Genomic DNA, 72089 nt, shown 5'->3' with positions numbered 1-72089 from the left:
AAAAATGACGCAAATTCAGAACAAACAGAGTATAAATATGCCCCTAATATTGAAATTTTGCCATTTTGGATTTTGGAGGAATGTTGCTCCCTGGGATTGATTCTTGCCACACTTCCCAAGAAGTGGTCACTCTAGAGGATGGTGGCCTGCACATGATTGGAAAGGAGCACCCCCTCCTTACCATCCCAGGAGCAAGGATAAATATGGCAGAGCTGCCTCACACTTCAGATCCCTACTGGAAAAAGACAAGAAGAAGAAGGACTGCCCTGCTGGGCCCCTGGCCTGCACCTGGACATTGCACTCAGAAGGACTGCATAAGCTGCACACTTTGGGCTTCACCAAGACAAGGACTTTGCCTTATTTCTACAACTCCATGAAAGGACTTCCTGTAAGCTACAGGTAGAAAGGAGCTGACCAGAGTCCCCTGCATCAAGTCCTGCACAAATAGCTCAGCTGACCAGTGGTCATTTTAGGATTTGAACAAGGTGCACTCTGGGAGTTGGAGTCCTAACACCCAAGGAGCAATTCAGAGCTTCTGGAACCATGGCGTGTGGACACCTGAAGGACCTAAACATACTTCTGGAAGAAGATCCAGAAGCTTGGAGAAGTTTGGAGCAACTTTGAAAAAAAGCTCTATAAGTGGACAAACATGACATCGTGAGTCAAGCAGGCCAACATCGACTGTGATCTGGCCAGACTTGCAGGTTTGTCTAGCTGAAAAGCTCCAGAGCCCCAGACTTCCAGGATTTGACCGGGGGCGCGTGGAAGACAATCTGACGAAGTTGTATCAGAAGTGGCTTTCTGAGGAGGGTCATCCAACCTCTGGTAAGAAAAGCTCCAGAAAAGTTTCTAAGTCCGAAGATAAAAGTTTAACCAAGACTTCCCGCGCAGTGTATCCGATGAGGGCTCCATCGAGGTTGGCTTCAACTTTCAACTGGATGAAGATTTCTGTCCCGAAAAAGTTGGAATGTAGTAAACTTAACCAAGGCCTCCTGTGCAGCGCATCCGAAGAAAGCTCCTGCGAGGTCGGCCTCAACTTGTCACTTCATCGAAAATCTTCAAGAAAATGATTAAGAGTTATTGTAAAACTTTAACTAAGGTCTCCTGCTCAATGTAGCCGAGCAGGGTTCCATCGTGGTTGGTCTCAACTTTTGACTTTGCCCTGGTTGAGTGCGACCAGATTTCTAGAGTGGCGCTTTTGAGTTCTAGGCGCTAGAAAACATGTACACCTCTACTCTACACAGGCATCCCAACAAAAGACATCAAACGACTCCAACGCATCCAGAACGCATCCGCCCGCCTGATCCTCGACATACCCCGCCGATGTCACATCTCCCCTCACCTGAAGGATCTCCACTGGCTCCCCGTGGACAAGAGGATCACCTTTAAACTCCTCACCCACGCACACAAGGCTCTACACGACACCGGACCCGCCTACCTGAACACCAAACTCAACTTCTACGTTCCCTCACGTCAACTACGCTCTGCCAACCTTGCCCTCGCCATCGTCCCCCGAATCCAGCGCAAGACCTCTGGCGGCAGATCCTTCTCCTACCTCGCCGCCAAAACCTGGAACTCTCTCCCGACCTCACTGCGCCAGACCCAGGACCTCCTCACCTTCAGGAGACTCCTCAAGACATGGCTCTTCGAACGATAGCAGCACCCCCCCCCCCCTAGCGCCTCGAAACCCTAACGGGTACATAGCGCGCTTTATAAATTATTGATTGATTGATTGATTGATTGTAGGTCCTCATTATGACATTGCCAGTAAATGCCGCCTACCGCCAAGCTGACGGCCGCCAATATACCGCCACAGTGGCGAATGTCCATTCACCATATTATGAAACACACACACCAGTCCGACAGAATACAGCCACATACACTAGGCCAAAGGTCAGTGATAAAGTGGCGGTCCCAAAACCCATACCGTTACACCAGAAAAACAACACCCATCACATTATGACCCACGAATCACCACGGTGGACATTCAATGGCGGTAAACCATTGCCAATACATACTGCTGCACTCAGACTGGACACCCACATCCAAAACAACACCACATCGAACAATACTATATAATACAATACTAATACCACACCCACACACCCACACCACTATAAAATACACACCCACACCACTATAAAATACACACACACATTACCCACAACCCTTTACAAATACAAATTATTACCACCAGGCTGACACCAAGACCACTTAGACAACTAGACACACACCACTTAAACCCATACATCCCTCACACACCCCACATTACACACCCCACCACATTACTTAACACACTCTCACCAACACTGCACAACACATTGCAGCATGGCACCAGCTTGCCATACAGAGGACTGGCGGTGGACCCCCACCTCCTCCCCCACAGCTCACAGCATGGGAGGAGCAAGTACTGGCAATACTGTATCCTGAGGGACTCGCTGGAGTAGCCGGAGGACTGGATACTGGTAAGTCAATATTTAGTACTTATCACCCCCATACCTGCATGCAATCTCACACCCTCACCCTCACTCCCATCACTCCACTCCATCCCACACACTGCACCTACACATATGACTAACCCCAATACCAAGCCCTGCATGCTATTCCAATGCATGGACACCCCACCCGGCCCTGCATGGACACCCATCACTAAAGCATGCACAGCATAGGGAAACTAACTTCCCACAATACATCACCATACACAAGCAAAAGGTGGCAGGGCAAGACCAGCGATAGAGGAGAAGCCAGAAATGTACAAGTGTCATACACATTAAGCATAATACATCACTTACATCCCCACAGGTACCCCAGCCAATGTCAGTGGAGAGGAGGTGCCACGACTATCCAATCCCCCAACAGAAGATGCCCCCAGTGATGACAGTAACTCTGGACTTCTGGATCTGGAGGACCTACCTGGCACATCAGAGACCACTGGACAGCCGGTCACCCAAGCCCACTCATAGTCCACCACAGAGCCTCCCCCATCAGGATCCAACACCACAGCACCCACCCAGCGTACCCACACCTCTGTCCCCGGGACACATTAATCAGCAGTGTGGCCACCTGTACAGGGACCCCGGGCCACACCTCGCCCCCAAGACAATCAGGGACCTGGGATCAGTGGCAGTGGGCACACCATTCAGGGGACAGAGGCACAGGCCTACAGGGACACTGGGAGGACTGCTGTGCACCAGGGGGAGGACAGGACTAGGGACCCGATCCTCCAGGAGGCACTCTCCGAGATCCTGGGAACCTACCAACATTCCCAGGACACGATGGGCCAGATCCTTGACAACGTGCAGGAGAACAGGCGGCTGCAGGAGGGACAGTATCAGGAGATACGGAGGACTTGCAGGCCATTAACACCACCCTGATCTCCATAGCAGGGGTGCTGGCAGACATGGCCAACATCATGAGGGAGGAACAGCACACCAGCAGGCCACTACCACTAGCCAGTCCATTGACCAGCCCTCCACTTCTGCTGCCGCTAGTGGGCAGGAGGCCCCGCCACAGGACCCACAGGCCACCAGCATCCCTCCCCCTACAGAAGGTAAACCACGCCACAAATGTTCCCTCCGACCCATACAGAAGCCAGAGACACTTGCCAAGACTGCCACCAGGAAATGAGACTCTCCTGATTGTCCCCCTTGTGTCCCACTCAGTCACCTTGTCCACCAATAACTGCTGCTTGTCCACATGGTGCACTTATGTATTGGTACAGTGTTAATGGCGACGTATGTGCCAATCCAATCTGTGATGCAGCAATTGTCGGTATGCCTGTCCCCGCACCCCCTGAAATGGTGACCGCCTGTCCTGTATGTAGGGACAGGTGGGAGTGAGGCAACTCTGCCGACATTGGGTGTCGTGGCGGAAGGCGGTCTTGCACTGCCGTGCAATTCCTCATTTGATAATATGGGGCTCTATGGAGTACAGTGGCCAATGGGGATCTACGTCGGCGGTGACGGTGTACACCGCCGCGGACGTGACCGCCATTTTCTATCTCAATCCTCACTTGTTTCCTGACCTTCAACAGGAAAACACCTACACTGCGTGTGCTGCTGTGACCTGTTTCTGGAACCTACCATGGCCCGTGTGACTGGGGAAAGGGCCCCTGCCTTCACTTCGGAGGAGTTGGAGTGACTGGTCGATGGGGTCCTACCCCAGTACGGACATCTGTATGGGCCTCCAGACCAACAAGTGAGTACACTGTGGGCTCGAAGCATGTGGCATGAATGCATGGATTTTTGTGTTAAGGCCTCGTGTAAGTGGGGTGGGTGGATGTCCACTTGGTGCCGGACATGTTGTGGGCTGGGCTATATGTGTGCCAATGTGATGTAAACGGGTATGGTGGGCCATTTGTGTGACAGCTTGGACTGTTTGTTTAATGGGGTTCTCCTGTCTTTAATACCTCTGCAGGTCAGCGCCCTTCAAAAAGATGGGATTATGGCGTGCCATCGCCAAGGACGTGTGGAACCTGGGTGTCTATGGCAGGTGGAGCACCCACTGTCGGAAACGGTTGGAAGACCTGAGACACTGGGCACGAAAGACTGTGGAGGCCCAGCTAGGGAAGGCCTCCCAATGAGGAAGGGGTGCCCATCAGACCCAGACCCCCTGATGGCCCACATTCTGGGGTGGCCTACCCTGAGCTGGATGGGCGCTTGAGGGCATCGCAGCAGCCACAAGGGGGTGAGTGCAGTGGGTATCAATACATATTTTAGCTGGTGGGGTGAAATCTGGGTGGTGGATGTGTGTTAGTGTGTGCCCCTAAGGCCAGGCCAGACATTGCAGCATGGGTCATCTGAAGGTTAATGGGTGAATGGCAAATACAGGTGAACTAGCTTGTTAGCAGTCCATGTCAGCCAGGGTATTGTTGGTCCCAGGAGTGCTGCAGTTGGCGGGGTGTGGTCCTCATCTTTCTTTAGTGACTAGCCATATCTCTGGTAGCGCAATGCATAGTGCTTAAGCCTGTCCCCTGTGTGTGACGGTGATGTTTATGCCAACTGTGGTGTTGGTGCAGTCATTGACCCAGTGTATCCTTTGTCTCTTCCCCCCCTTTCTTGATTTGTCATCCTGTCCTTGTGTGCATTAGCATCATCTGGCAGAGGAGCAGGGGCACTAGCGACAGAGGGAGCTGCATCTCACATGACCCAGGAGGCTGAGCCCACTGACGCCGAGTGAACCAGTGGGACGGAGGGCGAGGGGAGCACCACTGCGGATACTGGAGGAGACAACACAGACTCAGATACCTCCTCCGATGGGAGCTCCCTGGTGGTGGCGGACACCTCTGTGACCACCCCAGCTGCAGGTACAGCCACCACCCCCGTACCAGCACAGCCCTCCCAACACCCCCTCAGCGAGTTTCCTGTGCCCGCTCACCCAGGAGGATGGGCATCTCCTTCGCCCCAGGCACTTAGGCCCTGCCCTATTGAGCCCTGCTGTCCTGAGTGAGGAGGCTATTGACCTCCTGAGATCCATCTCTGTAGGGCAGTCAACCATGGTGAATGCTATCCAGAGGCTGGCATCCCAGATGCAGCAATGCAATACATTCCTGGAGGGCATTCACAGTGGACTGGGGGCCCAACAGAGATCGATTCAGGCTCTGGCCTCCTCTCTGATGGCAGCCATTGTACCTGTTTCTACCGCCCCCCCTCCAACTACCACTTCCCAGTCCCATTCTCCTCAACCCCAACCCATCCCAGGCACACATACAGATGAGCATGCGCACAAGACAACACCCAAGAGTGGCACAGGCAAACACAGGCACCACACTTCATCCCACAAGCACTCACGCAAACACCATACAGTTTAGACATGACAACATCCACTGCCTCCACTGTCTCCACCTCCTCCTCTTCCTCCACCTCCCTCCCAGTCATGTCCACACTCACACCTGCATGCACTACATCAAAATCGACTACCACCATCACCACACCCAGCAGAACAAACACCTCACTGGCAGACACCTCCGCAACAGACATGCATGCGTCCCCTCTGTCCACTCCCACCCTGTCTGCCCCCCTGAAAGGACACAAACGCAAGCACTCACACACGCAACAGCCATCCACCTCACATCAGCCTACAGCCCATGCACCTGCACCCAAGTCCAGCAGACATACACCTCCAACAACCACTCCCTCAACCTCCACTCCCATTACTCCTCTCTCCTCCCGCCCCAATGTCCCTAAAAAGCTTTTCCTTTCCCAGCTTGACCTCTTCCCTCAACCTCCCCCTGCCCTGCCCGTGTGAGCAGGGTAACAAGGACACAGTCCAGCACCTCAGCGAAACAGTCCACGGGGACAGTGGTAGCACCACCTACTCGTGGTGGTAAGGATATCACACCACCAGGCAAGAAGGGGAAGGAGCCTGCACCACCAGGCAAGAAGGGGAAGGAGCCTGCACCACCAGACAGGAAGGGGAAGGGATCCACGCCCCATGTACTGGAGGAGACGAAGCCCTCTACTCCAACGGAGGCTGTCAGGGTGACACCTCCACCACCAGCTGTCACGGGCCCCCACCGGGAGCTGATGAACTGCAGCCATCAGAAAGTGCAGAGGCTGCCCAGGAGCCTCCTCCATCCATCACCACACTGCAGCCATCAGAAAGTGCAGAGGCTACCATGGAGGTTCTTCCATCCACCACGACTCTGCAGCCATCAGAAGGTGCCGAGGCGGGCCAGGCGGCTCCTCCATCCACCACCACACTGCAGCCATCAGAAGGTGCAAAGGCTGCCCAGGAGGCTCCTCCATCCACCACCACACTGCAGCCATCAGAAGGTGCAGAGGCGGGCCAGGAGGCTCCTCCATCCACCACCACACTGCAGCCATCAGAAGGTGCAAAATGAAAACTTTTGGTGGGCAAAGGGGAGTTTACGGTTGTAGGAGGCTGGCCTGGCTTGTAGTGGGTACCAAGGGGTACTTACACCTTGCACCAGGTCCAGGTATCCCTTATTAGTGTAGATGGGTGTCTAGCAGCTTAGGCTGATAGAAAAGTAAGTTTAGCAGAGCAGCTTAGGCTGAACTAGGAGGCGTGTAAAGCTCCTACTATACCACTAGTGACATATGCACAATATCATAAGAAAACACAATACACAGATATACTAAAAATAAAGGTACTTTATTTTTATGACAATATGCCAAAAGTATCTCAGTGAGTACCCTCAGTATGAGGATAGCAAATATACACAAGATATATGTACACAATACCAAAAATATGCAGTAATAGCAATAGAAAACAGTGCAAGCAATGTATAGTCACAATAGGTTGCAATGAGAGCACATAGGTACAGGGGCAACACAAACCATATACTCTAGAAGTGGAATGCGAACCACGAATGGACCCCAAACCTATGGGACCTTGTAGAGGGTCGCTGGGACTATAAGAAAACAGTGAGGGTTAGAAAAATAGCCCACCCCAAGACCCTGAAAAGTGGGTGCAAAGTGCGCCTAAGTTCCCCAGAGAGCACAGAAGTTGTGATAGGGGAATTCTGCAAGGAAGACCAACACCAGCAATGCCACAACGATGGATTTCCAGACGAGAGTACCTGTGGAACAAGGGGACCAAGTCCAAGCGTCACGATCAAGTCGGGAGTGGGCAGATTCACAGGAAATGCCAGCTGTGGGTGCAAAGAAGCTGCCACTGGATGGTAGAAGCTGTGGATTCTGCAAGAACGACAAGGGCTAGAAACTTCCCCTTTGGAGGATGGATGTCCCACGTCGTGAAGAAGCTTGCAGAGGTGTTTCCGTGCAGAAAGACCGCAAACAAGCCTTGCTAGCTGCAAAGGTTGCGGTTAGGGTTTTTGGATGCTGCTGTGGCCCAGGAGGGACCAGGATGTTGCCAATTGCGTGAGGAGACAGAGGGGGCGTCCAGCAAGACAAAGAGCCCTCTCAGAAGCAAGCAGCACCCGCAGAAGTGCCGGGACAGGCACTACAAAGTGGAGTGAACCGGAGCTCACCCGAAGTCACAAAGGAAGGTCCCACGATGCCGAAGGACAACTCAGGAGGCCGTGCACTGCAGGTTAGAGTGTTGGGGACCCAGGCTTGGCTGTGCACAAAGGAAATCCTGGAAGAGTGCACAGGAGCCGGAGCAGCTGCAAATCACGCGGTACCCAGCAATGCAGTCTAGCGTGGGGAGGCAAGGACTTACCTCCACCAAACTTGGACTGAAGAGTCACTGGACTGTGGGTGTCACTTGGGCAGAGTTTCTGAGTTCAAGGGACCTCGCTCGTCGTGCTGAGAGGAGACCCAGAGGACCGGTGATGCAGTCTTTTGGTGCCTGTGATTGCAGGGGGAAGATTCCGTCGACCCACAGGAGATTTCTTCGGAGCTTCTAGTGCAGAGAGGAGGCAGACTACCCCCACAGCATGCACCACCAGGAAAACAGTCGAGAAGGCGGCCGGATCAGCGTTACAAGGTTGCAGTAGTCGTCTTGGCTACTTTGTTGCAGTTTTGCAGGCTTCCAGAGCAGTCAGTGGTCGATTCCTTGGCAGAAGGTGAAGAGAGAGATGCAGAGGAACTCTGATGAGCTCTTGCATTCGTTATCTAAAGAATTGCCCAAAGCAGAGACCCTAAATAGCCAGAAAAGGAGGTTTGGCTACTTAGGAGAGAGGATAGGCTAGCAACACCTGGAGGAGCCTATCAGAAGGAGTCTCTGACGTCACCTGCTGGCACTGGCCACTCAGAGCAGTCCAGTGTGCCAGCAGCACCTCTGTTTCCAAGATGGCAGAGGTCTGGAGCACACTGGAGGAGCTCTGGGCACCTCCCAGGGGAGGTGCAGGTCAGGGGAGTGGTCACTGCAAGAAAGAAGAGATCTGGGAACTTCTCCTTTGGAAGACGGATGTCCACGTCGCGATGAAGCTTGCAGAGGTGTTCCCATGCAGAAAGACTGCAAACAAGCCTTGCTAGCTGCAAGGGTCACGGTGGAGATTTTTGGGTGCTGCTGTGGCCCAGGAGGGATCAGGATGTGGCCACTTGGAGGAGGAGACAGAGGGGGCACCCAGCAACATAGGGAGCCCTCACAGAAGCAGGCAGCACCCACTGAAGTACCAAGAAAAGTGAACCAGAGTCCACCCGAAGTCACAAAAGGGAGTCCCACGATGCCGCAGGAAAGAGTGTCGGGCACCCAGGCTTGGCTGTGCACAAAGGACATCCTGGAAGAGTGCACAGGAGCCGGAGCAGCTGCAAATCACGCTGTACCCAGCCATGCAGTCTAACATAGGGAGGCAAGGACTTACCTCTACCAAACTTGGGCTGAAGAGTCACTTGGCTGTGGGAGTCACGTGGACAGAGTTGCTGAGTTCCAGGGACCACGCTCGTTGGACTGAGAGGGGACCCAGAGGACCAGTGATGCAGTCTTTTGGTGCCTGCGGTTGCAGGGGGAAGATTCTGTCGACCCACAGGAGATTTCTTCAGAGCTCCTGGTGCAAAGAGGAGGCAGGCTACCCCCAGAGCATGCACCACCTGGAAACAGTCGAGAAAGCCGGCAGGATGAAGCGATACAAGGTTGCTAGTAGTCGTCTTGCTACTTTGTTGCGGTTTTGCAGGCGTCCTGAGCAGTCAGCGGTCGATCCTTTAGCAGAAGGTGAAGAGGGAGATGCAGAGGAACTCTGGTGAGCTCTTGTATTCGTTATCTGAAGAATTCCCCAAAGCAGAGACCCTAAATAGCCAGAAAAGGAGGTTTGGCTACCAAAGAAGGAGGATTGGCTACCAAGAGAGATAAGAGCCTATCAGAAGGAGCCTCTGACGTCACCTGCTGGCACTGGCCACTCAGAGCAGTCCAATGTGCCACAAACACCTCTGTTTCCAAGATGGCAGAGGTCTGGGACACACTGGAGGAGCTCTGGGCACCTCCCCTGGGAGGTGCAGGTCAGGGGAGTGGTCACTCCCCTTTCCTTTGTCCAGTTTTGCGCCAGAGCAGGGCTGGGGGATCCCTGAACCGGTGTAGACTGGCTTATGCAGAGATGGGCCCATCTGTGCCCATCAAAGCATTTCCAGAGGCTGGGGGAGGCTACTCCTCCCCAGCCTTCACACCTATTTCCAAAGGGAGAGGGTGTTACACCCTCTCTCAGAGGAAGTCCTTTGTTCTGCCTTCCTGGGCCAGGGCTGCCTGGACCCCAGGAGGGCAGAAACCTGTCTGAGGGGTTGGCAGCAGCAGCAGCTGTAGTGGAGACCCCGGAAAGGCAGTTTGGCAGTACCCTGGTTCTGTGCTAGAGACCCGGGGGGGATCATGGAATTGTTCCCCCAATGCCACAATGGCACTGGGGTGACAATTCTATGATCTTAGACATGTTACGTGGCCATGTTCGTAGTTACCATTGTGACGCTGTACATAGGTAGTGACCTATGGATAGTGCACGCTTGTAATGGTGTCCCTGCACTCACAAAGTCCGGGGCATTTGCCCTGAATGGTGTGGGGGCACCTTGGCTAGTGCCAGGGTGCCCACACACTAAGTAACTTTGCACCCAACCTTCACTAGGTTAAGGTTAGACATATAGGTGACTTATAAGTTACTTAAGTGCAGTGGTAAATGGCTGTGAAATAACGTGGGCGTTATTTCACTCAGGTTGCAGTGGCAGGCCTGTGTAAGAATTGTCAGAGCTCTCTATGGGTGGCAAAAGAAATGCTGCAGCCCATAGGGATCTCCTGGGACCCCAATACCCTGGGTACCTCAGTACCATATACTAGGGAATTATATGGGTGTACCAGTATGCCAATGTGAATTGGTAAATTTAGTCACTAGCCTTTTAGTGACAATTTGGAAAGCAGAGAGAGCATAACCACTGAGGTTCTGGATAGCAGAGCCTCAGTGAGACAGTTAGTCATCACACAGGGAACACATACAGGGCACACTTATGAGCACTGGGGCCCTGGCTGGCAGGGTCCCAGTGACACATACAACTAAAACAACATATATACAGTGAAATATGGGGGTAACATGCCAGGCAAGATGGTAATTTCTACAACACTCAAGAAGGAACTCGAGACCAATGTTTTGAAAAATCATTACTTGGTTTATATAATGTTTCAACACTAGAAAACTTCAAAGAAGTTAGGTACTGTTGCGGTTATATGAATTTAGCAAGTAACATTTTTACTCAAATTCGCTTTTATGTGGTAACGGTTCCTTAAGTACTTCTACTGCAAAGGCACCCTTGCAATCAGTTCTCGGGGGTCCTCTGTGGATTGTAGTGTGCTAGGAGTTCAAGGTCACAAGCAAAATGAGTCACACAGTTTACCTGGCCTGGGGCATCTGGGTGCAGTGGTGCTAGTTGAATCGGGTGTATTGAGCACCGCACAGTTGGTTATCAGAGGGGCCACCTAAAAAGAGACTGCAAGGGGGGACTTGGGGACAAGTCTGGGAGCTCCCAATGTGGGCTCGGTCAGCGTGGGTCCTGGGAGCAAGGGAGCACTATTGGTTGTCGTAGGGCGTGGAGCTTGGGCACAGTGGGTCTTTGCCGTTGGGGCTCTTGTGTCAAGGTGCCCACTGCTCTTTGGTGGACCTGCAAGAAAAGGGACAAACAAGGCTGCTGGACCTCTCTGGATGATGTCCTCTGCGATGCTGATGTCCCTTAATGGCTGGACTTTGGATGAGACATTGGAATCTGGATTGGACTTCAATACGCCTTGGTTGATGCAAAGGGTCAGGTTCCCTAGGTATTGGTGCAGGACGGCTATGACTGGTCCTGATGTCTTCTCACTTGGAGGAGAGATGGGACTGGCCTCTTAGAACATGGTGACTTCCTTATGGGTGGCTGCTTCCTCAGTGAATCTGGTGGTCATCAGTATGGTGAGCCGGACTTTATGGTTGGTGCCTGGAGGAAGAAGGGAAGCGGCCTCTCTACTTCAAGGGAGATGCTGATGGGCTGGCGAATGGCTTTATAACCTCCAAGGCCTCAGTGAAGAAGCAGGTAGGCAGGCAGGGTATTGCGCCAAAATTCCACCAGGCATCCACAGTTCTTGCCCCTATGGCTCTTCTTTGTCATCTTATTTTTGGGTCGGAGGAATAGTTTCTTCTGGTGTCAAGAGGCCACCTAAATACTCGATTTTGGGACGCTTGGGGAATGAAGAGTAGTAGACAAAGGGCTACTTACTGTTGGGGTGACTACACCCTCTATATGACCACTTCCTGTAGGACATGGGCATATCCCTCTCCCAGAATTCCTATTTCCACCAAAATCAACATGGTGGAACCCTTTCTCGAGTGTCCACTTTGGGTGGCCCAATGTAGGGGTGTGGCTAGCCCAAAGATAGAATGCGCCAACTGCATAACTAATTTTCCCACCTGTCCTGGTGCCAAGTTGGCCTCAGGGGGTGGCAACTCCCAGGTCTGGGGAAGCTAGGGATGCATACCAAAGGTGGAGTGGGCTTTGAAGTCCCTGGCCATGGAATGCAGATTCACTAGCCATCCTGCCGGAGCAGGCATTGTTTCTGGCATTTTAGAGCATGGGCTTGCACATCCAGGGGGTCAGAAATATGTTTGTGGTGGCCGGCTGACCAAAATAAGTCAGCCTGACCACTAAGGGCCATATTTACAAGCCCTTAGTGCCACCTTGCGCCACCCTAGCATAATTTATTTTACGTTAGTGTGGTGTTAAGGAGGTCTTTCTCCCACGCTGCATTAACAAAGTAGAGCAATGCTTACATTGCGCCACTTTGTAAACTATTGTGAAACATTATGCCTGCACCAGGCATAAAGTATGCAAAGGGGGTGATCTGATGCAGGGAAGCCCAAAAAAATGGCGCAGTGAAATGTACAACATTTCACTGCGCCATTTTTCAGTCATTTTTAACACTTGCTCAGACCAGGCGCTAAAATGATGGGCAGTGAAAAGTGCGACGGGGCTGTCCATGGGGGCCTCTGCACTGCCCCTGTCAAGTCCATGGGCAGTGCAGGGGACCCCATGGGGCCGCCGAGGACCCCTTTCTGCCAGCCTTTGCATGGCTGTCTGACTGCCATGCAAAGGCTGGCGGAAAGGGGACTCGTAATCCGGAGGGCAGATTACGACCATCGAGACCACCATGCTGTCGACTGGCGGTGCCGGCAGTCGTAATGTGGCAGTCGGACGACCACTATGACAGAGGTCTTAAGACTGCCACACTCGTAATGAGGGCCTCAGTGTGCCTGGAGCCTGGGATGGCCTCACAAGTCTACTCTAACATGCATTGTGGCATGGAGGTGCTGAGCAACTTCTCAAGTTATTTATTTTCTGTCATTGTGCCTCCAGGGCCAAACATTTAACAGTGATGAAATGGTATAAGGAGCCTCTTCATCAAAATTCTTACTAAGCTATTGTTTCAAGGAACACAACAATTGTAAGTTAACTTCCAACACAAGACACCTCTGGGACTATGATTTTATGCCATATATATTATATATAGTTGCTACTCAGCACTCCAAGTCCCACAGAGACATCTAAAAACAATTGCATATGGTGGCGCAGATCCTGAAAAGTATTTTCCTTTAAAGTGGCTCAGTAAGAATTCCACCCTCGCCTCCAAAAACAATAACATTATTTGCCAAATCTTTGTCAAGAAAGAAGGCAAGTTGCCTCTGCTTTATTGGAGAAGAAAGATCTACCTGACCGAAGAATGTCATGTCTCAAGAGTCATTCACCCCTGTTTGTCAGTGGGATGATTCCCAATTCTCCTTCTAGCTGTTAGCCCTCAGGAAGCATTAGGCTGTCATTCCTACTAGATCCCCTCCCCCAACACATGAGCATAAATCGCGAGACCCCACTACCAGTCAAAGAAAGACATTACCAAACACAACTTGAAAAATTGGAAAGTTGCGGTTAAACTCTTCTCCTATGCATTTTAGACTTCCTCAAGGCTCTAGTTTGGATTACCCCTTGTTCATTGTTTCTGTACAACCCCTGGACAGCTCTTCAATAATGCTACAGTGTCCTTAAACTGATATGTGGACCTAAGAGTAGCACTCACCGCAACGCCCATGGAACGGCTTCCTTGCGCAGAGTAAGTCGATGCAGGAAATTGTGATGCGTTGCCTTATTCTAGATTCATGAGACCACTCAGAGCCAAGCAATGTGGCTTTACATGGCTTCATAAACCTGACGCAGAGCCTTGCGTCACACATCTCCCACTTTGCGTGGTGCAAATGTGACGCAAGGCTATCATATATACGCCCAACATCTCTAGGATTTAAGATATTTCCGATGTTTTTCTTCGTTTCTCCACCCTATGCGCTCAAAATACTGGTCTTGCTACCAACAGGGGGGTTTGAGCGAAGGCTACATGTTGTTGAAATTAAGGAATGTGAAATAACGTTGGAGGCGGCAGCTGGATATTCCGATGTCGGCACCTTGAGGTGGGCTTTGCAAAGCTCCAGGCTACTTTACTAGTTTGTGGCAATGTAACGAAGTTGGCTTTGTCGTATGTCGGTGCAGGTCACTGGGGTTTATTGGCCACTGAAAGCAAAGTTAACAATTTGGTTTTCAGTTTTAGGAAAAAGTGGGCTTTTCTGTCTTCAAAGAGGACAGTGGGGCAGTTATTTCTTCAAATACATTTATTATCCTGTACAAGTTCATCTGTATGAACATTCCCTTAGGTTGACAAGGTTAGTACTTTATCAGCACATTCCCCCAGCGGATTGCCTTTTTGCCTCCTGACTGCATATGTCTGCTGTACATGGGAATTTCTCTCCCAGTACCCCCCTTCAGGCTCCACCTCTTCACATGCATTTGTCCTGCCAGTGACAGGCTGCCCCTTTCGCCCAGTAAAGTGAAAGCTGGTGGTGGTAGATACTACCTTAGCCCCACCCTATAAAGTCAGGCCACGCGCGCTCCACAACGACTCACGGTGGACCACACCCGTGGACCTGTGGAACCCTGATGATCCATGCAACATCCATTGCCCCACCCGGACAGGCTGGTTCCATCAAGGGATCAGTTCTACTCCTGTAATGGTTGTAGCCCCTGAGAAATGGGAGACCCAGTGGCCCTGGGTGACCACCCAACTTTCTCACCTCCCAAGACACACCGCCACCTCGGCTGCAATATTCGGCTTCTCTGTGGGTCTCCTCACCTGAAAAGGCTGGAGGCCACATTTAACAGTGGTGGACAAACAGAACAAGGTGCAACATGCTATGATCCAATCAAGGTGTCACAGGATCCGGTGTAGGGACCTCTATGAGCATACCCTTCATTGCTACTACTGGGTGGAGTTGTATGTGACACCGTCATTCAGATCTGGCTCCTACGCCACCAGCAGCTGGCATCAGGTGTTTTGTAGTTTCACATTTACCCATAAATGTCTGGTTTCTTAATCTCAGCATGAAAGCTGCTGTAAGCTTAAAACCAGGACAGACCTTCAGAGGACACGCCCCATGAACACTCTCCCGCTTACCCTGTGACACACTGTGGTTGTGCTCACTGTAGCAACCTACCACACAGATGTGCTTGAGAAGGTGGCGTGTAGGAGAGGTGATCAGTAGCAGAGGACCCCACTTTCACCACTCCTATGAGGAATATTAGGAAGGAGTGAAACCAAGAGGCTAGATTAGTGAGAGGAAAAGAAAAAGAAGAAGAAAACAGAGGTGAGGAGAGAAAGCTGAGTGACACTTGATGAGTGAGAGAGTGGTCATTGCTACAGAAATTCATATTTTTTTATTCGCGGTTTTGTGCAGCATGAATCAGACGCTGTGGGTAGCAGAGTGCTTTACATGGTGGATCGGATCTAAAAACCACGCAATTGGATATATAAAGTTATATCTATCTATCTATCTATCTCTCTATCTATCTATATATCTATCTATCTATCTATCTATCTATCTATCTATCTATCTATCTATCTATCTTACATCGCTCATGACATGTTAAATGACGTCATTGATTGAATGATTCATTAGATTTGAACAATATTGTTCATATCGCTCATGTGTACTGTGCATGATGGGGGCACAAGTTCTAGTTAATTGACTAAATTATAACTGGAGAAGTTCAGGGGCATATTTATACTCCGTTTGCGCCGAATTTGCGTCGTTTTTTTCGACGCAAATTTGACGCAAAACTAACTCCATACAGTATTTATACTTTGGCGTTAGACGCATCTAGCACCAAAGTTCATGGAGTTAGCGTCATTTTTTTGCGTGAACACCTTCCTTGCGTTAATGATATGCAAGGTAGGCGTTCCCGTCTTAAAAAATGACTCCGATGCTATTGCGTCGGATTTATACTCCCGGGCAAAAATGACGCCCGGGAGTGGGCGGGTCTAAAAAACCCACATTTGCGCCGGATTTTAGCGCCTGGGTCAGGGCAGGCGTTAAGGGACCTGTGGGCTCAGAATGAGCCCAGAGGTGCCCTCCCCTGCCCCCAGGGACACCCCCTGCCACCCTTGCCCACCCCAGGAGGACACCCAAGGCTGGAGGGACCCACCCCATGGACATTAAGGTAAGTCCAGGTAGGTATTTTTTTTAAAAAAAAATTGTGGCATATGGGGGCCTGATTTGTGGCCCCCTACATGCCACTATGCCCAATGACCATGCCCAGGGGACAGAAGTCCCCTGGGCATGGCCATTGGGCAAGGGGGCATGACTCCTGTCTTTGCTAAGACAGGAGTCATTTCAATGGGGGATGGGCGTCAGAAAATAATGGCGCAAATCGGGTTGTGGCGATTTTTTTGCCTCAGCCTGACTTGCACCATTTGTGGACGCCCATACTCCATTTTCCCCCTACGCCGGCGCTGCCTGGTGTACGTCGTTTTTTTTAACGCACACCAGACAGCGCCGGCGGCTAACGCCGGCTAACGTCATTCAATAAATACGGCGCCCGCATGGCGCTTCAGAATGGCGTTAGCCGGCGCTAATTTTTTTTACGCAAAACTGCGTTGGCGCAGTTTTGCGTGAAAAAGTATAAATATGGGCCTCAGTGCTTTTTGTTTTTTTGACGTTATGTCTCATTTCAACACCTCACCATAACATCACTTTAACCTTTGTTTTTTTCAGTGAATTTCTGAGGTTTTTGGTGATATTCTAGATCGTCTCAGCACGAGCGCCAAACCACCACTCTGTATTTATACAGCTGCGGAGAGTTAGTAACACAGGATCCAACTCTCCATGGAGTGATAGCTCTGCTGTCTGAGACCTGAGTCTACACGATTGATGTATCGCCAATAACTCAGCTAAGCGAGGCCTTAAGTGTATGTCCTGTGGAATTTGAGGAATACTTCTGACAGACAGCAGACACCTGTGTTAAATGGCGGATAGCTGTGCTACCTAAAACCAAAGTCTGCCTGATCAGCGTTGGGTGGTAGCTCTGCTGCCTGAGGCCTGAGTCTGGATGATCTGTGTAACATTATGGAAAGCCCACATAGGCATGGCCTGCATCTGAAATGTCGGCATACAATGAGAGATGGCTCTTCTATCAGAGGTGTTAGAGTGTATATATTCTGTGTAGACTGAGGGGCACCCTTGCTATCTAAAGCAGACGCCTGTGCACCCAACAGATTGTAGACATCTTTGTGCACTGAAAGTTCGCACTGCTGCTTAAACCCAAAGTATGGCCAATCTGTGTTACTTGAGGGATTGCTCTGCTGTGTGAGTACTAGATCTATTAGGACTGTGAAACCTGAGATCAGGTTACGGTGTGTGGAAGCTAAAATATGCAAGATCTGTGCAACAGCACCGGAAGTACTCCTTGAATGGGTACAAATTTACTAATTTTGGAACTCACAAACATTGGCAGTAGTAGGCTTGGAAAGCTGCGCCAGTCTCTGGTTTCCAGGAATACTACTGGCCATCAAACCCTCAAATGTTGATGAGATGAATGCTTGCAAATAGTCTAACCACTGGCAATCGCTTGGGGTAACATTCCAATCCACTGCCAACCACAGCGCCACTCTAGGCAGAGGCTCACCTAATGCAAATCAGTACTAATCCTGTTTCTCTTGGGAACAGTCTATCACTAACCTTGGTCATCTTTCCCCTCCACCCTGTGTCCCACCGTTTCTTTAGTTGGGAAATTTGTGATTCACCCACACCCACTGTCTCCCACCACCAATCTCACTGACTATAGCTACATCCCAGGCATAACTCTACTGAGAACTTTACAGATCTCAATCTGAGTCCCTCTTTCGGAGCAGCTGACAGGTGCAAGTCAGTAATGGAGACACTTGTCCAGGATCTTATCCCAAATGCTTTTGAGAGTTCTCGGTCTGATCGGGATTCCCTCACTATCAACCAAGTCAAATACAATCGAGCCGCCCAGCTGTAAGAACCAGGAGGCATCACAGAGAAGGTCCAGGAATATTGTTTCATTGGTGGGTTTGAGGGGTGTTGGGGTAAGCAAGCTGTGCCTATACATGGATTATGTTTTCCTGGTAGCCCACAATAATGTTTGAAAGAATTTGTGTGCACAGACAGTGAGATACATGGGTAGAGCTATCTGTGGAGCAAAGCTTGTAACAAGGGGTAGGGAAAAAACTACTTATACCAGTGGATTTACTTTGGAGAAGAAGTGTGGCCATCATTGGTCTTTACATGTTGTTCTCATTCATTGTCTGGTGTAGGAAGTCTGTCCTTGCAGCCTTCAATTGAAGATTTGACGCACTCACTGGTAAACCTCATGTGCAGTTTTCTGGTTTCTCTAGATTGCTGCTTGTTGGGGTCTGGCTTTCGGTTTGATGGTGCTCCTTCGTCCTGCAACGGTCTGGACCAATATTGGTTCATTCACCAACACCACTTTCAGGTGTTCATCGTTTTGTATGTTTGCAGCTTCAAAACACAGCAACAATTTGTGTTTTTGTCATTCTTCAGAAACACACCATCACAAATACACCACAAGCAAGGTTTTATTTATTTGCATCTGGTCTCTGCTTCCCCCCACCTGGTGAGATGGTGACTTCTTGGCTCTCCTCACGAAGAGCCAGTGTCTTGCTATACTGTGCTGGTGGCTTGCTATACCACTTCTCCTACGCCGTCACCTCTCCAGCGGTCGTGTATCTATTTTGTACTCTTCCTATTGACCTAACGTTGTGTTGCGTTCCAGGGACCTGAAGAAGGAAAAGGCAAAGCTCGTGAGGTGGTGGTCGTGGCCGCTATTTCGTCCTCCAAAGACTTGTACCCGCTGCCACCAGCTGCGTTGCCTGACATCACGATATTTCGCAGCTCGGGTATCTCAGCAAAGGGGAAGTAGTCTTCACCTAAAAGAAAACATCATATGTAGAAAAATAGTGCTGTCGTCTCCTACTGGAGAGAAATGTAACTGTTTATACCTTAAGGGGCAGATTGGTCATCATCTAACGCAAAGCAATGCAGCAAGACAAACGGAGAGGGCAGGAATGCACCATTTCTATCAGGATATGGCAGATTTCTGCTTGCTCACTACGCTGGCGCACTGCGCCCTGCCAGCACCAATGCAGGAACTATACCCCACATAATTGTCCAATGCAAGAACTCAAGGAATATTGATAATAAAGAATTCTAATCACACAAGTTATTGAGATTATTGCATGGTTGGCTACATCTGCCTAAGAATCTTTTTATGTCCCTGCGGTCATCCAGAGCCTAAAGGCATTTGAAGCGGTTTCATGCTATATGATTAATATGACCAAATCCCATATACTTAACCTGACCGTTCCGCTGCTACGGGTCCCACACCTGGCAGAGTTCGGTCCCTTCCAATGGCTGGTCCACTCCATACAGTACCGTGGCTTGACCATCATGACCTCTCTACTTTCTTGGTCCAGAACCAACTGGGTGTCACTGCTCAGAGCCATATTGGAGGACCTGTGGAGATGGAAACCTCTCCATATTTCGTGGCTGGGTCATATAAACGTGGTGAAAATGAATGTCCTTCTGTGGGTTCTGTATCTATTCCAGTCCCTCCCAATCCCAGCTGAAGACATCAAGTCCATGCAAAAGGATCTTCAATCCTTTATCTGAAAGGGAAATCAACCCTGCATTTCCAAAAAATTACTTATGCTGCCCCGAAACCGCAGGGGCCTTACATGCTACAGCCTACTAGACTCTTACTGGGATGCACCCCTGAGATTTATCTCTGGGTGGATAGTCAGAGAAATTGAAAAACACCGGCTGCACATGGACGGGGCAGTGGCCTGTCAACCGCTGCGGGACCTAGCCTGGCTCCCGCAAAAACATCATCCTCGTAGTGCATATCTGGCAATTCCGACTCGCACGGTCCTGGAGATCCAGGACATATTGGCGATTGGGGGAGGCCTCACCTCTTTCCCCTCCCTGAACACTCCGATAGCCCGCAATGCGAAGTTTACCCTGGCTTTCCCCAACCTCCTTCCTGTAATGGTAAAATAGGGATTTTAGGACCCTAATGGATCTTTTTCAAGGATTGACCCCTAAACCCTTCGAGCAGTGTAAACACAGTTTCACCGTCCCTGATAAATCTCGCCATCAGTACTTCTAGCTCTGTCACTGGGCCTTCTCCCCTCCCAATATTGCAGGTGCCACTTGGTCTCTTAGCCACTTGAACTTAGTGTGAGATTTTGAGGGATTAAAAGGTCTTATCTCTAAAACGTAGAGTGTCCTTTAATTGTCCCGCCTGCTCCCCTGGCATCCCTACCAAATCAAGTGGGTACAGGATCGCACCCTGGGCATTTCGCAGAAACAGGTATAGGATTCCCAAGACTCTTACGAGCATTTCCCAACAAGAATCTGTGTATATATTGATGCTGCAATAGTACTACACCGCTGCTCGCTTACACAGCATGTTTCCTGCAACCCCAGACACTTGTTGGAGGTGCAACACTCAGGTCGGGGACTTTTATCACATATGGTGGTTTTGTCCCTCCCTCACTATCTTCTAGAAGGAAATCCTGGAGCACATTAAGAATACACTGGGGTTTCCCATTCCAGGTGACTACTGCGCAATCATCCTGGGGGTGAGGCCAGTTACAATGGAGGGAGCGACTTATGAGGACCGGTATCTTGTCCACCACATGACTGAGGCAGCAAAGCAACTCATAGCTTTCTCCTGGAAATCCACGTCTGCCCCCTCAGTGGCAGCCTGGTTTACTCAGCTATGGCACATATAGGCCATAGAGCAGATGTCACACAAAATACCACTCTCTGAAAAGAGATTCACTCGCCTCTGGCAACCTCTGAGGAGGTCCCTCCACTTCTTTCTTGGTTCTAGGTTTCCGCCCTTCCTTACTGGATGGGCCCCCTGGCCCTCTACCCCATGTCTGGTCCTTGTCTCCTTGATCTTCCTGGGCCGTTCCCACGCCTTCTTCGACCCTTGTCTTCTAGGGAGTAAATACATTTCCCATTAGGGAGGCCCAGGTATCTGCCTCCCTGTGGCCTCAGACATGAGACTATTGTTATCCCCGATTCGTTTACCCAAAGGCGTCTCCTGCCTCTTCCCCTTGTCGACTTCCTCTTGCACCTGCTTAGTTCCCTGTATCCACACCCAGGGTAGCGACAGACATTATAGTGTTGCGAATTAATACTTTGAACCCGTTCATGCACATACACTGATATTGCCAAGCTATTGTCGTCTTCTTGTATTGTATTGTAATTTGTCGTGGACAGATAAACAGTATCTGAAGAAAAAAAGAAAAGAATCCTTTGATGGACATAGCATTTGCATTTATTATTTGTAGTGCCTGGGTACTTATAAATGGTGGTTAGTATTTTAATCAGGATATCATCTGACAATTAAATATGTAGGAGAAACAAAAAGAAAAAAGGTAAATTTACCTTAATAGGAACTCTGTTACTCTTAGTTAGTAGGCATTATCGACTTTGTAGGTACCCTGGCTCTGACGGGCTGCACTGGAAACTGTTTCAGGTGCAGTATGTCTCCCCCATCCCCTAGTGCACCTGTACCCTTGTCAGTTCCCATCGGGAAAACAGGGGTCAGTCAGGGGTCAGTGTGTGTTTCAGGCCGATGACTGAGGGAGTGGTGGTGGGGGGAGCTGATACAATGAGAAAAAGTCTAACAACTAAAACTAACTTCAAAGTTAGTATGAAAAAAAAGAGGGTGTTGAAAATGGGGATCTGGCGCTCAAAGGTCCAGTTTGGTATACGTACAATACCAACGTATCAAAAAAGTGGTGCACTCATAGGGGAACACCCAAAACCCTGAACTGAATTACCAAGTAAAACAGATAGACAAATCATTGACATATGAGGCACTCGCTAAAGTAATATATAAATTAAATAATTAGTAACAAATCTTGGTACATCCAATTCTTTTGAAACCTGTAAGGGAGAATAAAAAACACATCCACCTAGCAAGATATCATAATCTTCAAATAGAGTCCATTCAAGAATAAAGAAGAAAAGAAACGTATTGAATCCTCAGTGTAGTTTTTCAGTCTTTGTGATTTATTCCATATAATTGCACATTTTGTTCTCCAAATATGACAGTATTCCTCTGTCTCAGCCAGAGAGCATATTCTCAATATCCTTCTGGTACAGCCAACATTGGGGATGACCCCTATGACGTCCTCAGGGCTGAAATTTCATCAAAACAACTCCATATAAGCATGATGGTACAAGATCACAAACCGTAAATAACCTCCACCAAAACCCAGTGGGAATGGAGAACCGAAGAAGAAAATATAAAACACAAACATCTTAAATTCAAAAGACCTCAAGGTGTGCTGTTCACAAAATAAAGATCAGTGGTGGCCCTGAAGAGTTTTTGAAATGTACTGAGGAAATGGGCCAACGTTTCAAACTACGGGGAAATCAAAAAAGCACAATGTAGAGTCAGACACATTGCCAGAAGTGATACGCTTAAATATAAAGACCATCCTAACTCCAGTAGGGAGACCAACAGGGTGGGACTTGTTACGGATTATACCAGCACCTCCATGGCTTAAAGGAATATTGTCCACAGACATTGGAATATTTTATATCAGGATGAAACTTTGATGAATTTTATTTCCAATAGACCAGAGATCACATACCGCAGAGGTAAATCTCTAAAGAGTACCCTCAGCCTCATTTTTCCAATAGTTAGATCAAGGGACAATTGGTTGTCTACATACAGGGAAGGCTTTTTTTAAGTATGTATTACTAATTATTTAATTTATATATTACTTTAGTGAGTGCCTCATATTTCAATAACTTTAAAGTTAACTTTATTCCACTCTTATGTCATGGCTCTTTCCTACTCTCACCCTTAAGGGTGAATTCCCCAGCAGCTGAAAAAAGGAAGTAAGAGGTGGAGGAAGGTAGAATCAGATGGATCGGATAAGGTTGTTCAGAATGACTGTGGCAAATGTATTATCGCTTTGGGCCGAAGGGTGGTGTCAGCAGAATGAAGATATAGTAGCCCATACAGGCACACTGCCACAGCCTAGAAGGAGTGTGCTGAGACTTAGGGTGGGGGCTGGGCTCCATGCAAAGTATCATACAGGTTTAATGATATGGAATATCTGTCAATGGTGGGCTTCCTAGTCACTCTGCAGCATCACTACCTCCACAATTTGCTAGCAGGAGGTTGTTAGAGCACTACCTGGACCCTTCTAGGGTGAAAAGCCAGGTGCCCCTTATGTCAGTGTCTCAGGAGAGGTGGCACCCATACGTGAAAAGAAGGCCTGGAAGTGCAGTCTCTTTGTGCAGATGCCAGCCGTACTTTTGGAACCAAGATGGACTATTTTGTCCCATTCAGAACTGTGTACAGGTCTGCCGCTTGTGTACGGAGCTGGCTGCCAGTAATTCTTCTTTGAAAGAGTCATCTGGCACATAAAGCCAGGCTCGTGCATTGGGTTGGTCAGGACCAGGTTTTAGACCTGAGAGACAGTGAGGAACCTAAAGTGAGGGAAAAGATGCATTAGGCCTGCCAGATATGGTTGGATGGCCTCAGTGGATGTGGACACATACTCCACAAACCTGTTCTGTAGGTGCCAGTGGCTACTGAGTAATTTTTGCAGGTATTCCCCAACCCAGCTTTTTCAGCCAAGTGGTTGAGAAAAGAACATGGCATCATCCACTGAGCCAGTGAACTTACTGATGTTCTTTGATAGAGCCAAGGGCAGAATATCATCTATTTATTCCTGTACTCAGGTGTGGTCGATCATGTCCAGGTATTGTGAGGAGGTCTAGCTGTGCAAAGGTGAGATCCTCAGGAACTATGCACTCATCCTTAGCGAGGGTGGGAGTCTTCCTCCCTCAGTGGACAGCAAGAGACTGATTTAGATATTGGTGGAGGGGTTACTCCTTCACAAAGGTGATAGACATCCTATCTGCGGAAATCTAAATCCCTTCTGTACAGGTATAGTATGTCCAAAAACCAACCTTAGTGAGGCCCAGCAGGAGCCTTAGCATGAGGGAACATCCTGGGCTGCACCTTATACTCTGAGGAGCCTTTGGGAACACAGTAGTTGAATCAACGCCTATAGATGGCTCAGGTTCAGTCTAACATGAGGCCATCCCGTAGGTACCAACAAGCTCTCCCAATCCAGGAGGCAAAGTGCTTACATCTGAACTTGAGCTGGGGTCAAGGACTTCACGGAGAGAATTTCCTGTTCAAATGGGAAGTAAAGACATCTGCTTAGACTCTTCACTTTGGATTTGCTGCTCTCTGTGATATGGGACACTATGAGGAGCATACTGTGCTGTAAAGTCCTATCCCACATATCTACTACCAGCTGACACAGCTGCGGAGATTGGGCGCCTATTTAATCAGTCCCATAGAAGAGGGGCTTAGTATTGTAACTCATCATATTCAGACATGCTTTAAGTCATGGGCAAAGTGGGCTCTGGCCCCAGGCCCCAGCCTCTCGGGGGTCCTGATAGAGCCAGCTCTGTTCTGCAGTCTTGCCCTGATGACCTTGGATAATTCTTCAACAGGTTGTTTTATATCTCGTTTTCTTTAATTTATTTTTAAGGTAGTGATACGTGAGAGTCTTTTACAGATATTTTTCAGAGAAATGTTGTGTTTATATTGCATGCACCGTCCATAAAAAGTTTCTTTTAGATCAAAGCATGACCTCACATATGAGGAATGAGAGGCTGAGAACGGAGATTGGTTGCACTTACATTATTGACACATCTCACTATCTCTGATGTAAACTCATTTTGAATTTGGACCAGTGTCTATGCACTATTAGGGACCTGGGAAAATAGGGCATGAAAGAGCTGAAAGTCAATCATAAGCTGTTGTGAACAGGGGCCCCAAAAATACCTCTGGCCCAGGGTCCCCAAAATCCTTAAGATGTCCCTGATCATATTCACCACACTACAGATTCAACAGTGTAAGACAGAATGCCAACAGCAGAAAGAATGGTTTTAGCTCTGCCATGTTTAAGGAAGAATTTGATCTGTCCCACAAGACCCTGATGAACAGCAGCCTTCAAAGACCCCCAAGCCAAACTCTAATAAGTAAGTAGTCCCTTTGAACTGCAGACATTTGGCACAGAAAAATACAAAACATTAATGGATGCACTGGTAATTACTGGGTGCAGCATCCCAGCGCAATGCTTTAGGCAGAAGAGGCATCCACACATAACTGATACCAGGGATGGAATAATTGGGACAGGTCTAGACTGATCATGCAACAGCTAGTATCAGTGTTCCATTAAATGGATGGCAGGGAATACACATAGAGGTTGGCACATGATACCCCTAGGCTGCGATATTTGTAGTCCCATGAGCCATCAGTCTGACATGGACTTGTACCAAAGAAGTGACCTACCATCTGCCCAATGGCCATTACCATCCCTGGAGGAGCAAATGGCTTTGCCAGGTTAGAGTCAAGGATGGCCTGATGAGCTGGATCATGTTGAAGGGCACCACGGAGGACTGGGGTAGCTTATCTTTAACACAAGTTTGTGTAGGGCTCTGGGAGTCAGGGTTAGGCTGGACTAAGCCTCCTTGCTTGGTGCTGCTTGTATAGATAATTGCACAGGCTGGGATGAGAGTGGATCTTGTGGTGCCTTAGAATGGCTGCTAACAGGGCCAATATCTTCTCAAAGCCCCGAGCATCAGCACTGAGATCAAAAGACAGGGCCCAGTCCTAGAACTGCTAACTTAACACTGAAAAACAGATGTACTTCCTGTGTTTCTACACAACAGCTACATGGAAAAAGAATTCACCAAGCGCAGCCAGTCGTTCTTTTGGACAGCTGCAAGGATCTGAGCCATGGGTGGCATCATGAACATCTGCAGGCAGATGAACTGATTGAGATTGTAGCGATCGAAAATGAATACCACCAATTTCTCTTTTGTGTTTCTCAAACCTTATATTGAGACGTCAAAAGCACTAGCAGGCTGTAATGCTGTGGAAATCTGAGTCTAAAGAGTTACGCACCCTGCAGGTGGGAATGAAAACATGGCAGTCAATGAATTAGCCTGACTTTCAAGTTACCCTATCACAGGGCAGTCCGACTCATTGGCTTCTTGGATGTGCAAACATGTCTACAGGATGTGGTTTGCTAACTCTCCCATCTGCCAATATGGACCAGAAAAGACTTTCTGATTGCCTTACCTGGAGGGTGCTTTAAACCGGAGCCTACTAACAAGTCAAAGGCCACAGCAGAGGTGATTGTAAGTCAACAATAAAGTCACAGGATTTAAAATTATTATACTCTATGGTTTAAAGGGTCTACTGCTATCTCAAGATATCCTGTTTCAAGTATTATTAATGTCATAGAGTCAAAAGCTAGGCCAAGATGAATGGATGGATAGGCTCCTGATGTTATGTAGTTGAAGGCTACGCACATCAAAATACCTATGCAGAAGGATTCTGAAGGGCGCCGAGGTAACCCCTTTGCAGAAGGGCTTGTTTGGAAGGACTTTTCAGGACCCTGAGTAAATGTTTATATTAAAGTACCTAACTGGAAATAATCTTATGGTGCTGAGGTTAATGGATGTATCAGAGTACCCAGGTCCAAGGCTTGCAATGCCCTGTGGTTAAAGGTGCATGTAAATTAAAATAAATGTTTGAAAGGATGCTGAAGTGCACAGGGATGCATTCTTTATAAGAATATTTGGTTGGAAGGATTCATCAGGTCCTGGGGTTGAATGCTGTGTGAAATTATTTAGTTAGAAAGACGTTTTGTCATGTTATGGACTGAGTAAAAGTCCATTGACAGTGGATTCTTTAATGATGGGAGATTAAAGTCTGTATACACATCAAGGAATTGGTTCTAGAGTTCTTTCATTCCCTGTAACTACTCTTCCATTGAACCTGGCTGGAAAATTCCTGAACTGTTGGGTTAATGGCTTTGATATGATACCTGGTTGGAGGGATACTTCAGGGTTTGATCTTAAAGTCTACGTTTACTACCAATTAGGAGAGATTCATGCGGTTGAAGTCTATGTTACAGAAACTGAAATCACTCTTCTGGTTGCATGATTACATGCTATGGGTCCTATCCACAACCCGCATTTTGTAGTACTTCTGTTAGTACTATAACAGTCCTGCCCACATACTGCAAATGCTATTCACTGAGCTAAGTGCAGAGGTCTCTGCCTCACCTGTCTTTTCTGTGTGGAGACCTCCGCACACGTATGCCTAAGTTTTAGTAGTTAAATGTGGGAGGGACGGGGGTTGACTGGAAAATGTGGAATACTTACTTCAAAATGGTAGGCATTTGGGAGGACTATGGGGGGAGGTTAAGTAAAGGACATGCACTATCCAGAGTTACTACATCCAAAAAAGATCCAAAACAGGAATAAATGTACTCCACCTCAGACATGGATTACGTCGAGTACCATACATGGCAAACCACTGGTACTGCAACATTCTCTCATAAACTCTTTAACATTTCCCTATGCCTTCTCATAGAGAGTTCTCCCATGAGTGAAAAGTTACACTTGTAAATTAGGCTCCACCACTTGAACTCAGGGATGAGAACATGTAAACTCGTAAATGATGAATAGCAATTTGTACTATTTTTTAATCTATTCTTTCTAGGAAATTTACTACAAATGGTAAGAGTAAATTTACACCTATTCATGTGTAAGTTTACCATTGTGAATAGGCACCATGGTCTATGTTCCTGGACATTTTGGAGGTCATGGAGTTGCCTGTCAAGTCAGAGTACTTGGATGGAGGCACACCCATGGACACAGGATTCAAGATACTGCTGAAGTTATAATTTTGAGGCATTCTTCAGGTTATGAGGCTACACCAGACTACCTGGAAGGACTCATTCCTTGTATGTCAAAGTACACGATTAGCAGCATTCCTAAATTCATGAGGTTGAAGATTGAGTCAAAACACCCAGTGGAACCTTACCAAATGGAAGCTTTGATTTCCTTCTCATTTCGGTGGTCTCAAAGTAGGTTTGATGTGCCTCCCACTTCCGGTCACAGGCCGCACATAGAAAGTTGGACTCAAAGAACTGACACCGGCAGTCTGCAAAAAAGAAAGCAAAATTGTCTACACTTGGGTAGGTATCAAAAAGCTAACCTGCCTCTATGGAGGCTTCTGCCTGTCATGGATGGAGGAGATTGTAGACAACAAGATGTTTGGATGCATGCTGCATTGGTGTAGAGGACTGGAATGAAAGGGAAGAAGAAAAAGGAAGAGGAAGGCGTGACAGGAGGTATCTTAAGGAGTCTAAACCCTAACATGAAGTGGGAAGGAGGGTGATGGGGGGAAAATGGATAAAGACACAAGTGCGTGGGATATTTGAGCGCTGGGTGAGTCTAGAGTGTTTAAGTAAAAAAAATACAACACCGGATGAAGGAGCCTAGATTATGTGAAACTGGTCCCTTCTGGGGACGAGGAAATTGGAGTACAATGTCTATAAATAAGATAACATATTCAGAATTATAATGGATCCTTTTATGCGCTATCTGGCCAAAGACCATAGAGAACAGTGTTGCCTGACAAGATTGTGGGCCTAATTTAGATCTTGGCGGAGGGGAATACTCCGTCACAAAGGTGACAGATATCCTGTCCGCTGTATTATGATCCCATTGTATCCTATGGGAATCGTAATACCATGGACGTCTGCCAAACTCTTGCTTAGGCCCTTAGAGTTATACAGATTACATGGAGAAGGAACTGGTATTGGGTGATGAACCTCAATGGAAAGACAAAGAGAAGTTCCTTTCAGCAGCTTGTTCTCAAAGAGTGGATGGTTGGTGTGGGGGGGTAGAAGGTAGGATGAAGGAACTGAGGGAGTTCCTGTTAAGATGCACTTGTTCCACACTTTTGGTTTATGTTACGTTAACGCATGCAAATGGGGAACATCCATTAATGTCTATTTTCAAAACACTGACACTATCTGTAAACCAATAAAAATGATTAGGAATAAAAGTAAAGTGAGTCGTTGGAGGAGAAACAAGAGTGTGAAGAGGCCCACGGGGGAAGGCATAGAGGCTCTGAAATGTAGGCCTGGGGCAGGTGTGTAGACACAAAGCCACTGATTCACACAACTATTCATTCATTCAATCATAGGTACAGAATAAGAGCGGTTGAATGCAAATCCTGTTCCTGATTCAGGGGTGACTGGATACCCTCGCGGGTGACAAGAAGACGTCTGGTTTTAGCAGGTGGAATCTGTGCACAGAAACACAGGGGAGATATCAGGTGTCAACCCAAACCTGGTGAACTAAGAATTAGGTATCCCCCACAGGGATAGTGGTCACCCGGCCTGACTGGTGCCCTTCCGCGCACTAGCCCCTCGTGGGGTGTCCTGCAGCCCCTGGACCACAAGGGTGTGTGTCACACTGCAGAGTCTCCTGGCATCTTTCCTCAGCCCCGTATCCCCGGTGCACCACATAACACTCTCCCCACCTTCCCCTCGGAGAGACCCACCTTTGGCGTGGCAGGCATGGCCGCCACAGGGCCGCTGTTCCTCATGGGTACACATTCGCCTAAAACCACTTATCAGCCTTCTGCGCCTGGTGCCCCACATGCCCCTCGGAGAGACCCACCTTTGGTGCGGCAGGTATGGCCACCCCAGGGCCGGTGTTCCTCATGGGTACATGGTCGCCTGGCACGTCTCCTCAGCCCTGTGTGTCCAGTGCCTCACATGCCCCTCGGAGAGACCCGCCTTTGGCGCAGCAGGCATGGCCGCCCAAGGGCCAGTGCTCCTTGTGGGTACACGGTCGCCTGGCACCTCTCCTCAGCCCTGTGTGTCCAGTGCCTCACATGCCCCTCGGAGAGACCCACCTTTGGCGTGGCAGGCATGGCCACCCAAGGGCCGGTGCTCCTCGTGGGTAAACGGTCGCCTGGCACCTCTCCTCAGCCCCGTGTGTCCAGTGCCTCACATGCCCCTCGGAGAGACCCACCTTTGGCACGGCAGGTGTGGCCGCCCAAGGGCCGGTGCTCCTCATGGGTACACGGTCGCCTGGCACCTCTCCTCAGCCCCGTGTGTCCAGTGCTTCAAATGCCCCTCGGAGAGACCCACCTTTGGCGCGGCAGGCGTGGCCGCCCAAGGGCCGGTGCTCCTCGTGGGTACACGGTCGCCTGGCACCTTTCCTCAGCCCGTGTGTCCAGTGCCTCACATGCCCCTCGGAGAGACCCACCTTTGGCGCAGCAGGTGTGGCCGCCCAAGGGCCGGTGCTCCTCATGGGTACACGGTCGCCTGGCACCTCTCCTCAGCCCTGTGTGTCCAGTGCCTCACATGCCCCTCGGAGAGACCCACCTTTGGCGCGGCAGGCGTGGCCGCCCAAGGGCCGGTGCTCCTCGTGGGTACACGGTCGCCTGGCACCTCTCCTCAGCCCCGTGTGTCCAGTGCTTCAAATGCCCCTCGGAGAGACCCACCTTTGGCGCAGCAGGTGTGGCCGCCCAAGGGTCGGTGTTTCTCGTGGGTACACGGTCGCCTGGCACCTCTCCTCAGCCCCGTGTGTCCAGTGCCTCACATGCCCCTCGAAGAGACCCACCTTTGGCGTGGCAGGCGTGGCCGCCCAAGGGCCGGTGCTCCTCGTGGGTACACGGTCGCCTGGCCCCTCTCCTCAGCCATGTGTGTCCAGTGCCTCACTTGCCCCTCGGAGAGACCCACCTTTGGTGCGGAAGGTGTGGCCGCCCAAGGGCTGGTGCTCCTCATGGGTACATGGTCGCCTGGCACCTCTCCTCAGCCCTGTGTGTCCAGTGCCTCACATGCCCCTCGGAGAGACCCAACTTTGGTGCGGAAGGTGTGGCCGCCCAAGGGCTGGTGCTCCTCGTGGGTACACGGTCGCCTGGCACCTCTCCTCAGCCCTGTGTGTCCAGTGCCTCACATGCCCCTCGGAGAGACCCACCTTTGGCACGGCAGGCGTGGCTGCGCAAGGGCCAGTGCTCCTCATGGGTACATGGTTGCCTGGCACCTCTCCTCAGCCCTGTGTGTCCAGTGCCTCACATGCTCCTCGGAGAGACCAACCTTTGGCACGGCAGGCATGGCTGCCCAAGGGCCAGTGCTCCTCATGGGTACACGGTCGCCTGGCACCTCTCCTCAGCCCTGTGTGTCCAGTGCCTCACATGCCCCTCAGAGAGACCCACCTTTGGCGCGGCAGGCGTGGCTGCGCAAGGGCCAGTGCTCCTCATGGGTACATGGTTGCCTGGCACCTCTCCTCAGCCCTGTGTGTCCAGTGCCTCACATGCCCCTCGGAGAGACCCACCTTTGGCACGGCAGGCATGGCTGCCCAAGGGCCAGTGCTCCTCATGGGTACACGGTCGCCTGCCACCTCTCCTCAGCCCTGTGTGTCCAGTGCCTCACATGCCCCTCAGAGAGACCCACCTTTGGCGCGGCAGGCGTGGCTGCGCAAGGGCCAGTGCTCCTCATGGGTACATGGTTGCCTGGCACCTCTCCTCAGCCCTGTGTGTCCAGTGCCTCACATGCCCCTCGGAGAGACCCACCTTTGGCACGGCAGGCGTGGCTGCCCAAGGGCCAGTGCTCCTCATGGGTACACGGTCGCCTGCCACCTCTCCTCAGCCCTGTGTGTCCAGTGCCTCACATGCCCCTCAGAGAGACCCACCTTTGGCGCGGCAGGCGTGGCTGCGCAAGGGCCAGTGCTCCTCATGGGTACATGGTTGCCTGGCACCTCTCCTCAGCCCTGTGTGTCCAGTGCCTCACATGCCCCTCGGAGAGACCCACCTTTGGCACGGCAGGCGTGGCTGCCCAAGGGCCAGTGCTCCTCATGGGTACACGGTCGCCTGCCACCTCTCCTCAGCCCTGTGTGTCCAGTGCCTCACATGCCCCTCAGAGAGACCCACCTTTGGCGCGGCAGGCGTGGCTGCGCAAGGGCCAGTGCTCCTCATGGGTACATGGTTGCCTGGCACCTCTCCTCAGCCCTGTGTGTCCAGTGCCTCACATGCCCCTTGGAGAGACTCACCTTTGGCGCGGCAGGCGTGGCCTCCCAAGGGCCGGTGCTCCTCGTGGGTGTGGGAGCAGCGGCACTTTGCCCTCCAGGCGCTGATGTCGAAGTCTTTCCTCTTCCGCAACCACATCTCTCCAATCTCCTCAGGGCGCGAAGGGATGAAGCTGTAGGCCGGGCAGCGGCACCGTTGGACGGCACAGGGCACCTTGACACTGGTTCCTTGGGGCATGGAAATAAGGCGGCATTGGAGTCAGTTAGTGAACTCTAGGTGTACAAGTTTAAGAAGGGGATTACATTTACATTTTCAGAAACAGGCAGCTTGAATTTCTTTGGAATGGGAAAAAAGGCAGACTCTCTATAAATACACTGAAACTGAGCAAATCCTTGGGCGGTATAAATCTCCCTGATTGCCCACGGTATGAACTTGCCTTTCGTATCGCCCAGGTTGCTTAGTGATTTCAAAAGAATGAAGAACATTATCCTCCTTGGCTACACATACAGTGTACCTTATTAAGCCCATTACCTCTCTGCGCCACCCCTTTCATACATAACCTCGCTAAGCTCTCCATTGCTCACTTCAGATCTATAATTCTCAATATTGTTCCAGCCCTTTTAAAATTTGATAAAAAACCTAGTCTATAGATGTCAAGATCCACCATGGTCTCTTTGTGGTGCAATCACAACATAAAATTAGATTGGAAATCTTTGTTATGTGGTTTTTGGGCAAAAAAAGACATTACCTATTACAAGACTTAGGCTCCCGTTAGGACCCAATCCCCTTCTCTACACTTCATCAGTCATTTGAATGTGTGGATATAGAATTTTATAACTTCCTGAAACTGAAAAGGGGGATTCGTAAAATTAAACCCATACAGTCACTTGCACTTCCCACCCTGCTTGGTAACTTTAAGAAACAAGTTAGAGCTATTAGCGTTGTAAATTCCTAACCGGACGTTTCTTGCCACATAAATAAAAAATAAAAAAGTAAAACAGTTGACATAAGCGAGCCAACTCAAAGCGCCACGGCCGCCATGAGTGTGAGTGTGAAGGAGAGACACAAAAGGAAAAAGAAGTTCGCTTGCAGCCAAACGTATCAGTAAACGTGCAATTATCCATGTAACGGGGCAGTGTGCAAGGTGGTAACAAAACCGTCCCAAGGAGCGACGAATGTAAAGCATTCACCAATGATAGCAAAGGATTTTTGAAAGACAAGCCCACGAACGAGTGATAGCGATGGGCGTGCGGTGGCCGAGGTTAAAAGTCCACAGAAAGATTATAACAGGCCAAAGAGCTTGCACACTCGACCTAAACAGGCAATGCTGCGACTCACATTTACACATTTTTGGAATCTTCCAAAAATATACTTTGCGATCGCTCACCAGGAAATGATATATGTTTCTCTTTGTGCCACTGGCATACTACATGGATAAACATTTGGCTATCCCCTTTCTGTGCAAGATTACCCCCACGATGACACAATCTAGATATTGTTCTCTACAGAAGACATATAGCACACTTTCCAGACTACATAAATTGGCCTACTCAGCAATAACACATGTTGGAGATGTGAGGAGGAGGTAGGGGACTTACAGCACATGTTTTTTTTTTTCTTGCAAGATGGTTTATGTTAGACTCTCTATATCGGTACCACCCAGAAGAACCTCAAGAAATTACAGCACATCCAAGACGCCTCACCCAGACTCATGCTGGACATTCCCCGCCGTGAACATATCTCCAATCACCTAAGAGACCTCCACGGGCTCCCTATCGAGAAGAGAACTAACTTCAGGCTCCTCGTCCAGCTTACAAGGCCCTCCACGACCTAGGACCTGCCTACATCAACCATCGCATCACCTTCCCCTCCCCCACCAGACCTCTCCTTCCCTCCCAGCAGTCACTCTCCACCGTACCCTGCATACGGAAGGCCTCGGGCGATGGAAGATCCTTCGCCTACCCCACGGCAAAGAGCTGGAACACCCTGCCCCGGCACCTCAGGCAGTCACTATTGCTGCCCCAATTCAGGAAGGACCTTAAAACCTGGCTCTTAAACTGAAGCCCAGAGGACAACTCCCTTAGCGCCTTGAGACCCTTACAGGTGAGTAGTTGCGCTTTACAAATTCTGATTGATTGATTGATTGATTGCGGGGGAGGTAGTAGACTTTCAGCACATGTTTTTTTTTCTTGTAAGATGGTTTCTCAACGATACTTTCTGATTGGAAATTTACCTCTCTTTCCTCCTACGGGAAATGGTGGAATTTGCTATGTCCCATTAGAGGAGCAGGTAACATCCTGTCCATGGTGTCTCTAGTTCCAGACACCTCTGGGATGTATATCCACAAGAAGTTAAGCTGCCATAGTATGTTTTTACGATACCATAATTATAAGTATGTAGTGTTGAAATTCTGTGTGGTTATGCATTGTACCCTCTACATGTCTCATGGTTTGCAGTGACCTGACTTAGGGTCCGATTTACAAGCTGCCCTAGCGTCATTTTGTTTTTTTTTACGTTAAGGCGCAGCCATATTTACAAAGTGGCGTAATGCATGCATTGCGCCACTTTGTAACCCCTTGCGCCACATTATGCCTGTGTCAGGCATAATGTATGCTTGGGGGCGTTCCGACGCAGGGAGGCCAAAAAAATGGTCAATATTTCACTGCACCATTTTTTCAGTCATTTTTAATGCCTGCTCAGACCAGGCGTTAAAATGACTCATCCATTTTATTCAATGCACCTCCCCATGCTTTGCTGCACTAGCGTCAAAATTGTTGACACCAGTGCGACAAAGCGCCACAATAGCGGCAAACAATTTTGATGCTGTTGTCCTAACTACCGCCATGGTGCGGTGAGCCGTATTGTAAATACGGCACTACCTTGGTGTCGTTAGGTGGCGCTAGGGGGGTGACGCAAAAAAACGCCCCCTAGAGTGGTCGATTTTCATCCTTTCTTCTTTTCTTTTTCTATTTTTAGCTGCTTCCTTTCCCCACGGTTGTGGCCTTCCCTATTTTTCTTGTTCTTCTCTTTTCTTTCTATACTAGTTTTGTCTCTGTTGCATGTTTCTGTTTTGATATTTTTTATCCATACAACTGATTTTTTTTCTCGCTTTTAGCACTTAAATATTTGTTGCTCCACCCATCATGCGAGTTTTACTGGTTGTATCTGGCTGATGAAAGGCGGAGCCCATCTGGGCGCCAGAGCTGAGGCTGCACACATCTCTGCAGCAGGCATCCCCCCCAGGCATCCGAAAGGTACGCGTTTGGTGGCATCAGTGGTTTTATTATTGCAGCAGGGCTCTTTCAGAGGGGGCACTCCGGGGCGGGGTCAGCTTTAGCACTGGGGAGTTCTGCTGCAAGAGCCTTTGTTGGCCCCCCCACCATTACCTCCTTCTCCACCCATCCCCTCACTACCACCTCCCAACGCTGCCCCTCATCTCTCCTGAGCCCCTTCTCACATTGATTGATTTTATAGTGCTTCTGATCTTAATATGAACTATCAGTGCGCTTTATATCACAAACATATGATACAGACACAATGAGTTACACACGTGTGAAGCAACGTATAAGGAATGTTACTTAAGACAATGAGGGCTATGAGGTGTAGGAGGCGCACGGCATCCATACTGGTAGCCATTATTGAGTGCTCGGTCTGGAAAAACAAAAGGGCAAATTAAGGGGCTTATTTACGGGGAATTGGGGTAGGACAACGCTGCAAGTCTTGTTGTGAAAAGGAGGAAAGCACTGTATTTATGCAATATGCTGCATTCCTGTCCTTGCCCCTGCATTGGTGGGGTTTAGGAAGCCTAGCGCCAACACAGACACCCTTGCACCATCGTTCAAGGGTGCCTCCCTTGCATGTCAGGTCTGGTTTTGTGCAGGGCAGGGAGGGGCACCTTCACAAAAACAATCAAGAGAGGCATTTGCCTCTTTTGCAGCACACACGGAAAGAGGAAAAAACGAGTAGAAACAAGAGACGTAAGGTTTTGGAGCTTCCCCAGGTTTACGTAAATAAGTAAATTTGATGCAACGTCAAAACCTAACGGTGATACGTGGGAACCCCCCCCCCCCCCCCCCAACACAGAGTAAGGTGACGCAATGACTTGCGCTGCTTTGCTTTATTCCGCATCTATGAGGCCATGAAAAGCCACGTAACGTGGCTTTGCATGGCTTGTAGATATGGTTGAGAGGTTTGCATTTGAGCCACCGAAGCAACAGAAACAGTGATGCTCGGGCGGAACAAGCCTCCCATAAATAAGTCCCTACATGTTTACGATGTTCACTATCCAAAGGTGCTGCACCTCTCTTCGTGAAAAGCATGGAGCACAAGAGCGCCATCTCCAGGTATGGTGCTGTTGTTCTTGTCTCTAGTGTTGACGCACCTTAGCCTGCCTTGCACCAGTACACACATCTTTGCACCATAGTGCAAGGCTGTTTTCCCGAGGTGAAGCTTGGGTTTTACGTTGGAAGGATAACCTTCCAGCACAAAAATCTAAGCATTGACAAAGTTTAACACTTTACCACCTTGTATGTGTGCTGTTCAATGCAAGACACAAGAAAAGTTGGGAAGGTTTGGAGAAAATAACTCTTTGCCTGCCTTGAGGTGGTGTTATTTTTTTATGCAAATCCCTTCCTGTCAGAGTTAGAAATGCTTAGTATACAAATCCATGGGTGAGTGCAAGGGACTGTCCACATACCACCCATAGCATGCCTCCTTGACATAAAGTCCTGCAGAGTCCTGCTTTGTATTACTTTAGCACTCATGTCCAACACAATGGAAGCTTTCTGCTGGAGAGTAAGCCCCAAAACAACACTTTGCACAAAGTTTCCATCACTTTTGTGATGCAAACCAGGTGCAAAGAGTTTCTAAAAACGTAACACAATGATTGGGTTGTTATACTAATAAAATTGTATTGCCAACTAAAGAATCCCTTTTTAGCAACCTTAGAATAACAAAAGGTTGAGCGGACAAAGCAATAAGGTTCTACACCTATGGCTTTCAATTTGTTTGCCGCACTTTGATGACCGCTCATACCTCAATGTGCTATGCTAGAATGATTATTACTAATGAACTCCAAGTAAAAGGGATGTTTGTAACAAGAGCATTAACCCACTGAGCTTTCTACAATAAATAACAAGGCTGTGACCTGCATCTCACACATTGTGCTTTGCAGCAGGAACATTAACCCTCTGCGCTACTATATTGTGAGTCAAACCCGCAGGTAGGAAAATAGCGGATCCCTCCCTCAAGTATCCATGCCATCCTAATTATCCCCTGAAAATTGCCAGACACACAAAGATCTCTGCAGACTGCTCTTAGCTTGGTTCAGCCTGCCATGCCGAGGGCACCCCCTGACCACCGATCGCACCACCCTACAACCAGCACTGCTCCGAGGTCACAGTCCATCTGATAGAAGAAATGAAGTATGCAGGGACAATGTTGAATAGCCTCCTTCTGCCCTCTGGTGGCCATAGTCTGCAATGGTAGCCGATGCGCTTGGACAGACACTTAGGCCCAACTTTATGAGCTTTGTGGTGCAGTTCAGCAAAGCAAGTCACCTTGCTGCTCTGCCCTGAGTCACAGGAAAAGGCAGGAATGTGGCGTATTTATCCAATGCAGCCAGTGGTGGCCTTAATTTTAGGAGGGACGGGACACACATGCACACATGCACACTCACTCACCCATTCATTGACACACACACGCACATACATCCAACCATTCACAACACACATTATCAAATATTCAAACATACAGGCCTGCACCAAACATTAATTTAAGAAAACAATCACACTTACTTGCAGCTCTGCCTCGTAGGTCCCAGAAGGGTTGGTACTGCTGCCTTCCCTCATTGGCTAACCTTAGGTCAGCCAATGAGGGAAGACAGCAGCCCCAACCTCGTCACAGAGTGGGATGGGGTCAGTGAGACTGCTGACTCCACCCCCCTCTGTGACGAGGTGTCACTGATTGACACTCTGATGATGAGATGATGCGTGCATAGTTGCAAACAGTGCTTTAAGTGGGGTGAAAAAGAATAGGTAAATATGTGGTTTACAATGTCCATTCATGACTTGGTAGTTCAGTCCTGTTTTTTTTTTAGAATTCTGGAACTAGTAGACCTTGTTTTTCACAAGGTTAACTAAGACTACAAGTCTCAGAAATCTAAGAAAAAAATCAGGTTTTCTACTGGGTTAACAAAGTCCCAAAAGTCCAAGAAAACAGGCATTGTCAAAGCTAATAGGTCTGTCAGTGGCCGCCAGCCTTTTGTCAATTATTATTTTGTTCTCTTGTGGTTTTTGTAAAACTTTATTATTGAGAAAGCTGCCAGGCCCTCATTGATCAAAAAATGAAAAATAAAAATGTATTTGGTCTATAAAAAAAGCAAACTTTACGAAAGCAATTGCTGGCACTGAAGAGAACTACATTCTGTGTGGACGTGCTCCTTGTAAAAGGGATGAAGGTACATAAAAAGCAATAGATGTAATGAATGAATTAATCTCAGCAACTCAAACCCTAAAAAAGGCTTATCAGCCAGATATTGCTTGGTTCCAGTGACACAGTGTGCACGGGTCCCATGACTGGGGATACCCATTGCACTTAGGGTGTCACACTAAAGTGTAAAACAATCATGGATAGAATGCATGAATTATTCTCAGTCACTGGTAATCACTAGGGGGGAATCTCAGTCCATCATTATTTTGCACACTATAACACTTAAGTTTAAACCCATCCATATGCAAATCAGTCTTGGCCCTGCTACAATGGGAACAGAACAGCCCGAACTGCCAGGCCAGGACCTCTCTGAACAGGAACACATGCAACTTGGAACCTGTTTTGCCCTAATTAGGGCTCATCAGCCAGGTATAGCTTGGTTCCAGAGGCACAGCGTGCATTTGACCCATGGGTTGCTCTTATAAGAAACATTACCAGCTGGTTTGTGTTTGCATTACAGCAACATCTTCCCTGGCATTAGACTGGCTCATCAGCTCATCTTTCCACGCTGGGTGTAAGGAACACAGTGAAACATGGGAGAGGTTTTTATCTGAAGATGGTGATCTGGCCCACTGTAGTGATGGTAGGCGTCATCTGTTGTGTGTTCATGACATGACCATACGTTCACCTGTCTGTGCCTCCATACAGGAGTCCAGGTTTAGGAAATATGTATCTTCCAGGGAATAATAGCTGTGCTCAGAGCTAGAAAAGTGACCTATAGTCCATGTTTATATCATAAACCTTACACAGGTTATATGTGTGTGTTTAAGGTTCTGCTTGGCAGTGGCTTCGCAGGGAAAAACATTTCCTCCCCCTTCTGAATTATAGTGATGATCCCTGCTATTTCCAAAAAAACAACAAGCAATGAATAGTCCAAACCTGGCTCAAAGACATGAGCCTAGACAGAACTGAAAAGCCATTCTGGTTCACCTTGGACACCATTCTTACTCTCAAGGGACACATCACCATCAAAAACAAGACCGCCTGGAAGCCATTCCTCCAGGAAAGTGACTTCAGAACTGCCATTCAAGCCTTTGAGCTGTGGTACCTGAATGGTGACTGCGCCCTGTTCCTCAGTCTCCCTGATTCCACACTGTCCTACGTGCTGTGCCATGCCTCAGGAAGGGCCTGAAGCAACATGACTACATCACCTCGCCATGCTAGAACTCCACTGGGTCCCTTTGCCAACCTGGGCCTTCAACAAAACCAGGTTCTTCATACCAAGAACTCCTGCCTGCCCGGCTCACAAGTTCACCACCCAGTTTAGGTGGATCTGGGCAAACCCGGAGCCAGGTCACCATGACAGAAGAGATGAAGAGATGCTAAACAAAATAAAAAAAGACCATAGGCCTTCTCCATCTATGCACCTTGGACTATGAGTGATATCTGTGCATCCATCAGGACTGCCCCAACCTTGCTACTTATAAGGAAAGAGTTGAAGATGCTCCTCTTTAAAGAACACTACATCATGGACCAGTGCCATTTCACAAACCAGGCCCTCTCCTTTCACAAGAGTCTTTGTCTCTGACTCTGTACAGTGCTCCGCTGTCTTTCAGCTAGGTTTGTGCTATATAAATACATATATACATACATATATAGATACTGAATGCCTCACTTGTGATGAAGATGTATTTACCTTGCAATGCAATGCAATACAATGGCACAAATCTTTCCTCTTCTTTGAGTTTCAGTAGGCTCTCTGTACTATCTGGAAACTTGAACAAGTTCCCTTTCACATTGCAAGCCTGGGCCGTATATCTGTAGTCTGGTAAACTGCTGATGTCTCCCTTGTGTAGTCCTTGCATTACTTTGTTAGATAAATGTCTCTAGTATCAGGCTCACTCGTCACATTCTGTCACCAAACACATGCTCTTGCTGAACAACCCAACTTGTCCAGCATCATTAACACCTCCATACAGTGACTTGTGTAAACTCTGAAAGCCCATGAAGTCACCTACATGTACACTTAAACAAAAGATGGAGTCTGTTGGGATGACCATCTTAAAAGTGAAAGACAGCCATAGGGTTAGACTCCTATTTTTTTCTCTCCTCCTCCAAACACAGGCATTCACTCCATCACTTACATCACTCCTGCATCTGCCAATCATCCCTCAATCCTTAACTTGACCTCTGCAGGTACAGGGAACTTAGGGTTCTTCTAAAATACTGGTAATTCAAGGCCTGCCTCTCAACCATCTTCCAGCTTCATTGCTAGGACACCCCCTATGCAGAGCTTAGGGTTCCCCTCTCTTTCCTGGATACCTGGATGAGGGCCAGCCAAACCCTCAGCAGGTGGGTTTCCTCAATTACATTCATGCCATTGGCTGTTCCTACTGAATCTGGCAAAGGAGTTCCTCTTAGCAGGGCTGGTCCTTTGGCTGAAGTGCCTTGCACAGTCATCTTTCAACTTCCAAACTGTACTGTCATCTCTCTTTAGACTTGCACCTATCTTGTGTGTACATGCCTTTGCATACATGAACAAACCCCTCTTACACAAACACATGCTCATACACACACACACACACACAAACACACAAACACCCCACCATACAGACCCACAAAACTACTACCACACCCACTCACATACCCATTCACACACTCACACACCCACTTACACATCCATTCACAGACTACACACCCACTCACAGACCCATTCACACACTCACACACTCACCTACCCATTCACACACTCACACAACCACTCACTGACCCATTCACACACTCACACATGCACTCATACACCCATTCACACAACTCACTCACAGACCCATACAGTCACCCACACACCCACTCACACACCCATTCACACACCCACTTACACATCCATTCACAGACTACACACCCACTCACAGACCCATTCACACACTCACACACCCACTTACACATCCATTCACAGACTACACACCCACTCACAGACCCATTCACACACTCACACACTCACCTACCCATTGACACACTCACACAACCACTCACTGACCCATTCACACACTCACACATGCACTCATACACCCATTCACACAACTCACTCACAGACCCATACAGTCACCCACACACCCACTCACACACCCATTCACACACCCACTTACACATCCATTCACAGACTACACACCCACTCACAGACCCATTCACACACTCACACACCCACTTACACATCCATTCACAGACTACACACCCACTCACAGACCCATTCACACACTCACACACTCACCTACCCATTCACACACTCACGCAACCACTCACTGGCCCATTCACACACTCACACACTCACCTACCCATTCACACACTCACGCAACCACTCACTGACCCATTCACACACTCACACATGCACTCATACACCCATTCACACAACTCACTCACAGACCCATACAGTCACCCACACACCCACTCACACACCCATTCACACACCCACTCACAGACCCATTCACACACTCACACACTCACCTACCCATTCACACACTCACGCAACCACTCACTGGCCCATTCACACACTCACACACTCACCTACCCATTCACACACTCACGCAACCACTCACTGACCCATTCACACACTCACACATGCACTCATACACCCATTCACACAACTCACTCACAGACCCATACAGTCACCCACACACCCACTCACACACCCATTCACACACCCACTTACACATCCATTCACAGTCTACACACCCACTCACAGACCCATTCACACACTCACACTCACCTACCCATTCACACACTCACGCAACCACTCACTGGCCCATTCACACACTCACACATGCACTCATACACCCATTCACACAACTCACTCACAGACCCATACAGTCACCCACACACCCACTCACACACCCATTCACACACCCACTTACACATCCATTCACAGACTACACACCCACTCACAGACCCATTCACACACTCACACACCCACTTACACATCCATTCACAGACTACACACCCACTCACAGACCCATTGACACACTCACACACTCACCTACCCATTGACACACTCACGCAACCACTCACTGACCCATTCACACACTCACACATGCACTCATACACCCATTCACACAACTCACTCACAGACCCATACAGTCACCCACACACCCACTCACACACCCACACTCACAGATCCATTGACAAACTTACGCACCCACTCACACACATGGCCGCCATAGCACTCGTGCTGTAGTCACTGCACTGCTCTCCCTGTGATGCGCACCACTTCTTACCTCCTCATCTGTCAGGGGCACCTTGTCATGCTTCTGTTGTATGTTGTATGATGCATTCAGTACTAGGTGACTGGCCCTGTAATGTTCTTCCTTGTCAGTCACCCCTTGCCTTCCTTTAGCCGAGAGACCTCTGCTGTTACCATCTTCATTCCTCCTCACTACCAAAGGCATTGCACTTTGCAGTGTGTGTAATAGAATCTAAAGCATAGTACAGACACCTGTAATAGTACAAATGTGCTCACTACAGAACTCTTTTACACCTGAGAGGTAGGTACAGGTAACACACTACACCTGCAGTAAAGGAGTAAACCTTCTGAAGCTTCCCTGCATCATGGTCCTAGCGTCCTTGGATGAAGACAAGTAGGCAGACTCAATTGTTGAGACCAATGTTTCAATTATAGACCAGAAAGGTATGTTCTGGGACTGTTTATAAATGATATATTTCTGCCCCCTTCCCATATCTTTTCCATTTAATTACAGAAAAGAAATAGATGTAATAGACTTGCTGCATGAACCTTACTATTCACGCCTAAGACTTGTCTATTCTTTATGGTGAAGGAATGTACATGTTCTTTTGTGAGTATAAAGCTTTGCATTGATGGATTATGCTATAAAATATTATCCCCCAAAAAAATTCTTTAAACACCATAAAGCTCCCACTCGAACGCCCTTCTGACAAGACAAGACACCCTCATACAGGGATCACACGCACACTGAATGTAATCACCTAATGCAGTGATTTTATAAAGTTATACCAATGTAACACTAACTTGAGTATGGGTGATTTGATGGCTGCTGTAGCATCTTCCCCAGCCCTGGAGCATCCACATGAATGACGCCACACAGGAGCTGCATTCAAACGCTACTTTATTCCTCAGCATACACTAATGTACTGTGCATTACATCATACTTTCTGTTAACCGCACCTTCACACCTCCCATCCATTGCGTACTTCCTGTTCAGAGTCCGCCCAGAGCCACGATAGTTCTAGTGCGCATTATATTAAGATGCAACAGCTGCCACGTCAACATACAAGTGTCTAAAATTAAATTTTATACATCTACAGCACATTAAGTGCTGTTGTCAATATTGGGGATGTAAGCACACATCCCTGGGTGATTAAAATTATCCATTTAATCTCTTGCAAAACTACGTTTCCAGGTGTGTCATACCACACCTGTGTAGCTGGGCCCCCTTCAGAAGGTGGCTTCAGAGACTGAGAAGAAGGAGGAGAAGGCTCCACACATGTCATACCACCCACATATAGCTGTGATGCTCCATCACAGAGAGAGACAAAGAGGAAGACAAGGATCCACTCAGTGTCACACATGTAGACTATGACGTGATACTCCTTCAGATAGCAGCCCATAGAGAGAAGAGGGCCCACAAGTGACACACAACACATGCTTTTCTGAAGGTGGCCACAGAGTGTGAGAGGAAGAGGAATGTCTGCACATGTCATACCACACATGTGCAACAGTGATATTCCGTCAGACTGTGAGATAAGAGGAGGGGGTTCCAGGTTTGTCATACCACACATGTATTACTCTGATGTCCTTTTAGAAGGATAGAGAAATAAAGAAGGATGAGGAGGGTCCAACCATGTCATGCCATGTCATACCACACATGTACCTGTGATTCCTAGAAAATGAGATAGTAATAGAAGGGTTTACACATGTCATACCACACATGTGTAGCTCTGATGTTCCATCAGAGGGTGAGAAAGGAAAGGGGGATTGTTAGACCTGACAGCCTCAGGGTAGTCACCCCTAACTTTTTGCCTGCCTCCCTCCACTTTTTGGACACTGTTTTTGCTGGTTTATAGACTCTGCGCACTTTACCCCTGCTAACCAGGGCTAAAGTGCATATGCTCTCTCCCCTAAAACATGGTAACCTAGAATCATACCTGATTGGACTATTAATTTACTTATAAGTCCCTAGTAAGGTGCACTCTATGTGCATAGGGCTGGTAAATTAAATGCTACTAGTGGGCCAGCAGCACTGGTTGTGCCACCCACTGAAGTAGCCCCTTCTCCTGGTCTCAGGCCTGCCATTGCAAGGCCTGTGTGTGCAGTTTCACTGCCACATCGACTTGGCATTTAAAAGTTCTTGCCAAGCCTAGAACTCCCCTTTTTCTACATATAAGTCACCCTTAATATGTGCCCTAGGTAACCCCTAGGGCAGGGTGCTGTGTAGGTAAAAGGCAGGACATGTACCTGGGTAGTTATATGTCCTGGTAGTGTAAAACTCCTAAATTCGTTTTCACACTACTGTGAGGCCTGCTCCCTTCATGGGCTAACATTGGGGCTGCCCTCATACACTGTTGAAGTGGCAGCTGCTGATCTGAAAGGAGCAGGAAGGTCATATTTAGTATGGCCAGAATGGTAATACAAAATCCCACTGACTGGTGAAGTCGGATTTAATATTACTATTCTAGAAATGCCACTTTTAGAAAATGAGCATTTCTTTGCACTTAAATCCTTCTGTGCCTTACAATCCACGTCTGGCTGGGCTTGGTTGACAGCTCCTTGTGCATTCACTCAGACACACCCCAAACACAGGGTACTCAGCCTCACTTGCATACATCTGCATTTTGAATGGGTCTTCCTGGGCTGGGAGGGTGGAGGGCCTGCTCTCACACAAAGGACTGCCACACCCCCTACTGGGACCCTGGCAGACAGGATTGAACTGAAAGGGGACCTGGTGCACTTCTTAGCCACTCTTTGAAGTCTCCCCCACTTCAAAGGCACATTTGGGTATAAAACAGGGCCTCTGCCCTACCTCATCAGACACTTGCTGGAGAAGAAACCTGAACCAGAAACTACATCCTGCCAAGAAGAACTGCCTGTCTGCTCAAAGGACTCACCTGTCTGCTTTCTACAAAGGACTGCTGCCTTGCTGTTGCCCTGCTGCCTTGCTGAACTCTTGTCTGGCTGTGAAAGTGCTCTCCAAGGGCTTGGATAGAGCTTGCCTCCTGTTCCTTGAAGTCTCAGGACCAAAAAGACTTCTATCTTTTACTTGGACGCTCCGTGCGCCGAAAATTTCGACGCACAGCTTGTTTCGCGACGAGAAAAACGCCGCACTCCGACGCTGATCGACGCAACGCTCTTGGGACGATCGAAGATCCGACGCACGGCCTCGCAAGGACAACGCCGCCCGACCTCTAGAGGAGAAATCGATGCGACGCCTGCCGTGAGATCGTAATTTCAACGCGCAGCCCCGCAGATCGAAGTCTAGAGGAGAAATCGACGCGACGCCTGCCGTGAGATCGTAATTTCGACGCGCAGCCCCGCAGACCGACGCGCAGCCGGAGAACAAGCAGGAAAATCCACGCACAGACCCGGGACATCTGGTAATCCCCGCGATCCACAGAAAGAGACTGTCCGCGCGCCGGAAAACGACGCCGACTTCCCCGCGTGGAAAATAACGACGCAAGTCCGTGTGTGCTGGGGAGAAATCGACGCACACACTCTTTTTCCACGCACCTCTTCTCTTGTGGCCCTCTGAGGAGATTTTTCCACTCCCAACCAGGTACTTGTGCTTGAAAGAGACTTTGTTTATATTCTAAAGACCTAAGACACTCTATATCACGTCTCTGTGATATTCCTAAATTTTTCCATTGCAACTTTATTCTTTTTGACCTACAATTATCCTGATAAATATTATATATTTTTCTAAACACTGTGTGGTGTATTTTTGTGGTGCTATATGGTGGTATTGTATGATTTATTGCACAAATACTTTACACATTGCCTTCTAAGTTAAGCCTGACTGCTCGTGCCAAGCTACCAGAGGGTGGGCACAGGATAATCTTGGATAGTGTGTGACTTACCCTGACTAGAGTGAGGGCTTTTGCTTGGACAGAGGGTAACCTGACTGCCAACCAAAAACCCCATTTCTAACATTGGTGATCAGCGGTGAGGATAGGACTTGTATTTGTGCAGTGACATACAGTAGCTAAGTATATCACTACCTACCCACAGTTGAAGGTCAACTTGGTTTTTATCTCTTTTTTTGAAAATCCGATTTTTTTCCTGACAATTTTCAAAAACTAAATCCTCACTCAACATGTCTCTGACTGGGTCTCAGACAGGGGACTTTGACCTAGTCCAGTTGGATACATATACAGTCAAACAACTAAGAGGATTCTGCAGGGCATTGAGGGTACCCACCCAAGGGGCCTCCAGAAAGGAGGACTTTCAAGTGGCGCTGAGGGCCTGGGCAGAAGCCCATTTAGAGGATGATGAGGAAGAGGAGCCAGAACATGGCCCCTCAGAGGAATTTTCACTATCTATGGATGGTGTTACCACTGCAATTGTGCCCCCTTCCAGACCAGGGAGCAGTGTCTCTATGCAAAGCCTGACCGCAGAGGAAAGGAGAGAGGAAAGGGAGTTCCAATTGCAAATGGCAAAAATGAAAATTGAGGCTCAACAGGAGGAGAGGAGGGCAGAAAGAGAAGCCAAACAAGCTGAGGCTGAAAGAACAGCCAAACAGATTCAAGAGGAAGCTGAAAGAGCAGCCAAACAGGTGGAAGCTGAAAGAGCTTAGGCTGAAAAGAAACTATTGTTGGCTCATGAACTGAGTCTCAAAGAACTGGAGATCAAGGCGAGACAGTCTGAATCCAGCAATAATGGTGGCAGCATACAGACAGGACCTGCTGGAGAAAAAAAGGTTTGTATACCCAAAAATGTGGTGCCCAGTTTTGTGGTGGGAGATGACATAGATAAATGGTTAGCTGCTTATGAAGTTGCACTAAGGGCTCATGAGGTTCCTGAAGGGCAATGGGGGGTAGCTATGTGGGGTTATGTGCCGCCATTGGGGAGGGACACACTTCTCACATTGGATCAACCTGATCAAAACACATACCCACTTCAGAAAGCCACTTTACTTGCCAAGTTTGGGCTGACCCCTGAGGGATACCGTCAGAGGTTCAGGGACAGCACCAAACAAACCACACAAACATGGGTAGATTTCTTTGATTTCTCCAGTAAGGCACTGAATGGATGGGTGCGGGGCAACAAAGTAGCAGATTATAAAGGTTTAAATAACTTGATTCTGAGAGAGCATATGCTTAATACTACTTATACAGATTTGTGCCAGCACCTAGTGGATAGTAAGCTGACTGATCCCAGGAAGCTTGCTGAGGAGGCGGACCTCTGGGTTAGCACCAGAGTGCCCAAGAAGGTACCTGGGGGGGACTCCCACAAAGGTGGTCAGGGTTCCCAACAGAAGAAAGAGGGGGGAGATAAACTTGCAGATAAGGAACTCTCCAAAGGCCCCCAAAAGAATTCCCAGGGAGGGGGTGGCAACCCTTCCTTTTCCAAATTTGGGAAAAAGCCAGGGACATATGACAAGTCAGGGAAATCTAGCCCCAAATGCATGGAGTGTTACCAGTATGGTCACTACAAAGGCGATCCACAGTGCCCCAAGAGGGCACCGTCCACTACCGGACAGGCACCTGGGTTGACTAGTGTAGCGCTCGGGGGGAGATGGACCCAAATAGCTTTGGGGAGCAGGTAGAGATTTCCCTAGTGTCCCTGGGAGAAGGAGAAATGGTGCCCAAGGCCCACATGCCCAGAAATACTTCTAAGTACCGGCAGTGGGTCACCATTGATGGGCAGAAGGTGGAGGCTCTGCGTGACACAGGAGCCAGTATGACTACTATCAAGAGTCAGCTGGTGTCAACAGAGCAGATAGTACCTAATACATTCCACCAGGTCAGAGTCGCTGACAATCGCGAGAGTCACCTATCGGTGGCTCTGGTTCCCTTTGAGTGGGGGGGGGTCTCTGGTACTCTGAAAGTAGCTGTGAGTCCTGCCATGCCTGTAGATTGTCTGTTAGGCAATGATCTTGAGCACACTGCTTGGAAAGAAGTGGAGCTCAGGTCTCACCTGGAGATGTTAGGGTTACCTGAGTGGGTCTGCATGACCACACGGTCCATGGCTGACCGAGAGGGAAGTCAAGAGCATCTGGAGCCTGGAACGATGGCCCAGAGAGCTGCCAGGAGGAGGGACCAGGGGCGCGGGAAACCAGCCCCAGAAGTTCCCACAGTGGCTGACGGAGCTCCTGAGGAGGAGGCTCCCGAGCCAACTGGGGAAGACATTGCCACCCTAGGTGACTTACCTGAGCTTGCTGGCTGGCAAGTTGAGGGTGGACCTACCAGGGAGGAATTCTGCAAGGCGCAGAAAGAATGTCCCACTCTGGAAGGTTTGAGGAAACAAGCCTCAAACCAGGCAGCAGGCGACGCCTCTGGCGGTCACCACCTATATTGGGAGAATGATCTCCTCTACAGTGAGCCCAAGGTTCCGGCCTTTGGGGCAGCACGTACGCTGGTGGTCCCCCAATGTTACCGAACCTTCCTACTGGGTCTGGCTCACGACATTCCCCTGGCAGGACATTTGGGGCAGGGCAAGACCTTTAACAGGCTTGTCACCCACTTTTATTGGCCCAAAATGAGGACACACTCAGATAAGTTCTGCAGATCTTGTCCTACCTGCCAGGCCAGTGGTAAAGCAGGTAAAAGGGTTAAAACCCCCCTGATTCCACTTCCTGTCATTGGCACCCCCTTTGAAAGGGTGGGCATCGACATTGTTGGTCCCTTGGACCCCAAAACTGCCTTAGGCAACAGGTTCACCCTGGTTTTGGTGGACCATGCCACCCGTTACCCAGAGGCAATCCCTCTGAGGACCGTAACTGCACCGGTGGTGGCCAGAACCCTGATGGGGATATTTACCCGTGTAGGATTCCCCAAGGAAATAGTGTCTGACAGAGGCACTAACTTCATGGCTGCATACATGAAGTCTCTGTGGGATGCGTGTGGTGTAACTTACAAGTTCACCACACCCTATCACCCCCAGGTTAATGGTCTTGTGGAGAGATTCAACAAGACCCTGAAAGGCATGATTGGTGGCCTCCCTGAGGCCATGAGGCGTAAGTGGGACGTCCTCTTACCATGCCTTCTCTTTGCTTACAGAGAGGTCCCCCAGAGGGGGGTAGGGTTCAGTCCCTTTGAGCTTCTCTACGGGTACCCTGTCAGGGGACCCTTAAGCATTGTCCAGGAGGGATTGGAGAAAGCTCCAAAGACACCCCCTCAGGATGTGGTCAGCCATATGTTGGCCCTCCGCAACCAGATGACCCGCTTCTGGAAAGAGGCCCAAAGTAACCTTGAGGCCAGTCAAGAGGTAATGAAACACTGGTATGACCTGAAGGCCACCCTGGTAGAGTTTCAACCTGGAGACAAAGTGTGGGTAATGGAGCCAGTAGAGCCCAGAGCTCTCCAGGACCGCTGGTCGGGCCCATTTGAAATAAAGGAGCGGAAAGGGGAGGCCACTTACCTAGTGGACCTCCAAACCCCTAGGAATCCCCTAAGGGTGCTCCATGTGAACCGACTAAAAGCTCATTTTGAGAGGTCGGAGATCAACATGCTTCTGGTCACGGATGAGGGAACGGAAGAGGAGAGTGAACCTCTCCCCGACCTCCTCTCTGCCCAAGAAGGTGATGGGTCAGTAAACGGGGTCATTCTGTCTGACTCCCTGACTCTAAACCAGAAAGGAGACTGCTATGAGCTGTTGGAGCAGTTCTCCCCCCTGTTCTCCCTTACTCCTGGACTGACCCACCTCTGTGTTCATGATATTGACACTGGTGACAGTCTCCCTGTGAAGAACAAAATTTACAGGTTGTCGGATAAGGTGAAGACCAGCATCAAGGAGGAGGTCTCCAAGATGTTGACTCTAGGGGTTATCGAGGAATCCAGTAGTCCCTGGGCCAGCCCAGTGGTGTTGGTCCCTAAGGCTACTGCCCCAGGTGCGAAGCCAGAACTCCGGTTCTGTGTGGACTACCGGGGTCTCAACTCAGTCACACGGACTGATGCTCACCCCATCCCCCGAGCTGATGAGCTCGTGGACAGGCTAGGCGCTGCCAAGTTCCTGAGTACGTTTGATCTTACTTCAGGGTACTGGCAGATCGCCCTGACTGAGGGGGCCAAGGAAAGATCCGCATTCTCAACCCCTGATGGCCATTACCAGTTCCGGGTGATGCCGTTTGGGTTGAAAAATGCCCCCGCTACCTTCCAACGGTTGGTTAACGGGGTCCTAGCTGGCAAGGATGCCTTCTGTGCAGCCTACCTGGATGACATAGCTGTCTACAGTTCCAGCTGGGAGGAACACCTGCTTCACCTCAAGGAGGTGCTTCAGGCCCTGCAACAGGCAGGCCTGACCATCAAGGCCAGTAAGTGCCAGATTGGGCAGGGTTCCGTGGTGTACTTGGGACACCTAGTGGGTGGTGGCAAGGTGCAGCCACTCCAGGCCAAGATTGAAACTATCAAGGCCTGGCAACCACCATGAACTCAGACTGAGGTGAGAGCCTTTCTAGGCCTCACAGGATACTACCGCAGATTTGTCTAGGGCTATGGTACCATTGTAACACCCTTGACAGAACTCACTTCCAAGAAACAACCTAGGTTGGTGAATTGGACGGAGGCTTGTCAGAAAGCCTTTGACGCCCTGAAGGAAGCCATGTGCACGGCCCCCGTACTCATGGCCCCTGACTACTCCCAGGAATTTATCGTGCAGACAGACGCTTCAGAGCATGGCATAGGGGCAGTCCTAGCACAGCTGAATGAGGAGGGTAGAGATCAACCGGTAGTCTTTATTAGCAGAAGGCTATTACCACGGGAACAGAGGTGGAGTGCTATTGAGAGAGAAGCTTTTGCTGTGGTCTGGGCACTGAAGAAGCTAAGACCCTACCTGTTTGGGACTCACTTCCGGGTTCAGACAGACCACAGGCCCCTCAGATGGCTCATGCAGATGAGGGGTGAGAATCCAAAACTCTTGAGGTGGTCCATTTCCCTACAGGGGATGGACTTTACGGTGGAACATCGCCCAGGGGTTGACCACGCCAATGCTGATGGTCTCTCCGGGTACTTCCGCCTTAGCGATGAGAGCTCCCAGGAGGTCGGGTAGCTCTCCCCACTTTCAGCTGGGGGGGACACATGTTAGACCTGACAGCCTTAGGGTAGTCACCCCTAACTTTTTGCCTGCCTCCCTCCACTTTTTGGACACTGTTTTTGCTGGTTTATAGACTCTGCGCACTTTACCCCTGCTAACCAGGGCTAAAGTGCATATGCTCTCTCCCCTAAAACATTGTAACCTGGAATCATACCTGATTGGACTATTAATTTACTTATAAGTCCCTAGTAAGGTGCACTCTATGTGCATAGGGCTGGTAAATTAAATGCTACTAGTGGGCCAGCAGCACTGGTTGTGCCACCCACTTAAGTAGCCCCTTCTCCTGGTCTCAGGCCTGCCATTGCAAGGCCTGTGTGTGCAGTTTCACTGCCACATCGACTTGGCATTTAAAAGTTCTTGCCAAGCCTAGAACTCCCCTTTTTCTACATATAAGTCACCCTTAATATGTGCCCTAGGTAACCGCTAGGGCAGGGTGCTGTGTAGGTAAAAGGCAGGACATGTACCTGGGTAGTTATATGTCCTGGTAGAGTAAAACTCCTAAATTCGTTTTCACACTACTGTGAGGCCTGCTCCCTTCATGGGCTAACATTGGGGCTGCCCTCATACACTGTTGAAGTGGCAGCTGCTGATCTGAAAGGAGCAGGAAGGTCATATTTAGTATGGCCAGAATGGTAATACAAAATCCCACTGACTGGTGAAGTCGGATTTAATATTACTATTCTAGAAATGCCACTTTTAGAAAATGAGCATTTCTTTGCACTTAAATCCTTCTGTGCCTTACAATCCACGTCTGGCTGGGCTTGGTTGACAGCTCCTTGTGCATTCACTCAGACACACCCCAAACACAGGGTACTCAGCCTCACTTGCATACATCTGCAGTTTGAATGGGTCTTCCTGGGCTGGGAGGGTGGAGGGCCTGCTCTCACACAAAGGACTGCCACACCCCCTACCTGGACCCTGGCAGACAGGATTGAACTAAAAGGGGACCTGGTGCACTTCTTAGCCACTCTTTGAAGTCTCCCCCACTTCAAAGGCACATTTGGGTATAAAACAGGGCCTCTGCCCTACCTCATCAGACACTTGCTGGAGAAGAAACCTGAACCAGAAACTACATCCTGCCAAGAAGAACTGCCTGTCTGCTCAAAGGACTCACCTGTCTGCTTTCTACAAAGGACTGCTGCCTTGCTGTTGCCCTGCTGCCTTGCTGAACTCTTGTCTGGCTGTGAAAGTGCTCTCCAAGGGCTTGGATAGAGCTTGCCTCCTGTTCCTTGAAGTCTCAGGACCAAAAAGACTTCTATCTTTTACTTGGACGCTCCGTGCGCCAAAAATTTCGACGCACAGCTTGTTTCGCGACGAGAAAAACGCCGCACTCCGACGCTGATCGACGCAACGCTCTTGGGACTATCGAAGATCCGACGCACGGCCTCGCAAGGACAACGCCGCCCGACCTCTAGAGGAGAAATCGACGCGACGCCTGCCGTGAGATCGTAATTTCAACGCGCAGCCCCGCAGATCGAAGTCTAGAGGAGAAATCGACGCGACGCCTGCCGTGAGATCGTAATTTCGACGCGCAGCCCCGCAGACCGATGCACAGCCGGAGAACAAGCAGGAAAATCCACGCACAGACCCGGGACATCTGGTAATCCCCGCGATCCACAGAAAGAGACTGTCCGCGCGCCGGAAAACAACGCCGACTTCCCCGCGTGGAAAATAACGACGCAAGTCTGTGTGTGCTGGGGAGAAATCGACGCACACACTCTTTTTCCACGCACCTCTTCTCTTGTGGCCCTCTGAGGAGATTTTTCCAATCCCAACCAGGTACTTGTGCTTGAAAGAGACTTTGTTTATATTCTAAAGACTTAAGACACTCTATATCACGTCTCTGTGATATTCCTACATTTTTCCATTGCAACTTTATTCTTTTTGACCTACAATTATCCTGATAAATATTATATATTTTTCTAAACACTGTGTGGTGTATATTTGTGGTGCTATATGGTGGTATTGTATGATTTATTGCACAAATACTTTACACATTGCCTTCTAAGTTAAGCCTGACTGCTCGTGCCAAGCTACCAGAGGGTGGGCACAGGATAATCTTGGATAGTGTGTGACTTACCCTGACTAGAGTGAGGGCTTTTGCTTGGACAGAGGGTAACCTGACTGCCAATCAAAAACCCCATTTCTAACAGGGATCTACGAAGATCATTCCACCCATGTGTACCTGTGATATTTCAGAGAGCAAATGAAGAAGAGGAGGGGCCACATGTCATACCTTACCTGTGTAACTCTGATGCTGTTTCAGAAGATGGCCACAAAAGCACTTGGACTCATCCCCAAGCCGAAAGCAGTCCCAGTTGTATTCTGGACATCTCCATCCCACGTAGATCCCTGCCGGGTCAGAAGAGGACAACATGGTGGGGTCATGAAGAGGAAGCATCAAAGGAGGGCATAGCGAGGTCTTTCTACAGTACACATCTTGCTACCCAGTGGCACAATGCCAAATTATGGGGCACTTCTGCACAATTTAAGGAGAAGCCCCCGAGTCTCTGACATCTCACAGATATTCATTGGCCTTGTGCTGAATAGGAGCCCTTTGAAGGGTTGGGGAGCCCCTAAAGGGTGTAGGTCCCACGTGCTGCAGGGGCTGCAGAGGCCTGTGTTATGCACCTTATGCTAGTTGCTACTGACTGCCCTGTCAACACTATTCTGTCCATCTTCGTGAGTGACAGATCAAGAAACAGATACCTTGGTGTCCACACACTGGGTGCATGTGATCCTAGTTCTCAGGCAGTGTCCCTCACCAGCCAATGTCACTGTTTTTGATTTCTACTTACAAGCCTTCTGAATGTTGGAAAACACCCCTGTGTGGGAAGGAGAGATCTTTGTAGATACTAAACTTTACCTCTGTCGGTGTTACTTGTACAGTAGTTGTACTTCTCACATGCCACTTTAGGGCAATGTCACGCAACATGGTACTGCAGTACACCACTACACAACATGGCACTGAAGTGCAGTACCACAGAACTTGGCCCTCAAGTGCAGTACTACACAACATGGCACTGAAGTGCAGTACTACACAACATGGCACTGAAGTGCAGTACCACAGAACTTGGCCCTGAAGTGCAGTACTACACAACATGGCACTGAAGTGCAGTACTACACAACATGGTACTGAAGTGCAGTACCACAGAACTTGGCCCTGAAGTGCAGTACTACACAACATGGCACTGAAGTGCAGTACCACAGAACTTGGCCCTCAAGTGCAGTACTACACAACATGGCACTGAAGTGCAGTACTACACAACATGGCACTGAAGTGCAGTACCACAGAACTTGGCCCTGAAGTGCAGTACTACACAACATGGCACTGAAGTGCAGTACTACACAACATGGTACTGAAGTGCAGTACCACAGAACTTGGCCCTGAAGTGCAGTACTACACAACATGGCACTGAAGTGCAGTACTACACAACATGGCTCCGATGTGCAGTACCACACATACTTGGCACTGTTGTACACCACCACACATTAAAAAAGCAGAGAGTTGTACAATGCCAGAATGTTGCATTTTTATTGTCTACAGGGGTTGGTACCCCGGTGGGGAATTCAGTGTAGTACCACACAATGTAGTACTGAAGAGCAGTACCACACAACATGACACTGTCACAGATTATAAATCAGAGAGTTGTACAATAGTACGATACTGCATTTTGATTGGCCCGCAGGGGTTGGCCCTTAGTGGGACATTCATTGCCAGAACCTGAGACCCTGATCATTTCAGTCACGACCCACAAATCACTACACACATTTTCCTGAACACTAGTTTGTGAGAGGACAGGGTTCTGATAAGTAAATAGGGCACTTCCTTAAAGTACAGAACATGCTAACCCTGGAACCCCTAACAACTTTAGAGTCCTTCACTTTTCTTTGCAGCAGTCTGAATACAAAGATAAAAGATGTCCTATCGGTTAGTCTGCAAGTTCAAGACTCCAGGCGCTCTTTGGGTTAGTCATGTGTATTTAAAGTGATTCCAGACACCGAAAATGGTCTTAAAGTGTAGAGGCTACTGGAGTTTCATTATCTTCTGAAATAGCTGCCTCAATGTTCAGACAGATACATAGGGGAAAGGATTGTGGTTTTAAGAAGTTGATTATATATTGTTTGTTTTAAAACCACAATTTTCTTTTCATCGTCTGAATGTGCTACAATGTGGTAGGAAAACTGAGAACCAGATATCTGCATAGTTTTTCAACCAGAAACAGCATTAGTGTTGAACAGGAAGTGGGCACATATATGCTACTGTTGTCTTCAGGAGCCTGCGAACCACGGTGAACCGAACCCAGGTAGAACCCATCCAAGAAGAATCCAAGGATGCTCCCTGAGGAGAAGGTAAAGACGGAACCCACTTAGACCAACGCCACGACTGGAAGAAAACCCAAGACTGACCTTGCACTCTTATTTTGCACAGATGTTTTGAGTGTTGAACAGCAACCACAGCCTCACCAGAAAAGCCAGTTGTAATATGTCAAGCTCTTCAGCTTCCAAACTGCCAACTTCATCCTGGACAAGGAGATGGGAGACATCCCCACTGCTACCCAGAAGTGGGAACCAGGGGCAACATCTAAGCTAGAGCTACTACCATCTTCAAAGCAGGCAAAACCAACCCCTGTTCGGCCAGTAAAGAAGGATGGCTAGAAACAATGCCTGCTCCTGACTCAAAGGGAAAGGCCGGAACGCGTATGGGCGTATTTGGGTCACACTGCCACACATGCATCCACGCCTTCTGCCACTGGATTCTGCTACCTGGTGAAGGAGCTGAACATCCCCTGCCCCCCTTTGTGCAAAACAAGTCCAGAATTGGACATCTGAGTCAACAGGTGATCTGCCCGCTGTTAATCTGCTCCCTGAGGGTGTACAGCAAGTAAGGACAGTTTAGACTCCTCTGCTTGTAACAGAAGCTGACTGGCCAGATAATCCAGGCTTCACCCTCTTACCCAATGTCTCCTTAAGGTATCCTTAAACCCACACTCAAAATGCACTCTTAATATTCAATTACTGATTATGTCTTCTTAGGACGGATCTCTGTTCTTTTTTTATTGATCCTCACCCACTCTAGTAGTGGCATGCTTCATCATCGGGTCCACCCCAACCCCTATGAGCCACGGTGGGATCAACTAACTAGCAGGAGCACTTAAATGGATCCTACCGGAGGTCTAAAGATACCTTACTGATCACAAAGGTGCCCCTTTATTATCTGTGTCAGTAGATATGATTAAAACAACAAAAACAACAAGGGGTAGTCTAGGCTATTATGATCCTATGACCCTCACCTTTTGTGTTATTGTGTCGACATGTTTCAGCCCATCGAAGGCGATAAAGGTCCCAGGCTTTCTTCAGGACAAAGGATCTAAAGCATAGTTCCAGTGAATAATACCACACCTCAGTAGTGAAAAAATAGGTCATGCGTAATGTATTAGATATGCATGCGGACAGGAAATCTTAACTCACCTGCAACTAATAGAAGCACAGATGTGGCCCCTAGAGGAAAAGACCAGAAAAAGCAAGGCATACTTGTTTTGGGGTATTGCCAGAGTAACATACTTAATCGTCGCTATTTGCAATAAGCTGTTATTTTTCAGCAATCTGAAAGAAATAGAACCACTGTATTTTAGACAAGACAACACATGGGCATATGTCAGGGGCCCGGTATTCTATGGAGACTGCACGCATCAGGTGCAACAACACGTTCAAATGACACACCACCTGTGTAAAACACATAGGCCCTTATTATGAATCTGGCAGTCCATGGACCGCCAGACTAACAGTGGAGGGAGGACCGCCGCGGTAGTGGCGGTCCACCCGCCCTATAATGACCGTGTCGAAAACGCCACGGTGCAACCGCCACAACCACCAGGCAGCCTGGCCGTGGTGGCGTTTCAAATCTGAGAGAAATATGGAAAACATGGTGGGAAGCTGAGGGTCTGTGGACTCCTGTCATGTCAGAGCCAGAAGCACCCACTTCTCATCCAGACCCACTTGAGTGTTTCTGAGGGAGCCCCTTTAGTCTGAGGAGACCTTAATATTCTCTTGTTAGTTTACACAGATGTTTACAGTGAAACCCAATGAAACCTTTCATATTGTGTCCTCACACCATCAGTACACAGCGCCCTCCTGTGGTAGTAATCATCGCTGCCCACAGTACACAGGCGACCCATACCTTTCTTAACAGCCTTGGCTGCTGCAATCGCTTCCGCTTGGAATATCTCTCTCACTTTGATGGGTAAGTTGGGGCCCAGCCTGGGCTTCGCTCTCTGCGCAGGTTTCGCGGGGGCTGCTGACGTGCTGATAGTCTTGCTTTCTAGCAGAGGTGGAGTGAAGGGGAAAAAGGTCAGCGGCGTTTGCAAGTCTCCAAACACAAGAGTCAGGTTGATTAAGACACAGGCCCAGATTCTGGTAGGTGTCGTGCAGCGCTGTGCAGCATTCCAAAAAGCTGCGCTTCGTGACAAGGAGAGAGCAGGAGAGCCCCATATTCACATAGGAATGTCTCTCTCCTCCCCTGTCCCTAGCGCCAGCACTGATTTCAGCTGGCGTGCGCCATGCACACACCTTAACGTCATAGGCCAGGGTTTGTGGTGAGTCTAGCATAGTTTCTGTACAGGAACGGAACCCTTCCTGTACAAAATACCAGCCTAGACAAAAGGAAATGCGTTTCCCACTTTGTAGTGTGCTGAATAGTGCAGCACACATGCAAAGCTGGAAAAGCAGGGAGAAATGAAAACATTTCTCCGTTTTGCGCCTGCTTTTGAAAGGCGTAAATTTTTGGCGCTAAACCGTGTCTTCTGATGTTTCAGGATAGGGTTTAGCATCAACAGGCATGGGTAGTAGCCAGGGTACGCCCATGTACCACCCATGTAAACCCCCTTGACGCAAAGTTATGCATAAAAGCGTTTTGCGCTGCTTTGCGTTACTTTGCCACACAAACCAATGCAAAAACCTATCAGCGTTGGTTTGTGAATGCCAAAAAAAGTTTCACGTCGCTTAGCGGTAAAAAAGCAATGCTAAACCGACGCTAAACCTTTGAGAATCTGGGCCATAGTATTGCTTTATCTGGAGCAGAATGTAAAATTTAGCATAAAATTTGTGATATCTCGAGGTACACTCCTGTTACTTTAGGACCCCTTTCATCTGCTCTTTATTTTATAATGTATTGCAGCAGAGCTGGGAAGTGCAGGTACTCTCCCTTCCAAATAAAAGAAGTGCAGGTACTCAGTACCGGACAGAACCTGTCCACTCAAAGCACATCCAATTGTGGGACACTCTATGGATTTACCGTGACTCAAGTGTCCAACTTTAGAAGCTCTGTTCACCCCAAGCATCTCTTTTCTGTCCTCCTGGGTAATACAAGTGTGCATAACATCCCCACACTTCTAGACTTCACTAGACCTCTCCACAGCGTTAACCATTCCACTCTACTTCTCACACCAACCAATCTTGGGACCAGACAATCTTCTCCAACCTAGGTCTCATCCGATCTCTACGATCATTCTTTTTCAGTCTAATCTCTTGGTGGTCCTCACTCTCCTCCCCCGCTAAAGGTGTCTTTCAAAGATGAGTCCTGGGTCCCCGACTACTCGCACGTATACCTGTCCATGGCAATATCATCTCTTCCTTTGCCTTCTAACATCTCTACACAGACAGTACTGAAATAGTCCTTGCAGCCATCTGCTACTAGACGGCAATCCACCCACATACTTTATATTTATCCAAAGCAGAAATAATCTCTCTTTAGGGCCTACATGGCATCTACCTCTCTCCCTGATCCATTTCTCCCAGACATCATAACCCTAGGATCTTCAGGAAGATTCCTAGAGGTATATTGTAACCCTTCCCTGAACATAGAAACATTCATTAAAAACACAGACATCGCACTTGGAGTTCAATTACAGAATATAAATATATATATATATATATATATAGAGAGAGAGAGAGAGAGAGAGAGAGAGAGAGAGAGAGAGAAATAGATAGATATAGATATAGATATAGAAAATAAATGTTGTCAGAACAGTCATTAATTTAAGCCAGTGTTTTCCAGTGCTTCACACCAGCACTTGTCATCACCAGCACTTATGACAGTCTGACATGTGGTGGCAATGTTTGTCTAATTTTGAGATATGCACAACAACAGTTGTTTATTAACTCAATGTACATTGAAAATAACTACATACATAACAATACATGATGATCAATCCATTCCTATAGCTTTGGGGGCCTGGAACAGTCTGAATTGTCACTTGTAGGTGTGTGATGGCCAGTAGTTGTGTTGTTACTGCCATTGTCAGCCCTGACCAGGGCAACTGGTGGTGCAGGCTGCCTGACGAGGACCGGACACTTATTGTTTTTACAAACTAAGCATGGACTCAGGTTTCCCATTCTATATCGATAAGGCTTCGATCTCCTCACTAAATGTTTAATAAACGTTGACTAGTTGGTCTCCCCCAATTTTTCGTTACACCTGTGCATAAAGCTCTAAACTTTGCAACAAGAACTCTTTTTTATATCCCGACACACACTTTCACTTCACAACGCCACCACTAACCCGGAAGATTGTCGGCAAAAAACAGAGCTTTATGCCAACCACTGGGCCTGGTTTTCAGAGCCATGAATAGCTGATTCCCAATCACCCCCTCCTTGCGTGCCACCTCACCACCGATGCCAGCCAGTGGAATCCTCCTGCCTGTAACCAAACCTCTGTGTGCACCATCCAGGCCCCCCTCCCTTCACTTACAGGGGTCACTGCTCCCCTGAGCCCCTGCCCTCCACCTGGGATGAGGGCAGGTTGAACGGGTAAACTCTTCCGGCTTCTGCTGGCCCCATTCAACAACTTTTCAGTTTACTAGAATTGTCCTAACTGCTTCTTCATGCAGCTCTGTTAGCCTGACTGTGTCTGTAGGATACATGCAGACTCGCCATCCCTCATAACCCCCCATCTGTGCATGAACCCACGCTGCCAGCTCTTGTACGTGTTGAATTACTCCTGCTACGCACATTGAAAAGCTTTGAATTTTGCAAATAAATGAAGAAATAAGAAGTGTCGCGAGCTGGTGCACATCTGTACATCCGGTGGGCAGAGTAAAAACAGGGTGGTGGGCGGAAAGTCCTCCACTGCTCTGCCGGGCTCCACTCCGTCCACCACACCCTACATCGGGCCCATACGGCCTGTCGGGTGGAGTGGCAAAGGCAGACAGCACGGGAAATGGCGGACACATCAGCGCCTCAGTGCCTACTCGAGGCACAGGAGGACGAGTTTGCTAGAGTTCATCCAGTGCACATCGGTGAGCCCAGGACCGCTTCTAGGATGGGTGGGGCCCCGGGCAGAAAAGGAACATGCGAGGCCCCTATAACTCGCTTAAGATTTAACTTGACAGGAAGTGACCTCACAGGAAGTAATATCAATTGACCATTATTAATCTGGCACTGTTGAAGCCGCTTTGCAAAATGCAACTTACCTAGTTTGGAAATCAGTAAAATGGTGAAAATATAATTAACAATCCTAATTAAATATGTACAGATATTTGAAATCTCTATTGAGTGGAAATACATAACATGAATTAAACTTATTGTTCTATGAATGGGATGAATGAAGGTGATGCGCTAACCGGGCATCCTGGCACTAAGGAGTGTCCACAGGAGAGGTGCAGACTTTACTAACATGGAGAAAGGAAAGTTGTAGGTGTTTTTTCCAAAAGATTGGAGTCACCGTAGCTGAAGAGGGAGGGAGTTCCAGTGATGCGCAGCTAGGAGGCAGGAGGCTCTGCTCCGATCGGGGCATCTGTGTTCTAGGATGGCAGAGGAGCGTGGTTGGCACAGAGTGCAGGATTCAGGAATGAACATCCTTATGTTGCTGTAGTTCCTGCCATACAACCTTAATACAGAACAGTCACTGTTATGAACTGTCAACAAAGAGCTGTATGCAAACTGCATAAAGTGGTTTATGACTTTATGTTTTTCCCCAGTCTCTCATTAAATATTCCTAATGTTTCTAAAAAGGGTTAGTTTGGGTTAGATGCACATTCGTATTAGTAAAGACAGCCCTATCCATTGCTTTAAAATAAATTAAATGTATGTGTTAGAAGGTCTATGGAGAGATCAGGGGCACTTTTGCCCGCTGGTGGCGAGAGCCTCTGAGGAGGAGGTCCTGTGGGTGCCAAAAATCATTCCTGCACTGGGCACCACCAGCGCTGAAGCCAGCCCTGGCCGTCAATGTTTGTTGGCGCCCACAATGACCACCTCCGCCAGGGATCTCCTCACTACCACCCTTTAACAGTGCCCCTCGAGTCTCCATAACCACTCTTTCCAGATGCATTTAATTCATTTTATAGCATCACTCATATAAGTGGAGGATAGGGTGTCAGGTCAGAGCACAGAGACAATCAATCCTACCTTTGTAAGTTAGTGTTTAGGAAATGTTACATAAGACAAGGGACCACAGGGTGTAGGCGTCACATCATCCATACTGGTAGGCGGTATAGTTTAAGAGTGCTTGTCATGCAGAAGCACAAACTCAGATTTATAAATTTAACACCATAGTTGTGGCTTCTCTTTAATAATAAGAATTGTTTTTTACTCAAATGAACCCTTTTTACAACATTAGGATAATGAAAGACCGGGGAACAAATCATAGCGCTCGTTATACCTTTCAGTTTGCATACAGCTCTTTGATGACAGTTAATCCCTCCCTTTTCTATTTTAGGATTTTAACCTATAACCTGCAAGTAACCCATTTGCTTGAGTTAGAGCTATTGGCATTGCAAATTCATAACCAGACTTTTCTTGCCGCATAAATAGGTCAAGCCTGCCTCATAATTTGGTGTTTTCCTGCCACATAATTCCAGTGGCCCTGCATTTAACTAAAGCACTTCTATTTACCTTCTTCCTCTATCTGCAGCAAAACTTGAAAATGTTGCCATTTAGCATCCTAATGTAAATCTGCCGTGCTGATTCCAATAGAATATCACTTTCACCACCCACCATGAGAGTGGCTGGCTAACACAATTCCCAAAACAAGACAGCCACGGAGGAGTAACGAGAGAAATAGACTAGAAGGGCCACCCAAACGTATCAAGAGTGTTCAAGCAGTCATAGTCACTAAATTAACCCACAGGCCTCACTTTCAACCTATTGTAAACTGGGCAAACCTTCCTTTCGCTTAGGGTGCCAAACAATCTTGTACTGGTCTTTATTTAGTGGTTGCATTCCATCTCCCTTTTGTAAATTGGGATCCGGCTTTTGACGTCTGAGGTACCGGTGACCGCCAGATGTCAGCCGCCTGTCGCTGCTGTGAGGGATTAAATGCAATTCACAATTGTGGCGAGCAAACAGAGGGCCAGAATTGAACATTATAAATCGGAGTGCATGTGTCGGGATTAATCTCTGCTAGATGGGAATACGCGGCTGTTGCGTGTATCGTGCGATATTCATTGCATCTCGGCTACATTAAACGTGCAGACCTTGCACCTCTTTATTTTAGAAGCATAATAAACATACTTTTAAAAGCAAAAAACATAAAGCTCTGTTCTGGGTATTTTAGATTGTTCCAAACACTAAGCGAACGCCATTCTAGATCTGTTACTGCACATTAAAATGTGATTGTGGTCAGCACAGTGGCAGGATATGTTGTCTTGTGTGGAGCCGAGAGACTTGATTTTAGAAGAATCCTGACTTCCTCGCAGGACCGCTTTGTGTGATCTTGGGCAAATCACTATCATCCGGTGCCTCAGTCCCCTTACCTGCCCAAAAGGAACGAATAAGGAAATACTAATTAAGGCAAGACTTTGCAATGCAATAGTGCTCACATATTTCGAATCAGTTCATTGTCATCGTTGGACGACAGCGCCCACGAGCAAAAAACAAAACAAAAAAAAAAAAACGAGTGGAAACTGAGAAAAGACGACTTAACAAAATAAAATAATGTTAGCTTAAAAAAAAAAAAAATAGCAATTTTGTTTGTCCTGCTGGGCACGTTTTTTGCAAGTCACAAGCCTTCTGTTTGCGGGGCACTGGAAGTCATTACAAAATAGTTCCTCGATCACGTCAGGAGCAGTGGACGGGCACTAATTAAGTAAAAATCAATTAGTGCTTGATCCCTGCTCCACACAGAGGAATGGAAATGATGCCGGATGTGCCTTGACAAATTACGAGGCTGTAAAGAAGAGTGCCACGCACACCAAGGAATGGTGAGCGACAGGCGGGCTCCACGCCCTTTACGGAACACAGCAGCGTCTCGCATATAAGATGCAAGTGCAAGCGCACGCACTTCGGGGCTCCACCCTAAAAAAATCTCTCTGAGAAAAGCAATAAGACTGTGAGCTATTTACATTATATGCACTTTGTGATCCGCATGGTACACGTTCTTTGCAGCAGGCATGTTAACCCTCTGCGCTAACTTACGATGAGTGCAAACTTCCACTAGACAGAACTCCCATCTCTCTCCAGGTAGAACATTAATGACTGGTGTTACATTGACATTTTTGTTGTCTGAAAATAGCTGGAGGCGAGCAATGGAGCAGCAGGTGCTTTTAAAACCATAATATACTTGCCACCTTGGCGCCCCCACCCTGTCAGCACCCGGTGCGGTGGCACCTGTCGCACCGCCCAAGAGCCGGCCCGACTCAATGAATGGAAGATTAGATGGATGAATGAGAGACTCAGTGCATGGGTAGGTGGTTTTCTGCGTGGCGGGGTGCAGAGACGGAAGGGTTAATGCATAGATGGGTGTGTGACGAGCAGTGGGGGAGGGCAGGCTCCTCCAGCAGTGGCACCGGTCACTTCCGGCTCCCTGGCTTTGACTGCCCATGCACTCACCTCATCCACTCTGCCAGTTTTGTGCTTACCTAGTCCTCATTCATCTAACTGTGCACCCACTCATACATGGATGCACCTATGCACTCCTCTGTTCATCCAGCCGTTGTCACTGAAATGTTTATCATGCGCACCCTTATCTTTTCATTCATGCACTAATCCATTCATGCGTTCACACATTCATCCATCACTTCAATCACTCATTCTTTCATCCTCACACTCACCCGTCTATCCATTCATTCACCCTTTCACTCATTCTTACATTCACCCAATCACTAAGCCGCAATTACCGACAGTGTTTTCGTTTAGAAAAAAAACAGCCTAGTTCTTTTGGCTTTGCCAGTGGCTGTTTGTAGGTCCCACTTGTGTCCTCAGCTGTGTGGTTTCTGAGGCCTGTGAACGGTGTATGGCAGATGCGTGCGCTAGGATGTTTCAGGACTGTAGATGACATATGTCGTCCTTTGCACACAAGCACACACGGGCACACAGGTGCACATATTCACACGTGTATTTGCACAGACGTGAGTACACACGCACACATACACACCCAGACGTGTGCGTGCACACACTCACACACAGACACTTACTGACGGGTGATCTCTTTGAGTCATCTGTTGTTTCCTCTGTTGTTTCCTCCGCTGTCTCCTCTGTTGCGGTTTGGTCTTCTTGAGTCTCGTCTGTTTCTTCTGAGTCTGTTGGGGGGTCGGGGCTGACCTGGGTCTTGGGGGGCTCCTGGGGTTGGGAGGCCGGCTGTGGCTCCGGCTGCTGTGGTTCCTGGGTCTGTGGGGCCTGCCCCGGCTGTTGGGGTTCCTGTTGGTTAGGAGGCAAGGCCTCCTGGGCCTCTGGGGGAACAGGGGCGTCCATACTTCCGGTCTGGATCCTGACCAGGTGTAGCGCCCCTCACCTCTTCCTCAAAGCGCTCTGAGACTGTCATCGGCATCCCGGGGTAGGACCCTCGTCATGCAAGGAGCCCTGCTGGGAGAGAGAACTGTCTCTGCTGGGCCTGGCAGTGTTTACTGTCACCTGGAGACAAGCTCCGCCCAGCACAGGTGAGCCAGGAGATCTGTGGTCAGAGAGTTCTCTGCATTGTGACACTTCAGAGCCATGAGGGAGAGCTCAGAGGGCAGGAGTCACTGTCCCTGCTAACCCTCACCTGGAGACAAGCTCCGCCCAGCACAGGTGAGCCAGGAGATCTGTGGTCAGAGAGTTCTCTGCATTGTGACACTTCAGAGCCATGAGGGAGAGCTCAGAGGGCAGGAGTCACTGTCCCTGCTAACCCTCACCTGGAGACAAGCTCCGCCCAGCACAGGTGAGCCAGGAGATCTGTGGTCAGAGAGTTCTCTGCATTGTGACACTTCAGAGCCATGAGGGAGAGCTCAGAGGGCAGGAGTCACTGTCCCTGCTAACCCTCACCTGGAGACAAGCTCCGCCCAGCTCAGGTGAGCCAGATCTGTGGTCAGAGAGTTCTCTGCATTGTGACACTTCAGAGCCATGAGGGAGAGCTCAGAGGGCAGGAGTCACTTTACCTGCTAATCCTCACCTGGAGACAAGCTCCGCCCAGCACAGGTGAGCCAGGAGATCTGTGGTCAGAGAGTTCTCTGCATTGTGACACTTCAGAGCCATGAGGGAGAGCTCAGAGGGCAGGAGTCACTGTCCCTGCTAACCCTCACCTGGAGACAAGCTCCGCCCAGCACAGGTGAGCCAGGAGATCTGTGGTCAGAGAGTTCTCTGCATTGTGACACTTCAGAGCCATGAGGGAGAGCTCAGAGGGCAGGAGTCACTGTCCCTGCTAACCCTCACCTGGAGACAAGCTCCGCCCAGCACAGGTGAGCCAGGAGATCTGTGGTCAGAGAGTTCTCTGTATTGTGACACAGCTCAGAGCCATGAGGGACAGTGGAGAAGCAGGGACAGCTGGGGTCAGAGTCAGCCACAGAGGGTAGGAGTCACTGTCCCTGCTAGCCTTAGGGTAGGAGTTACTGTCCCTGCCAGCCTGAGGGTAGGAGTCACTGTCCCTGCTAACCCTCACCTGGAGACAAGCTCCGCCCAGCTCAGGTGAGCCAGGAGCCCTGCGGTCAGAGAGTTCTCTGTATTGTGACACTGCTCAGAGCCATGAGGGAGAGCTCAGAGGGCAGGAGTCACTGTCCCTGCTAACCTTCACCTGGAGACAAATTCCGCCCAGCACAGGTGAGCACAGCCAGGAGCCCTGTGGTCAGAGAGTTCTCTGTATTGTGACACACTCAGAGCCATGAGGGACAGTGGAGGAGCAGTGAGCTGAGGTCAGGGTCCTTCACAGGGGGCAGGAGTCACTGTCCCTGCCAGCCCTCACCTTGAGACAAGCTCCGCCCAGCTCAGGTGAGCACAGTCAGGAGCCCTGTGGTCAGAGAGTTCTCTGTATTGTGGCACACCTCAGAGCCATGAGGGACAGTGGAGGAGCAGGGACAGCTGGGGTCAAAGTCAGCCACAAAGGGTAGGAGTCACTGTCCCTGCCAGCCCTCACCTGGAGACAAGCTCCGCCCAGCTCAGGTGAGCCAGGAGCCCTGCGGTCAGAGAGTTCTGTGCATTGTGACGCCTCAGACAGCAGAGGAGCAGTGACCTGAGGTCAGTGTCCTTCACAGAGGGCGGGAGTCACTGTCCCTGCTAACCTTAGGGCAGGAGTCACTGTCCTTGTCATACTTAGGGCAGGAGTCACTGTCCTTGTCAGACTTAGGGCAGGAGTCACTGTCCTTGCTAGTCTTAGGGTAGGAGTCACTGTCCCTACTAGTCTTAGGATGAGTCACTGCCCCTGCTAACCTTAGGGTAGGAGTTAATGTCTCTGCCAGCCTTAGGGCAGGAGTCACTGTCCCTACCTCACCTGGAGACAAAGACTACCGCGCTCAGGTGAGCAAAGCCAGGAGCTCTGTGGTCAGAGAGTTCTCTGTCTTGTGACACAGTTCAGAGCCATGAGGGATAGTGGAGGAGCAGGGGCAGCTGAGGTCAGAGTCATTCACAGAGGGTAAGAGACACTGTCCTTGCTCGTCTTAGGGTAGGAGTCACAGTCCCTGCTAGCCTTAGGGCAGGAGTCACTGTCCCTGCTAGCCTCAGGGTAGGAGACATTGTCCCTGCTACCCTTAGGGTAGGAGTCACAGTCCTTGCTATTCTTAGGGTAAGAGACACTGTCCTTGCTAGTCTTAGGGTAGGAGTCACTGTCCCTACTAGTCTTAGGATCGGAGTCACTGTCCCTGCTAACCTTAGCGCAGGAGTCAATGGCCCTCATTACAACATTGGCGGTAAATCCCGCTTACCGCCGTGCAGAAGACCGCCAACACACCGCTGCGGCGGTGGAATACCGCTACAGCTATTACAACCCACAGCTCAGAATCCTCCAAAATCTAGACACCCACACAAGTCCGCCACACCAAAGGTCAGTGATAAACTGGCGATAACAAAACCTCCACCGTCTCACACCAACAGGAATACGCCCACACTATCACGACCCACGAATCCACGCGGCGGTCTTTCAACCGCGGTATTCCATTGGCGGTACACACTGCCGCGCTCAAAATACACACACATTTACAAAACACAACCACATTAGACAATTCCAAATACACACACCTGATACACATACACACACCACTCCCACACACCGAATACAATATAAAACACCCACCCACATCACCCACAAACCCTCACGACCAGAATCGCGACAGAAGGCCAGAGAGAGAAACCACCATCAAGAAACTAGCATCCACAGGCAATCAACACCATCACTCACACAACATCCACGCACCTCACACAACACACACAAACACATCCCCTCACACATCACAACACACACCACCTCACACATCACCCACACCACCCCATGGCACCGCAAAGACACCCCAGGTTTTCTGAGGAGGAGCTCAGGGTCATGGTGGAGGAAATCATCCGGGTAGAGCCACAGCTATTCGGATCACAGGTGCAGCACACCTCCATAGCTAGGAAGATGGAGCTATGGCGCAGAATCGTGGACAGGGTCAACGTAGTGGGACAGCATCCAAGAACAAGGGATGACATCAGGAAGAGGTGGAACGACCTACGGGGGAAGGTGCGTTCCGTGGTCTCAAGATACCAGATTGCAGGACTGGCGGCGGACCCCCACCTCCTCCCCGACAACTAACAACATGGGAGGAGCAGGTCTTGGCTATACTGCATCCTGAGGGCCTGGCTGGAGTAGCAGGAGGACTGGACTCTGGTAAGTCAACTCTTTACTACTATCACCCCCCTATCTGCATGCCATCACATAACCCCACCCTCACCCTCACTCCCATCACTCCACCACCTCCCACACACCCCATCACATATCACTCATCCCACTGCCAAGCCCTGCATGCCATACCAGTACATTGACACCACTCACAGACCTGCATGGACACCTGTCACCAAAGCATGCACACTAGAGAGAATTAGCTAGCCCACCATATACCAACTCACACAAGTTAAAGCTGCCAGGACAAATACAATCAAAGAGGGCAACCCACCAATGCACACTATGTCACACACAGAAACAATAGCACTGCATTCACATTCCCACAGGTACCCCAGTCAATGTCAGCGGAGAAGAGCTGCCAGCACTGTCCAGTCCCCGCACAGAAGAGGCCCACAGTGAGGACAGCGACTCTGTTCGCCTGGATCTGGATGACCAACCTGGCCCATCAGGAACCTCTGAACAGTCGGTAACCCAACCACAGTCACACAGCACCACAGAGCCTCCCCACTCAGGAAACACCACCACAGCACCCCCCCCCCCCCCCAGCGTACCCATACCTCTGTCCCCAGGGCACGTCAATCAGCAGTGTGTCTACCACTACAGGGACCCCAGGGCACACCTTGCCCCCAAGACAATCAGGGACCTGGGGTCAGTGTCAGTGGGCACACAGTTTAGGGGACAGAGGCACAGGACAACAGGGAAACTGAGAGGACTGCTGTGCGCCAGGGGGAGGGCAGGCCCAGGGAACCGACTCTCCAGGAGGCACTCACAGAGATCCTGGGAGCCTATCAACATTCCCAGGATACGCTGGGCCAGATCGTGGACAACGTGCAGGAGAACAGGCGGCTGCAGGAGGGACAGTACCAGGGGATCAGGGAGGACTTGCAGGCCATCAACACCACCCTGGTCTCCATAGCAGGGGTGCTGGCAGACATGGCCAACATCATGGGGGAGGCAGCCTCACAACAGCAGGCCCCTGCCACTAGCCAGACATCTGAACTGCCTTCCACCTCCACTGCCCCTAGTGGACAGGAGGCCCCGCCACAGGACCAACAGGCCACCAGCACCCCTCCTCCTGCAGAAGGTGAACCACCCCGCAAACGTTCCCTGCGATCCAGGCAGAAGCCAGAGACTATTGCCAAGACCCCCACCAGGAAGTGAGACTCTCCTGATTGTCACCCTTGTTCCCCACTCTGTCACCCTGTCCACCTTGAACTGCCATTGATCCCCTTCTTATGCCCCGTGGACAATGCACCTGTGCTACCAATAGACTGGAACTGTAGCCTGGACTTTCCTCTATCATCACCCCAGCCCAATGTGCTTGCCCCTCTACTTCTTAGCACGTAGATAAACAGCCTTTGAAAAAATACAAGTATGGAGTATGTCAAATGATTTAAGTATATATTCGTTTAACCAGGTTCAAACATTGCAATTCAAATGTACAGTAATGCGCACATTGGAAAGACCTGTAGTTGGCTGCAGTGATCACACCAGGAGCGATAGTGGGGCACCAACATCTGCAAAATGAGTTACCAAAGGGTACAGTGAGTGGGCATAGAAGTGGAAAATAACAGCATGTCAGTGACAAAGATAATCTAAATAATGACAAAGAAATGTGAAGTAACACTGTCTTACCTGTGTGTCATTGGAAGTATTGTCTGATCACTGCAGTTCTGTTGACCTCATCCTCTGCCTCCTCATCCTCACTGTCCACAGGGTCCACTGCTGCCACACGGCCATCTCCAGCCTCCTCCTCCTGCAGAAAAGGCACATGGCGTCTCAGGGCCAGGCTGAGCAACATGCACATTATGCAGCATTCCACGATTATCTGTCAGACCTTCTTGGGTGAGTAGCATAGGAATCCACCTGTTAGATGGAGGCACCGAAACCTGGCCTTCAGGAGGCCAATAGTACGTTCTATTATCCTTCTTGTACGCCCATGTGCCTCATTGTAACGTTCTTCTGCCCTTGTCCTGGGATTCCTCACAGGGGTCAGTAGCCATGATAGGTTGGGGTAACTTGAGTCACCTGCAAATATGGAGGGACAACATTTAGCTACACACTATCCCATGTGGCCTACCCCATACCCATACACCAACATCCACTGGGTGGGAACCAGGGCTCACCTATTAGCCACACCCTGTGCCCCTGTAGTTGGGCCATCACATTTGGGATGCTGCTATTCCTCAGGATAAAGGCATCATGCACATACCCAGGATACTAAGCATTGACGTGGGAGATGTACTGGTCCGCCAGGCACACCATTTGGACATTCATCCGACTCTTTCGATTTCTGAATACCTGTTCATTTTGCCGTGGGGGGACAAATGCAATATGTGTTCCCTCAATTGCCCCAATGATGTTGGGGATATGTCCCATTGGATGGAAGTCAGCCTTCACTGTGGCCAAATCCTCCATCTGGGGGAATACAATGTAGCTGCACATGTGTTTAATCAGGGCAGACAACACTCTGGTCAGCATTATTGAGAACATTGGCTGTGACATTCCTGATGCCAAGCCCACTGTCACTTGGAAAGAACCAGTTGCCAAGAAATGGAGCACTGATAGAACTTGCACAAGAGGGGGGATCCCAGTGGGGTGACGGATCGCAGATATCAGGTCAGGCTCCAGTTGGGCACACAGCTCAGTGATTGTGGCCCTGTCAAGTCTATAGGTGAGGATAATGTGCCTGTCCTCCATTGTTGCCAAGTCCACCAGGGGTCTGTACACTGGGGATGTCTCCATCTCCTATTCATCCGCAGCGGTAGCAGTCTATGGGGCAAAAGAGTGAGGAGCCGGTCACAAACTGAACATTGTAGCCACAACAGTGCAATGCATGATGTTAATTTCAAATGTATAAGTGGCATATGTCCTGTATGTCCAAATGTGAACTGTGACGCAGTTATAATCCAGCGCCTGCCCCCCCCCCCTGAAATGGCATCCGCCTGTCCTGTATGGAGGGACAGGTGAAAATGAGGTAATTCCGCTGACGTTGTGCGCTGTTGCGGGAGGCTGTCGGGAACTGCCGTGCAACTCCTCATTGGTTAATATTGGGCCCTATGGGGTACAGTGGCCAATGGTGATGTACGGCATACCGTCACCACTGCGGATGTCACTGCCATTTTCTATCTGTTCACTTACTTGCTACCTGACC

General features: G+C 49.1%; 1 protein-coding gene across 5 annotated transcripts; it reads right to left on the bottom strand.

The window, feature by feature from the left end:
- Nucleotides 1–18780: 18780 nt before the first annotated feature.
- On the bottom strand, nt 18781–65715 carry FAM221B (family with sequence similarity 221 member B). 5 transcript variants are annotated; one of them, XM_069205661.1, is made up of 6 exons: nt 65292–65715; nt 58064–58204; nt 54124–54234; nt 32204–32407; nt 28176–28295; nt 18781–19149 (listed from the first exon to the last, which is right to left on the bottom strand). In XM_069205661.1, exons 1-6 carry the CDS (start codon nt 65566–65568, stop codon nt 18974–18976), a joined length of 1029 nt encoding a protein of 342 aa, XP_069061762.1. In that variant the 5' UTR covers nt 65569–65715; the 3' UTR covers nt 18781–18973. The 5 variants fall into 5 exon arrangements, with proteins under 5 accessions (XP_069061762.1, XP_069061766.1, XP_069061763.1 ...); XM_069205664.1 differs by lacking the exon at nt 18781–19149 and adding an exon at nt 21590–22438; XM_069205665.1 differs by lacking the exon at nt 32204–32407.
- Nucleotides 65716–72089: the final 6374 nt, after the last annotated feature.

The sequence above is a fragment of the Pleurodeles waltl genome, chromosome 1_2, assembly GCF_031143425.1.
Source record: "Pleurodeles waltl isolate 20211129_DDA chromosome 1_2, aPleWal1.hap1.20221129, whole genome shotgun sequence".
Taxonomy (NCBI): Eukaryota; Metazoa; Chordata; class Amphibia; order Caudata; family Salamandridae; genus Pleurodeles; species Pleurodeles waltl.
Note: the sequence above shows the minus strand (reverse complement) of the source record. Positions and strands in the feature narration are given on the sequence as shown.

What these genes read in the sequence shown, in the direction of transcription:
- FAM221B (XM_069205661.1), bottom strand. Translation starts at nt 65,568, where the DNA reads ATGGACGCCCCTGTTCCCCCAGAGGCCCAGGAGGCCTTGCCTCCTAAC. An exon ending in CCACGCCTGCCGCGCCAAAG is followed by an intron (nt 28,296 to 32,203) that starts GTGAGTCTCTCC and finishes TCTTTTTTGCAG; the next exon opens with ACTGCCGGTGTCAGTTCTTT. An exon ending in GAAATCAAAGCTTCCATTTG is followed by an intron (nt 19,150 to 28,175) that starts GTAAGGTTCCAC and finishes GTTTTCTTTTAG; the next exon opens with GTGAAGACTACTTCCCCTTT.